The sequence below is a fragment of the Salvelinus namaycush genome, chromosome 9 (assembly GCF_016432855.1).
Source record: "Salvelinus namaycush isolate Seneca chromosome 9, SaNama_1.0, whole genome shotgun sequence".
Classification (NCBI taxonomy): domain Eukaryota; kingdom Metazoa; phylum Chordata; class Actinopteri; order Salmoniformes; family Salmonidae; genus Salvelinus; species Salvelinus namaycush.
In genome coordinates this window covers 52227050-52299138 of record NC_052315.1, presented here as the reverse complement: position 1 = coordinate 52299138, position 72089 = coordinate 52227050, and the positions used below count along the sequence as shown (strand labels likewise).

General features: G+C 42.6%; 2 protein-coding genes across 4 annotated transcripts in view; both read left to right on the top strand.

Moving 5' to 3' along the window:
• LOC120053540 (bisphosphoglycerate mutase-like) overlaps positions 1–208 on the top strand; it is a 6701-nt gene extending 6493 nt beyond the window's left edge. Inside the window, exon 3 of the mRNA XM_039000675.1 lies at positions 1–208. This exon is cut by the window's left edge and continues 907 nt beyond it. The gene's annotated coding sequence lies outside the window, so the exon portion shown is untranslated.
• Positions 209–12375: 12167 nt separating this feature from the next.
• LOC120054172 (non-muscle caldesmon-like) lies at positions 12376–69303 on the top strand. 3 transcript variants are annotated; one of them, XM_039001612.1, is made up of 15 exons: positions 12376–12465; positions 46304–46409; positions 54689–54814; positions 55023–55413; positions 56791–56811; positions 56969–57022; positions 57285–57563; positions 61357–61491; positions 62346–62389; positions 62493–62565; positions 62957–63091; positions 63497–63601; positions 66441–66509; positions 67170–67206; positions 69031–69303. In XM_039001612.1, the coding sequence occupies exons 2-15, from the start codon at positions 46336–46338 to the stop codon at positions 69045–69047; spliced, it is 1560 nt and encodes a 519-aa protein (XP_038857540.1). In that variant the 5' UTR covers positions 12376–12465; positions 46304–46335; the 3' UTR covers positions 69048–69303. The 3 variants fall into 3 exon arrangements, with proteins under 3 accessions (XP_038857540.1, XP_038857541.1, XP_038857539.1); XM_039001613.1 differs by lacking the exon at positions 12376–12465 and adding an exon at positions 45349–45524 and having other exon boundaries at positions 69034–69303; XM_039001611.1 differs by lacking the exon at positions 12376–12465 and adding an exon at positions 45349–45524.
• Positions 69304–72089: the final 2786 nt, after the last annotated feature.

The following is a 72089-nucleotide window of genomic DNA, read 5'->3' as shown; positions in this document are numbered from 1 at the left end:
ATCAAAGCTTCTTTTAGTACAGTAATGCTGTAAATGTGTTGTTGAAAAAGATAGGTCAAACTTGATAAGAACATGTCCGCTCATATGCTACATGCTAGTTTAAGAGAAGTTTGTATGAAATAACTGTAGTGCTCATGCGGTTAATCATAAAATACCTACGTTGACATGCTGATTTATGACTTGCAGTATATTGCCGTATAATTTGACACAAAAGCTTCTCTTGTTTCAATTTGTGACCCACCACCTGGATTCGGTTCTATGTAGCAAAATTAGATTATTTTTTATTATTTTATTTTATTATTATTATTTTTTTTACATTGGATGAAAGTAGAGACTCAGAGCTAGAAAATGGTATTTGATACACTGCAGTTGAGGAACAATGGAAAATGTATTCTGCTTTGAATGTTGATGAACTTGTAACCCTATTTTTGAGAAAATTGCTATTAATGTTTTGGTACACCTACTGGAGAGCTCTTCTTTGTCTACACCCATTCAACATTGTTCACACCCTCTTAAGTCTCACCCATCTCTTTAAGGATTCACATGTGAGCCCATGTGCTAAACAGAGGGAGTAGTGTAGTAAACAACTAAAGATTTCAAGGCTAAAAGGGGTAAAAGTAGTAGCCTACAATAAGGAAAAACTCCAGGTAAAAATATACTTTATCTAGTCCTATATCCTAATATGACATTGTTGCAGGTCATGTTGTTCAACACATTACTATCTCTGGTAAACGCACACTATATCAAATAAAATCTATGTTTATTTAAGGTGTAAACGGTACAGTGAAATGGTTACTTGCGTAGTAGTAATATAAAAACAGAAAGAGTCCAGATAAAAAATATTTGTTAAATATTTTATAGTTATTAGATGACGCTTACCCAGACAAACCTGTCCATATTGATGGGTCATGTGTAACCACCCCACGGCCACATCTAGCTAAGTGGATGGGTCACTATTGTCTAGACATGTACACTTGTTCATGAAATACAAAAGATGTCTGTAATCAACCCCGGTCACACCTGGCTAACTCAATGTAATCATCTGGCGAAGTGGAGTCTTTTTGTTTAGACCTGTAGCTAGCTAAACAATGAGCCGGCATAATCCCAACTCCAACTACAATCAATAGAAACATTGTCATAGCTGTAGTATGAATCTGCAGGTAGCTGTGGTGGTAAAGCTAAAGCTAACCAACTAGGTTCAATGTTAGCTAGGTAACATTAGGCTATAACTAGCAACGCAAATGGATTTCTGATTTGAATACATTTTATTTTTGAATGGCAACAATAATAACAATATTACACATCAATACAGGGACATTCCTGTGAATACAATGAAAGAAATGATTTAATAGAACACCAGGCGAACCCCCCCCCAAATAGAATAATTCAGGACATTATTAATGTGACAAGGCAATGAGACATTAACAGCCATTCAGAGACATGACTTTTTCAGAGATATGAATTTTTCCAACTTTTTAAGTTTCACAAGTTTGATAGATTTATAAAATTGTAACAGGTCAATGGAAAAAAAAACTACAAAATAAGGAATCTTCCCACCCCATTTACATTTGTGAATATAATATTTGGCCAAGAGAATAATAATGTTAATAAAATAGTTAGGGTCGGAATTACAAGGATAAGCAAAATGTCATTTAACATCATCAAAGGTAAACATAGGTAATTCTGGAGATTTTATACACAACCATTCATGAATTTCAATCCATAGTTTACTAGAATGCGCATTAAAAAAATAAATGCTCTATAGATTCTGAATCAGAGGAACAAAAAACACAAGGCATTTTGTCAAAATTGACTCTTTTGTGCAAGAAATCATTAACGGATAACTAGACAAGTAAGGTAAAAGGTAGTCGCTTTTGACCATAGCATGGGTTGGTCACTTCCATAGCAATATATTGAATTATAATCACCAAAAATTACTTCATAATTTTTTCCCCAAAAGGTTCAAGTCATTCATTTGTAAACTTGGAAAAGAGGGAACAACCTCATAATATAACAAAGTGTTCTCAATACGTCCAAGTAAAGGAAGTGGAATTGCTTTGCAAACCTTAATATATTCTCTCTGAGTAATATTAACCTGAAATTTACCAATGAACTCATCGAACGGCAAAAACTCCCCAGTGTCGTCTACCAATTCACATACAAAATGAATACCCATGTCAAACCAAAGGCCTTTGAAAATGGATTTCCTATTAATTTAATAACTCTATTATTCCAAATCAATGTTTTGTGGGGGGGGGGGGAATTGTGCTTGAATATAATTTTCCAGAAAAATAACATTAGCTGGTGAAACTTAGACAATTTCCCAGGTAATTTTGGAGGGTCAAAATCACATTTCTTTAGGAATTCAAGTCCACCAAGTTTATTAAACAGACTGTTAGGGATATGATACCACATAGAAGTAGGATTAGACAGACATAATATCAACCTTTTAATTCTAAAAGCACCCACTACTGACTCAAAATCAATAGCCTGTAAATCTTCACGATCATAGTCTTACTAATTGTGATTTCTGAATATAGTGTGTTTTATCCCTCCAAACAAATCTTAATATAACAGAATTTACTTTTTTTAATGTTATTAGAAGAAAGAAAAAGGGACTTGGGTAAATGGTTCTAGATAAACCATCTGTCTTGGACAAAAAAATACGACCCAAAATTGAGATATCACATTGCTGCCACTGACTTAATGAAACTCTCATGGAATTAATCATATTATCGATGTTTAAAGATTCTCTATCTGAAACGTTTTTAGTGATAACAATTCCTAAATATTTAACTTCCTTTTTAACAGGTATGGAGGCAATGTTGACGAAGGCAATGTTGACGGAGTCACAGCAAAGAATTGTCATGAGATCACATTTGTTAAGGTTGAGAGTCAACCCAGAGGCCATAGAACATTTCTTGATTCTGTCAATAGCCAAGGGAATAGACGCTCTATCCTTTAGGAAAAGGGCAGTATCATCTGCAAATTGACTGATATTTATATCTTTACCAAAAATACGGATCCATTTTAAATTCTCAGATTTGTTAAGAAATATGGCTAGTAAATCTGTGGCTAAAATAAATAAGAGGGGAGATTGGACAACCCTATCTAAATCCTCTAGCAATAGAGAAACAAGGGGATGTACCATTACTAATAGCCACCGAACTGCTAATATCATTATACAGTACATCATCCTTATCACTTAACAGAAATCCTCCCAAAAGTAGAGAGTTCTAAATTAAAAGTTGTGTTCTAAAGTGTCAAAAGCCTTAAAAAAAAATCTAAAAACATTATAAATCCATCTTCTATGAACACTGTAATCTAAAACCAATCGTATATGGTTATGGATACTGCTTCCTTTTAATGAAGGCTGATTGAGTTTCACTGATTAGATCATCAAGGCCTTTTTCCAGCCTATTGGCATAGACATGGGCTAGTAACTTATAGTCAGTTGCCAACAACGTGATTGGTCTCCAATTGTCCAGGTAAAGAGAGTCCTTCTTTGGGTTTGGGTATAACAACTATTAGTCCCTGTTCTCAAAGAAGGTGGTAAGATAGCATTACCAATACCCTCTTTGTAGTCCGAAAGCAATAACTCTCTAATATCAGGCCAAAAATGTTGATAGAATTCAGGAGTCATGCCATCCGGTCCAGGAGATTTACCTATAGGCATTTGTTTAATGGCTTAGTCCAACTAAGTAATATCTATATCAGAATCACAGAGTTTCTTAAACCTTTCTTCTATAGGGTTAACCGAGTTATTAACTGAATCAAAAAAGGAATTCAAATCGCCTTCTGAAAGATGAGATTGATATAGTGAACTGTAGAAAGAGTATTTTCTTATTAATCACTTCAAGATCATCAGATATAGTGTCATTTACATAGATGGATGTAATACTATTCCTAGTCTGCCTACTCTTCTCCAAATGAAAGAAATAAGATGTTTTTTCAACTTTTTTAATCCATTTGGCCTTTGAAGAGATGAAGGCACCCTGTTCCTTTTTCATCTTCATTTAAATCTAGTTTATTGCTCAGCCTGTTAATATCAACATCTGCTTGGAGAATCTTTTCTGAGCTAGCATTTTACCAGTAGTGATGGCAAGACATTGAATTCTGAATTGAATCATTTCCCATTTGTTCGTAGAAGAAAGAGCAGGATCGAGACAGGTCTCTCTGGTAAGAGCTTTAGGCTGTAAACCAAATGACTCATTCTTTAAAAGAAAAGAGTTACATTTCCAGTATGCTTTAGAAAATCTCTTGTCATTATCAAAATAAAAGGAAAGAATAATGGAACAATGGTCTGTCAGAGGAGCTGAGGAAATACTACATTCACTGACAAGATTCATAATATTGGAAGAGGCCAACCAATCAATTCTAGATTTTAATTGTCTGTCGCTAGTTGTAGAGTTGAACCAAGAAAATTGTTTTAAAGTTGGATTCTGTGAACGCCAAATGTCGGAAAGTTGAAAGTTGGAGCAGAAATTTAGAATTGAGTTAATAAAACAATGGGCTGAATGCCTGGTGGGATACCTATCCATCCAGTCATGAGGAGCAACATTTGAATCCCCTCCAGCAATAATGTTATCTGTAGAATATTTGTTTTTCAATTCTATTAAGACTTCACTAATAGATGTTAGAAGAATATAGTTTTTTGACTGTATGTTATAACCATAAATATTTACCAATATGTAACATGACCCTTTTATATTCGAAAACAATAGTTATCCAGTGACCCTCAGCATCACACCTGCTTTCTTAAACTGTACCTGGAAACCGTCTGAAAAGTATTCCCACACCAGCAGAATGAGATGAGCCATGGCTAAAAATGATCTTGTCACCCCATTGTGAAGTCCAACATTTTTAAGTCAGCATCTGAGGAATGTGTCTCTTGAAATAAAAAACAATTGGACTTTAATGAATCTTTACAAAAACAAAAATTCAATGCGTTTTAAATTGGTACGTAAACCCCTGGTGTTCAAGAGTAAAAAGCAAAGAAATGTTGAAGAGCAGAGTATCCGAGATAGAGTTGTCTAGAATAAACAGGGACCCTGAATATGAAGGTAGCATAAGCCCTTCAAGAATGTACTTGACGAACAGTAACGACCGTAGACGAACAGTAACGACCATAAAAGGAAAATAAATGGATAGACCGTAATAACACATTATATTAATAGTTTAGATCTTCAATTGAACTCTCAAACTTAAAATAAAAACATCTCTGACAGCTAATCAAGCCATATGAAAAATAAATAGAGATTTACTTACATAATATCAATCTTGAAACAAAACGAAATTAATAAAAGCTAACTGATATCTTAGTATGCCATCAAATGAGAATCAAAAATCAGTGTGCTTACGTTGGTTAATGTTCACATTCAAAACCCGCCACTACGGACAGTATGGCCCTATGCAATATCACCTACAGTGAGGGAAAAAAGTATTTGATCCCCTGCTGATTTTGTACGTTTGCCCACTGACAAAGAAATGATCAGTCTATAATTTTAATGGTAGGTTTATTTGAACAGTGAGAGACAGAATAACAAAACAAAAATCCAGAAAAACGCATGTCAAAAATGTTATAAATTGATTTGCATTTTAATGAGGGAAATAAGTATTTGACCCCTCTGCAAAACATGACTTAGTACTTGGTGGCAAAACCCTTGTTGGCAATCACAGAGGTCAGACGTTTCTTGTAGTTGGCCACCAGGTTTGCACACATCTCAGGAGGGATTTTGTCCCACTCCTCTTTGCAGATCTTCTCCAAGTCATTAAGGTTTCGAGGCTGACATTTGGCAACTCGAACCTTCAGCTCCCTTCACAGATTTTCTATGGGATTAAGGTCTGGAGACTGGCTAGGCCACTCCAGGACCTTAATGTGCTTCTTCTTGAGCCACTCCTTTGTTGCCTTGGCCGCGTGTTTTGGGTCATTGTCATGCTGGAATACCCATCCACGACCCATTTTCAATGCCCTGGCTGAGGGAAGGAGGTTCTCATCCAAGATTTGATGGTACATGGCCCCGTCCATCGTCCCTTTGATGCTGTGAAGTAGTCCTGTCCCCTTAGCAGAAAAACACCCCCAAAGCATAATGTTTCCACCTCCATGTTTGACGGTGGGGATGGTGTTCTTGGGGTCATAGGCAGCATTCCTCCTCCTCCAAATACGGTGAGTTGAGTTGATGCCAAAGAGCTCCATTTTGGTCTGACCACATCTGACCACAACATTTTCACCCAGTTCTCCTCTGAATCATTCAGATGTTCATTGGCAAACTTCAGACGGGCATATATATATGTGCTTTCTTGAGCAGGGGGACCTTGCGGGCGCTGCAGAATTTCAGTCCTTCACGGCGTAGTGTGTTACCAATTGTTTTCTTGGTGACTATGGTCCCAGCTGCCTTGAGATCATTGACAAGATCCTCCCGTGTAGTTCTGGGCTGATTCCTCACTGTTCTCATGATCATTGCAACTCCACGAGGTGAGATCTTGCATGGAGCCCCAGGCCAAGGGAGATTGACAGTTCTTTTGTGTTTCTTCCATTTGCGAATAATCGCACCAACTGTTGTCACCTTCTCACCAAGCTGCTTGGCGATGGTCTTGTAGCCCATTCCAGCCTTCTGTAGGTCTATAATCTTGTCCCTGACATCATTGGAGAGCTCTTTGGTCTTGGCCATGGTGGAGAGTTTGGAATCTGATTGATTGATTGCTTCTGTGGACAGGTGTCTTTTATACAGGTAACAAACTGAGATTAGGAGCACTCCCTTTAAGAGTGTGCTCCTAATCTCAGCTCGTTACCTGTATAAATGACACCTGGGAGCCAGAAATCTTTCTGATTGAGAGGGGGTCAAATACTTATTTCCCTCATTAAAATGCAAATCAATTTATAACATTTTTGACATGTGTTTTTCTGGATTTTTTTGTTGTTATTCTGTCTCTCACTGTTCAAATAAACCTACTATTAAAAGTATAGACTGATAATTTCTTTGTCAGTGGGCAAACGTACAAAATCAGCAGGGGATCAAATACTTTTTTCCCTCACTGTATATGCAGTGTTCAGATAAACGATTACATGAATAAACTCACCAGTTGAAACGGTATATGGCTTCATTAGCCTACTACTGTATAAGCAGGCCAACTCATGAAGCATAAATCAGTCAGTCACGTGGCTCCACCCTGCGGTCGTCAATGACAGCAAACCCCTCGCGAAAGGAGGCTTTTTTTCTCCCTGCGTCTTGCCTCATCGACTTGTGGCCACAGCTTCGCATGGGCATCCCTGTCGCGCTTTCTCAAATCTTCTGCAAAGCGAATGCCTTTCTCCCTGTAGATCGGCGCAAGTTTGGCAGCTCTCCACACCTCGTCTCTCACGTTCCTCAACGCAAACATCATGATGACCTGTCTGTGTCTGTTCATCTCCTTTCTCTTATCTCCGAGAGGGTGTACAACATCTACAGCGATGTTCATAGCAGGGGGATATGGAACAACCTTCCCAATAATGTCAATCACAATCCCTCTGATATTCTCACCATCAGTTCCAGGTAGCCTGTTCAGTCTCAGCCCCCATCGGCGCTTGTATCGGTCCTGTTCATCACTGGCTGTGCGCAGATCCTCGTTTTCTTTTGTCAGGGCATCAACTTTATTTTTTCAACAGTTTCACATCAGTGGTAATATTCTTAATGCCTGCTGCATTAAACTCTGTCGTTTTGTGGGGTTTCGAAGGGGTTATTTGGACACCTGTACCGAAGACGAATTCCTCTGACCTCGATACTGTTACTTCTGGGAGAGTGTCAAAATCTTCCATAGAGTTGACAGTATCTACCTCGGTTACGACAGCTCCCTCTACATTTTTGCTCACTTCCATCTCAGCTAATGTTTACTAGCGAGCTAGTCTTGTCTGAACTTGCTTGAAGTATAACAAAGTGGAAAAGTGATGTTCGGTAAACCCCCAAAAAAGACAGCAAAAATTTAGAGCATCAATGTTGTTGAAAAATGTAGCAAAACTTTTGTAGTTCACGATTGATAATGTTGTCTTACACGGCGGTGGAAAGGACTATCAAGACATACTGAGCAGCTCACGTTATAGACAGAAGCAGGCTACATGGCAGACCAATCCAAACTCATCTCCCGGCATGTCCAGCCCATCCATTATCTCAGCCAGTGTTACCTTAAAAGTAAAAGTATTCTTAACATAGTTTAGGTTATGTGAACACCACTGCATTTTCAATTAAATACAGTGCTACTAAAGATGTTTAAGATTTGTACATTATTGGGATACTAGTATTCAGGGCCGGTCCTGGCCGTTCTGCAGCCCTAGGCGGAAAAAAATGGCTGCCATTACAAGAATAATCCCAGTAAGCAAAATGAAGTTGAAAAAATGTCTAAAATAAGTATTTTTCCAGACGTTGAAGTTGGGTTCAATTTAAGCTCTGAATGGAAGTTTAAAATAGGTATTTTCCGGTCGTTGAAAATAGGTATTTTCTGGATGTTTAAATCAGGTACATTTTTTGGTTCTGAATGAAAGTTGAAAATATGTAATTTATAGACGTCTATGTTTGGGCCAAATCAAGGCTGGTCCAGACCGGAAAAAAATCGGAACCAAACATAGACCAAAAAAGTCCACTTTGACATTATGCGGCATAGTGTGTAGGCCAGTGACAGAAAAATCTAATTTCAATACATTTCAAATTCAGGCTGTAACTCAACAAAATGTGGAAAAATTCAAGGGGTGTGAATACTTTCTGAAGGCACATTGTTTGTGGGGCATTACTGTGGTGTTTTTTTTTTTTACCCAGGGAAGATACATGTATGTTACTTTGTTTGTGTGTCTCATTTTGTATTGTACGTCTGTCTGTCTAATATTTTTGTTACGCTCGCCATCTGTGTCATAATAACCATCATCTTTGGTGTTGTGGTCATTAGGGAAATGATGACTAATATTATTAGTTAATCCCTAAAACCGTAAATGTGTAAATATATTAATACTACAAAATACTGTAGTCATGTCCTGTAATGTATTATCCCCACGGTTATACTAAATGTGCAATGATGACATTAAGTATTAAACTTAGTTTGAAAACTTGGCTTTGCCATTTGATGGTTTGCATGGTGGTTATAAAATTAAAGGGAAATGACTCACTCTGTAATTGTAACGAATGTGAAAACAGAGTCAATAACACAACCGAGGACAGAACCAAGGGGAGTGACAGATATAGGGAAGATAATCAAGGAGGTGATGGAGTCCAGGTGAGTGTCATGAGGTGCAGGTGCGCGAGACGATGGTGACAGGTGTGCGGGATAATCAGCAGCCTGATGACCTAGAGGCCGGAGAGGGGAGTATACGTGATAGTAATGATATGACTGTCTCAGAAGTTTTCTTTGTGGTAAAAATGCCAAAGATGTTTCAAAGATGTGAAAGTATATCAGTGTAGTTGGTAGTGTATTATGATAAATGTTCCTTTAAGAAAATGTCTGTTCCTACCTGTTGGAGCTACAGTTTCCCTGAATCACGATACAGTCAAGTGAACTGCAATGAGCAAAGCCCAAAGATAATGAACCTCGACAATAGATAATGAACCTTTTCGTCCGGGTGACCACAGGCGGATACAGCGGGGAGTGGATGTTTTAGTTATTTGGCATGAAGGAGAAGACGGGGACTGTGCCAAAAACCATCAGTTCTGGGTGTGAGACTGTCGCCTGGGATCAGGCTAACAAGAATGAGGAGTATGGTGTACAATATGATTCTTATTCCCCCTTGTGCTTAAACTGAGCTTGCATGTTGCAAAGGAACCAATAGAACATTTTTAAAAAGTGCAACCCTCACCCAGCTTGCATTCCAGAGAGGTAAAGCAAGATTTTAAATAATATTTGAACCTAGATCTGTTTAGCGTATTGGGAGGGTACTGTATATGTACTATAGGCCTACACATGCACTACATGACCAAAAGTATATGGATACCTGCTCGTCAAACATCTCATTCCAAAATCATAGGCATGAATAGAGAGTTGGTCCTTCCTTTGCCGCTATAGGAGCCTCCACTGTTCTGGGAAGGCTTTCCACTAGATGTTGGAACATTGCTGCGGGGACTTGCTTCCATTCAGCCACGAGCATTCGTGAGGTCAGGCACCGATGTTGGGTGATTAGGCCTGGCTTGCAGTTAGCGTTCCAATTCATCCCAAAAGTGTTCGATGGGGTTGAGGTCGGGGCTCTGTGCTGGCCAGTCAAATTCTTCCCCACTGATCTCGACAAAGCAATTCTGTTTGGACCTCACTTTGTGCACAGGGGCATTATAATGCTGAAACAGGAAAGGGCCTTCCCCAAACTGTTGCCACAAAGTTGGAAGCACAGAATCGTCTAGAATGTCATTGTATGCTGTAGCGTTAAGATGTCCCTTCACTGGACCTAAGGGTCCTAGCCCGAACCATGAAAAACAGCCCCAGACCATTATGCCTCCTCCACCAAACTTTACAGTTGGCACTATGCAGTCGAGCAGGTAGCATTCTCCTGACATCCGCCAAACCCAGATTCGTCCGTCGGACTGCCAGATGGTGAAGCGCGATTCATCACTCCAGAGAACACATTACCACTGCTCCAGAGTCCAATGGCGGTGAGCTTTACACCACTCCAGCCGATGCTTGGCATTACGCATGGTGTGCGGCTGCTCAGCCATGGTAACAGATTTCATGGAGCTCCCGACAAACAGTTATTGTGCTGATGTTGCTTCCAGAGGCAGTTTGGAACTCAGTAGTGAGTGTTACAACCGAGGACAGGACTCTGCGGTCCCTTTCTGTGAGCTTGTGTGGCCTACCACTTCGCAGCTGAGCCGTTGTTGCTCCAAGACGTTTCTACTACACAATAACAGCACTTACAGTTGACCGGGGTAGCTCGAGCAGGGCAGAAATTTGACGAACTGACTTGTTGGAAAGGTGACATCCTATGACTTTGCAACGTTCAAAGTCGCCGAGCTCTTAAGTAAGTCCATTCTACTGCCAATGATTTTGTCTATGGAGATTGCATGGCCGTGAGCTCAACTTTATACACCTGTCAGCAACAGCTGTGGCTGAAAGAGCCGAATCCACTCATTTGAACAGGTTCCACATATTTTTGTACATATACTGTATCCTTTGAACACGATTGCTCTTTTATTTAGGTGGACAGAGGAGTTTCAATGAGCTGTTGACTGTTGGAGTAGTAACATGTCCTTGTTTGGTGGGAGGCTACTGTAGCTCTGTGTTCTGGCAGGAGAGAGAGATGTCAGCTGTTGGAAAGGACTTTTATAGTCTCTTTTATTTACTCATACATTTCGGCGTGGTTCAGATTCTTTTTAGATTACTGCATTGACTTCCCATCTCACTTAATAAAACTCCTTTTAAATGGATTATATTGCCAGTTTGCAAGCACAGTATAAGTAAGCTACACGGTATATTTATTTGTTGGTACATTTTCTGACAATTACATTAGTTATTGGTCTTTGTATATTCTGACCTGAAATAGCTGCATCCAATAGCTGCCAGTATGGTTAGTAATTAACTATGTAATTATTAGCCTACAGCTTTATTGAAAGCAGTAATGGTTTCCCCAATACCCTTTGAATTAGGTATTAGCTCTTAAGGATGGTCTCCCACCTATAGTCTGCCTATCTGTTTCTAAAGTATGAATCAGACAACATTCCCACCTGGACTACATCATGGTCCCCTCCCTTGTTCTCTTTGCCCTGCCACATTTTTGTACATTTCACATCTGTCACATACCAAAGCTGCTATATGGCCAGCCCCAAGACTAATGGCACAGTGCCAAGTTTCGTCACATTATTTCGAAGTATTTGTTGAGAGAACAGCCAAAGTCTTTCAATATTGATTTCTATTTATTTCTTCAAAAACATGATTTGTCATTTTTTGGTGAAGTATAATTGTGGAGATAAGGTGGTCGGCTAACGGTTAATAAGAGCGTTAGAACAGTAACAGAAAGGTCGCTGGTTCGAATCCTAGAGCCGACTAAGTAAAACAATCTGTGGATGTTCCCTTGAGCAAGGAAGTTAACCCACTGTTCCCTGGCCGTCATTGTAAATAAGAATTTGTTCTTAACTGACTTGCCTGGTTAAATAAAATAAATATATGAATTGCTCTGGATAAAAGCACCTGCTAAATGACTGAAACATATATAAGGATGCTTCATCATATTAGAAAGCAATAGTTACCTTTTTTAGAAGAAAAATACATTACAACTCTTTATTATTGCTTTTATCCTGAGCGTTTCATGATTAGGAAAAGCCAACTGCCTCCGATACACATAGATGACTACAGGTAGAGAGAGAAATAGCCAATGTAGCCTAAACATTTTAGAAATGTGAGCGAGACGGGAGGAGCCAAAACTGCACCATAGCCAATGGATAAAAGCTCAATTGTTTCAACTCTCTCCGAAGCTTCTGACATCGAACATAAAGAAACAACTGAACTTGGCTTTCTGCAGGACAGGTACGTTTGAATTAAATATAAACTTTACATGTATTAATTTCACACGCGAGGACATGTGCCACAACTCACCGCGGAGCATCAGTTGCCACGATTTTGTGCGCATCCCATTTTCCAAAGAAATTCGAGGCTTATTGCAGGATAGGCTGCGGGTATAGTTCAAGAATAATACGTTATTCCTCATAGTATGAAATGAAACGATTTCACATAAAATGTTTGCCATGTTTGCTGTATGTTCTTTAAATGGATAATTGCAACACAGTTCTACTAGTTTATTGACTCAGTAGGGTAACGTTGGGTAGTACCCCTTAAGAACAATTTCCAATTGCTGCGAAAAAAAAGCAAGGTTTGGTAAAAATAAATATAAGAAAAAAAGTAGATATCAAATAAACTATGAAGAAAAATGAGAGGCCCCAACACACTCACCTTAAATTTGACTGCTTTATTAATTAAAAACGGATTACATTTTTTTTTTTTATCTAAGCAAGTGGATTATTTCTCTTTAGGCTCCCCTAATGGTATACAGGGCCTTCAGAAACTATTCATACCCGTTGACTTATTCCAAAAAAAATTCCACAGCCTGAATTCAAAATCAATTAAATATATTTTTGTTGTTGATATTTTTTCTAATTTATTGAAAATGGAATACATAAATATCTAATTTACATGAGTATTCACACCCCATGTTAAAATCACCTTTTGCAGCGATAACAGTCTGGATGGTACAATATTTGCACATTATTATTATTTTTTAATTCTTCAAGCTCTGTCAAATTGGTTATTGATCATTGCTAGAAAGCCATTTCCGAGTCTTGCCATAGATGTTCAAGACAATTTAAGTCAAAACTGTAACTAGGCCACTCGGGAACATTCAGTGTCGTCTTGGTAAGCAACTCCAGTGTATATTTGTTTAGGTTATTGTCCTGATGAAAGGTGAATTTGTCTCCCAGTGTCTGTTGGAAAGCAGACTGAACCAGGTTTTCCTTTAGGATTTTGCCTCTGCTTAGTTCTATTCTTAGAAATAATGGACTGTTTCTTTTTATCCTAAAAAACTCCCTAGTCCTTGCCAATGACAAGCATACCCATAACATGATGCAGCCACCACCATGCTTGAAAGTATGAAGAGGGGTACTCAGTTACGTTTTGCCCCAAACATAACACTTTGTAATCGGGATATAAAGTAAAAATTTGGCCACATTTTTGGCAGTTGTACTTTAGTGCCTTATTGCAAACAGTATGCATGTTTGGAATATTTTGATTCTGTTCATGCTTCCTTCTTTTCACTCTGTCATCTAGGTTAGTATTGTGGAGTAACTACAATGTTGTTGATCCATCCTCAGTTTTCTCTATCCGGATCAGAGTTCACCCTCTCCATTCACCATGGTATGCTGAGAATAGTGTCAACATCTTTAGTACACAACAACAATCAAAACAATCAATCCCTAATACATGAATTGCTTCACTCATATAGTTATTAACATACTAATCTCAAATCAATCATTCAGTTTTAAAAATCATTCCGTTTCCAAGTCATAATCAAAAACCCAATTAATTATCCAACCAAAATTTAGAATGACATTGCTCAGTGATTCAAATTGGGCCTATCACTCAAAGTAAAAATAACCTAAATTTAACAAGATTGGCAGAATGTACATTTATATTAACATCCAGTGTAATTATCCCATAATTCTACTATTAACTTTTTTTATCATGATTATAATACAGAAATTAACCACACCTATCACAGCCATTAAACTCTGTAACTGTTTTAAAGTTACCATTGGCCTCGGGTGAAATCCTGAGCAGTTTCCTTCCTCTCTGGCAACTGAGTTAGGAAGGACGCCTGTATCCTTGTACTAACTGGGTGTATACACCACCCCAAGAGTAATAAATAACTTCACCATGCTCAAAGGGATATTCAAGTTTTTACCTATCCACCAATAGGTGTCCTTCTTTGCGAGGCATTGGAAAACCTCCCTGGTCTTTGTGGTTGAATCTGTGTTTGAAATTCACTGCTCGACTGAGAGACCTTACAGATAATTGTATGTGTGTGCTACAGAGATGAGTTAGTCATTCAAAAATCATGTTAAACACATGCAACTCATGTGACTTTTTACGGAATTTTTTTGCAATTTTAAATTCAGGCTGTAACACAACAAAAAGTGGAATAAGTCAAGGGGTGTCAATACTTTCTGAAGGCACTGTAATATAAAACATTTAAAGATCTGACATAATTAGATAATATTTATATACCTTTTTATAAAATACTAAATATTAAATCAACTTACCTCAGAATCGTTTTATTAGATGAGACAGATACATTTTTTTTTAGCAAGAGTAGTGGCAGCCAGAGAAGGTTTGACACCGCTATATTGATTGTTATTACTAAATAATGCTTAATAATGATACGATGCCTTGGAAATGATATAAATAGTGGAGCAGAGTTTTTGGTAGCAAGTTAAGAAACAATGAAGAAACGTTTATTTTCATATTCTTTAGATTCTCAAGATTTATTTGTCCCTTATTCAATCTGAATATAATTAGAGAAAGAATACATGTACATATTTTACAACATCCATTTACCAAAGATGCTAACTGCATTCTGCATTCCCTTCGAAGGGAAGAAAGACTTAGGGCTGGATTCAAACAGTAGTGCCGAAGATCTGCATTGTAGCGCGGTTGAAATGTAAAAGTCATTTTCAACTGAGTCGACATATGCAGCGTTTACCGTGAATGCAGTCTCCGCGAACGCGGAAACGTTGCCTTTAAATTTAAATCACGCTATATGCTGATCTTCGGCGCTACTGATTGATTCCAGGCCTTAGGCTATTTTAGCCTTGTAACAGCGCCATGGTCTCAACTGTTAAACTAGATCACATGCCTCAGACACCTTGTTTTTGAAGCTTGGTTAGTAAAAACTCTTATTCCAGACATGATGATGAGCATGAAGCCAGTCTGGTGATATGAAAGCAGCCACAGACAGTCTCAACTTGTTTGAAGTATTTTCTTGGGCTTTAAAGGCGTGTAATTGAAGGCCACTCTCTGCATTTATCACCCCAGCTATAGTCACATGCACGTGCACACAGGCACACATTCGCGCGCACACACACAACACCAAGTGGAGCCCATTGGAAATATGTGACCTGCAGAACAAAACGGGATGGTGAAAATAAAGAAATGGTTAATTCGAGCATTCCTCAATCATGAAGTAAGAGTAAGCTGAAACCCATGGATTTTGTTGATTTACGTCTGTGCAAGTATGCCTTAAGTAGCCTAGCTTGCAGATGTTTCGCCAGCCAGTAACATAAAATCAAAAATTCCTAGGAATTACACCATACAGTACCAGTCAAAAGTTTGGATACACCTACTCATTCAAGGGTTTTTCTTTATTTGTACTATTTACTACATTGTAGAATAATTGTGAAGACATCAACACTATGAAATACCACATATGGAATCAGGTAGTAACCCCCCAAAAATGTGATTCTTCAAAGTAGCCACCCTCTGCCTTGATGACAGCTTTGCACACTCTTGGCATTCTCTCAACCAGCTTCACCTGGAATGCTTTTCCAACAGTCTTGAAGGAGTTCCCACATATGCTGAGCACTTGTTAGCTGCTTTTCCTTCACTCTGCGGTCCAACTCATCCCAAACCACCTCAATTGGGTTGAGGTTGGGGTGATTGTTGAGGCCATGTCATCTGATGAGACACTCCATCACTCTCCTTCTTGGTCAAATAGCCCTTACACAGCCTGGAGGTGTGTTGGGTCATTGTCCTGTTGAAAAAAAATTATAGTCCCACTAAGCACAAACCAGATGGGATGGCGTATCGCCGCAGAATGCCGTGGTAGCCATGCTGGTTAAGTGTGCCTTGAATTCTAAATAGATCACAGACAGTGTCACCAGCAAAGCACCCCCCACACCATCACATCTCCTCTTCCATGCTTCACGGTGGGAACCACACATGCAGAGATCATCCGTTCACATACACATCCGTTCATCCGTCTCACAAAGACACGGCGGTTGGAACCAAAAATCTCAAATTTGGACACATCAGACCAAAGGACAGATTTCCACCGGTCTAATATCTATTGCTCATGTTTCTTGGCCCAAGCAAGTCTCTTCTTATTATTGGTGTCCTTTAGTAGTGGTTTCTTTGCAGCAATTCAACCATGAAGGCCTGATTCAAGCAGTCTCATCTGAACAGTTGATGTTGAGATGTGTCTGTTACTTGAACTCTGTGAAGCATTTATTTGGGCTGCAATTTTTGAGGCTGGTAACTCTAATGAACTTATCCTCTGCAGCTGAGGTAACTCTGGGTCTTCCTTTCCTGTGGCGGTCCTCATGAGAGCCAGTTTCATCATAGCGCTTGTTGGTTTTTGCGACTGCACTTGAAGAAACGTTCAAAGTTCTTGAAATTTTCTGGATTGACTGACTTTCATGTCTTAAAGTAATAATGGACTGTCGTTTATCTTTGCTTATTTGAACTGTTCTTGTCATAATACAGTATGGACTTGGTATTTTACCAAATAGGGCTATCTTCTGTATACCACCCCTCCATGATTGGCTCAAATGCATTAAGAAGGAAATAAATTCCACAAATTAACTTTTAACAAGGCACTCATGTTAATTGAAATGCTTTCCAGGTGACTACTTCATGAAGCTGGTTGAGAGAATGTCAAGAGTGTGCATGTAGTGTATTTTTTCCCCTCTCCTTGTGGATTAGAAGTTCTCGCATCTGCTTTACCCAGGCCAGTGTGTGTGTGTGTGTGTGTGTGTGTGTGTGTGTGTGTGTGTGTGTGTGTGTGTGTGTGTGTGTGTGTGTGTGTGTGTGTGTGTGTGTGTGTGTGTGTGTGTGTGTGTGTGTGCACGCTCTCTCTACCCTGACCCAGGCAGTGAATACTATAATTTGACTTAACACTCTGTTTGTCATACATTAAGCAGACGTCCTGCAGTGGAAAAGCTGTGTGCCGCAGAGTACACGCCAAGCCAGGCTCCTATTCCTTAGATGGTAGTGGTTATGGAGACCAAAGCCAGAGCCTCATTGTGGATGTGTGTGAGCCGTTGAGCCATCGTCTCCTGATGAACAATGAGCTTGTCTCCTGGGGACCAGGAATGGCTTCTGGCTACAACCATCTCTCCTATAGAAGATCATCCACTTTTCTAGTTACGCTGTGAGAAAGGGATTTGTGAATCTCATTGGAGAGAAAAAAAGAGCACAAGGCTGTCTCTTCCTGATACACGTGTGTCTAGGTCTGTGTTTTTGTGTCTTAGCATTCAAACCTGTGTCACAGTGCTAAAACGCTTGTCTCCTGTGTGCCGTAAGGCTGTGTAAAACCGCCGAGCTAAAGCCAAGGCAGTTGCTCCAGCAGCTAAACCAAGACTTCAGGTCTCAGTTAAGGTTATCATGCGAGTGTGTTTCACCTCAGTGAAACTCTGAAGCCTCTCTCTTCAGAGTGCACCAGTGTTGGGAAAGGGGGATACCTAGTAAGTTGCGGAACTGAATGCATTAAACCCGAAATACGTCTTCCGTGTTTAACCCAACCACTCTGAATAACAGAGGTGCAGGGGGGCTGCCTTAATTGACATCATCGGGGCCCGGGGGGCCGTTGTTGTTGGGGGTTAACTGCCTTGCTCAAGAGCAGAACAGCAGAGTTTTTCACCTTTCGCTACAATATTATCATCTTTAGAACCCTCTCTGTGATTTGAATCGGCGACCTTAACCTCTGGGTTACCTGCTACCCGCTGTCTCATTGTCTCACTGCCATAAAGGCAGCTTAGAAATGTGAATTGCATTACATGTTTAGGTAAGGATGAGATGCTGGCACCCTCCTTCCGTACGGAAAGCTGTACACATGATGTTGATTGAAACAGTTGTCTGCTTATTACTGTTTCTCGACAACCAGAGAAATTAAGATCCATCCCGTTGTTTTATGGGAAAAAGTGCATTCAAGTTAAGCGTTAAGTCAAGTAAAGTCAAGTTGAGCATGCATACAAACACAGCATTCAATTAAAACTCCAGACCTGAGTCATGTATAGAGAGCAACATTGTATATTGCCAATAGTATCATGTTTCCTCTGTCAAAATCTGTAAATCCCTTTTGCACAAATTAAGTTTATGATATTCTAGCAGCTGGCGTGGTAGGGTGTGAAAGCTGATGTGAAAGGCAAACACCCGACACATCGCGCCAATAGGGGATACTCTGGATTTTGGCAATGAAACCCTTGATCTAATTCTCCAGAGTCAGATGAACTCGTGGATACCATTTTTACTAGCTTTAACACAAGCACCTGAAGTCTATGGTAACTGATAACATGCTAGTAGATACCATAGACTTCTAGTCATTGCGCAAATGCTAGTTAGCACGGGTTCACGAAACTACCTCTAACTTCCTTCATACATAAAAAATGGTATCCAAGAGTTCATCTGACTCTGGGGAAGTAGATAAATGGCATCATTGCCAAAATCCTTTAACCCACTTGTTGGGAACTGTAACGTGTCTCATATAGCGAGCGTCACTACACTTCCCTCTCCGAACGGGAAGGCACGTCCCCGTGCTTCGACTACTCAGCCCCCTCACATGTTTGGGCCATGTGTTCCCGATGGCCTAATAGCCGCCATCCCACTTCTGACACCAGTTGTAGCAAACAGCAGAGCAGGGAAGTGAACCCAGGTCGCTGGCGTGAAAGGCAAACACCTTACACATCGCACCAATAGGCTTAACCCACTCGGTGGGAATTGTAACATGGCTTATATAGCGAGGATCGCTACAATATTATCATCTTTAGAAAAGTAATAAGAATGCTGTCCTATAACACACATAATGTACAGTATGCTAAATTCATTGGGCTCCCGAGTGGCGCAGCGGTCTAAGGCACTGCATCTCAGTGCTAGAGGTGTCATTACAGACGCTGGTTCGATTCCAGGCTGTACCACAACCAGCTGTGATTGGGAGTCCCATATGGCGGCGCACAATTGGCCCAGCGTCGTCTGGGTCTGGGTCAGGGTTTGGCTGGGGTAGGCCGTCATTGTAAATAAGAATTTGTTAACTGACTTTCCTTGTTAAATAAACATTGGTGAATGTTAAACAAAAAACATTGGTGACCTTTTACTATTTAAAGCATGAATGAAAATATAGTGGTTTCAGATTGTCTGGAACTATTTTTTAGCCACATAGTCAACTATTGACGACTATATAATGACAACATCTATAAACAGTAATGTGATGTCTGATCATGTCTGGTGAATTAACCTGTCAGAGAACAGTGGTGGGCTGTGGTGGGCTGCCAGTAGAATAGAAAGTTGTCTATAATTCTATTAAGCAATGGCATAGATGTGACATTGAATGGGAAAGGAAATGGTTATGCACAGGGGAAAATTACAGGGGGGGTAGTCTAATCTTAGGGAGGTTAGAGTGAGTGGCATTTCTTTTTTTCTTTTTTTTCTTTCACCTTTATTTAACCAGGTAGGCCAGTTGAGGACAAGTTCTCATTTACAACTGCGACCTGGCCGAGATAAAGCAAAGCAGTGCGACACAAACAACAGAGTTACACATCGGATAAACAAACACACAGTCAATAACACAATAGATAAATCTATATACAGTGTGTGCAAATGTAGTAAGATTAGGGAGACAAGGCAATAAATAGGCCATAGTGGCGAAATAATTATAATTTAGCATTAACACTGGAGTGATAGATGTGCAGAAGATGAATGTGCAAGTGGAGATACTGGGGTGCAAAGGAGCAAAAAAATAAATAACAATATGGGGATGAGGTAGTTGGGTGGGCTATTTACAGATGGGCTGTGTACAGGTGCAATGATCGGTGATCGGTAAGCTGCTCTGACAGCTGATGCTTAAAGTTAGTGAGGGAGATATAAGACACCAGCTTCAGTGATTTTTGCAATTCATTCCAGTCATTGGCAGCAGAGAACTGGAAGGAAAGGCAGCCAAAAGAGGAGTTGGCTTTGGGGATGACCAGTGAAATATACCTGTTGAAGCACGTGCTATGGGTAGGTGTGCTGTGATAAAGCGGGGCTTTACCTCGCAAAGACTTATAGATGACCTGGAGCCAGTGGGTTTGGCGACGAATATGAAGCGAGGGCCAGCCAACGAGAGCATACAGGTCGCAGTGGTGGGTAGTATATGGGGCTTTGGTGACAAAACGGATGGCACTGTGATAGACTGCATCCAGTTTGCTGAGTAGAGTGTTGGAGGCTATTTTGTAAATGACATCGCCGAAGTCAAGGATTGGTAGGATAGTCAGTTTTACGAGGGTATGTTTGGCAGCATGAGTGAAGGATGCTTTGTTGTGAAATAGGAAGCCCATTCTAGATTTAATTTTGGATTGGAGATGTTTAATGTGAGTCTGGAAGGAGAGTTTACAGTCTAACGAGACACCTAGGTATTTGTAGTTGTCCACATATTCTAAGTCAGAACCGTCCAGAGTAGTGATGCTAGACGGGCGGGTGGGTGCGGGCAGCGATCGGTTGAAGAGCATGCATTTAGTTTTACTTGCATTTAAGAGCACTTGGAGGCCATGGAAGGAGTGTTGTATGGCATTGAAGCTCGTCTGGAGGTTTGTTAACACAGTGTCCAAAGAAGGGCCAGAAGTATACAGAATGGTGTCGTCTGCGTAGAGGTGGATCAGAGAATCACCAGCAGCAAGATCGAAAGCCTTGGCCAGGTCGATGAAGACGGCTGCACAGTATTGTCTTTTATCGATGGCGGTTATGATATCGTTTAGGACCTGGAGCGTGGCTGAGGTGCACCCATGACCAGCTCGGCAACCAGATTACATAGCGGAGAAGGTACGGTGTGATTCGAAATGGTTGGTGATATGTTTGTAAACTTTGCTTTTGAAGACTTTAGGGAGGCAGGGTAGGATAGATATAGGTCTGTAACAGTTTGGGTCTAGAGTGTCTCCCCTTTGAAGAGGGGGATGATCGCAGCAGCTTTCCAATCTTTAGGGATCTCAGACGATACGAAAGAGAGGTTGAACAGGCTAGTAATAGGGGTTGCAACAATTGGGGCGGATAATTTTCGAAAGAGAGGGTCCAGATTGTCTAGCCCAGCTGATTTGTAGGGGTCCAGATTTTGCAGCTGTTTCAGAACATCAGCTATCTGGATTTGGGTGAAGGAGAAATGGGGGAGGCTTGGGCAAGTTGCTGTGGGGGGTGCAGAGCTGTTGACCGGGGTAGGGGTAGCCAGGTGGAAAGCATGGCCAGCCGTAGAGAAATGCGTATTGAAATTCTCGAATATCCTAGATTTATCGGTGGTGACATTGTTTCCTAGCCTCAGTGCAGTGGGCAGCTGGGAGGAGGTGCTCTTATTCTCCATTGTACTTTACAGTGTCCCAGAACTTTTTGGAGTTTGTGCTACAGGATGCAAATTTATGTTTTAAAAAGCTAGCCTTTTCTTTCCTAACTGCCTGTGTATATTGGTTCCTAACTTCCCTGAAAAGTTGGATATCGCGGTGGCTATTCGGGGGCTACTGCTAATGCAGAATGCCACAGGATGTTTTTGTGCTAGTCAAGGGCAGTCAAGTCTGGAGTGAACCAAGGGCTATATCTGTACTTAGTTCTACATTTTTTAAATGGGGCATGCTTATTTAAGATGGTGAGGAAAGCACTTTTAAAGAATAACCAGGCATCCTCTACTGATAGAATGAGGTCAATATCCTTCCAGGATACCCGGGCCAGGTCGATTAGAAAGACCTGCTCGCTGAAAAGTTTTAGGGAGCGTTTGACAGTGATGAGGGGTGGTCGTTTGACCGCTGACCCATTGCGGACGCAGGCAATGAGGCAGTGATCGCTGAGAACTTGGTTGAAGACAGCAGAGGTGTATTTAGAGGGAAAGTTGGTCAGGATGATATCCATGAGGGTGCCCATGTTTACGGATTTAGGGTTGTACCTGGTAGGTTCCTTGATAATTTGTGTGAGATTGAGGGTATCTTGCTTAGATTGTAGGACAGCCGGGGTGTTAAGCATATCCCAGTTTAGGTCACCCAACAGTACAAACTCTGAAGATAAATGGGGGGTAATTAATTCACATATGGTGTCCAGGGCACAGCTGGGGGCTGAGGGGGGTCTATAACAAGCGGCAACAGTGAGAGACTTATTTCTGGAAAGGTGGATTTTTAAAAGTAGAAGCTCAAACTGTTTGGGCACAGACCTGGATAGCATGACAGAACTCTGCAGGTTATCTCTGCAGTAGATTGCAACTCCACCCCCTTTGGCAGTTCTATCTTGGCAGAAAATGTTGTTGTTAGGGATTTTTGGTGGCCTTCTTAAGCCAGGATTTAGACACGGCTAGGACATCAGGGTTGGTGGAGTATGCTAAAGCAGTGAATAAAACAAACTTAGGGAGGAGGCTTCTGATGTTAACATGTAGGAAACCAAGGCTTTTACAGTTACAGAAGTCAACAAATGATAGTGCCTGGGGAATAGGAGTGGAACTGGGGGCTGCAGGGCCTGGGTTAACCTCTACATCACCAGAGGAACAGAGGAGGAGTAGGATAAGGGTACGGCTAAAGGCTATAAGAACTGGTCGTCTAGTGCGTTGGCGACAGAGAATAAGGGGCAGATTTCTGGGCGTGGTAGAATAGATTCAGGGCATAATGTACAGAGAATATGGTAGGATGTGAGTACAGTGGAGGTAAACCTATGCGTTGAGTGACGATGAGAGAGGTTTTGTCTCTGGAGGCACCAGTTAAGCCAGGTGAGGTCTCTCCATGTGCGTGGGGTGGGACAAAAGAGCTATCTAAGGTATTTTGAGCGGGACTGAGGGCTCTACAGTGAAATAAAACAAAAGAACTAGTCAAGACAGCAGTAGACAAAGCATATTGACATTAGAGAGAGGCATAAAGCAATCACAGGTGTTGATCAGAAGAGCTAAGACAACAACGGGTAAATGGTGATGAATGGGAAGAGCGGGTCAGTTAGGTACATACAGGACCTGAGTTCAAGGCTGGGGCTGACAGGTAAACAAAATTAGGTACCGTGTTATTGAAACAGTCCAGGGGGCATTAGCTGTGTAGCCGAGTGATCATAGGGTCAAAAGAGAAGCAATAGGTGAGTCAGGGTGCCGTTCGGTAGTCACTACTACGCTAGGCGAGCAGGGGACACAGCGATCAGAAAAGCTAACGGGCCAATGGTTATTCGGCGTCATTGTTACAGAATAGCCTGTTGAGACCACATCGGGCAATCACGTCGGCAGTCCAGTCGTGATGGATCGGCGGGGTTCCGTGTCGACAATAAAGGGTCCAGGCCAATTGGCAAAGGAGGTATTGTAGCCCTAGAATTAGCTGGTATATGGGCCTAGCTGGAAAATGATGTCATTCATCAGCCATCATTTTACCATGCACTTATACCACATATAAATAGAATAACTGTCCTTTCTAGTTATGCTATGTTAGAGACATAGAAAGGCCACCATGTCCCAGACAGATGTCTATTAGCAGACATGGCTAAATCACTAGGATACTAGAATCAACTGAATGTGCTGGCATGAAAAGAAGCTCCGCATTCTATGATTTCTCGCTTCCCCCTTGGGTGACATCACAGTAAGACTCAGAACAGATTATGTGATGGATAGGGATACAGAAATAGATACAGGATAAATGCAGAAGAGGACGTCGTAGATACTGTAGATGTTTCATTTGCACAGTCAGATATGTCATCCATTACTTATTACCTAATTAGGCGTACTTTCTTTTATTTACTCTACCTTCTTTCCTCTCCTTCAGCGTGTAGACACACAATGGCTATTAGCATTATGGAAAACTGATTCTTTGATCATCACGGAAATAAAAGTTGTTCCTGGATCCCATCTTGTCTCTGGCTAGCTGGGCCGTGTCCCAAATGTCCCCCTATTGCCTACATAGTGCATTCGTTTTGACCAGCGGTCTATGGGGGGAATAGAGTGCCATTTGGGACACAGCCCTTGTCTCTGGAGAGCAGCAGCAAGCAGGTATTTGCTAGGGTAAACCGTGGCTTCTGTATTCTGCTCCTGTTCATTCCCAGCTACGCTAGCTACTACGACACAACTACCATCAACTAACATCGCCTCCTGTGTCGGTGTGCTTCCTTAAAAGGAGGAACAGTGCCGACGCCTTCTCGGTTGATGGGATGTGGTTGGAACAGGGAGTACACACATAGCTTCATCTATTTGTATTAGTTTAGAGTTGATGGTGACGCTAAGGGAAACTCCAACGCAAGTATTTGAATGGAGCCTCAGCCTGCTATCTGGACACCAATGTCACAAGACTCATTAGGAGTGGGAGGGAGAGCTCAGTTTTGTGTTTCGTTCCAGCAAATGTGCCAATCCCTGTGTGTGTGTGTGTGTGTGTGTGTGTGTGTGTGTGTGTGTGTGTGTGTGTGTGTGTGTGTGTGTGTGTGTGTGTGTGTGTGTGTGTGTGTGTGTGTGTGTGTGTGTGTGTGTGTGTGTGTTTGAGTGTGTGCCAGTTGTAAAGGTCAATCATGGCAACCCAACATCATCGTCACAGGCTAATGGCTGATATACAAACTATTTCACCAGCTCAGCTGCAGCTGGTCTTTAAGGGTAGACTTATTTTGTTGAGAGGAATATTTGTCAGTTTTGAGTGAGTGATCACTGATTACATCAAGAGATCTCAACAGAGATGGACAGAGTTCCCTTCAGAGCATTGTCTGGTGAGGGTCTGTTTAGACCGAAACAACAAACTATGTTTAATCTTAATGTCAATTGAATTGTTTGTATAATGGAGAGGGTCACACCTCACCTTCTTATGCAGTTCCCTGCATGGAACCGTTCCCACTCCAGGGCACATGGACCTTTAAAGTTGCCTGTATCACCAGATTTTTTATCAACTACTGTACTGTACACAAACCTGCTCAAACTGAGTCACCACACATCCCTGATTCCCTGAAGGTCATCACTACACTACACTGCATCTCATAACCTTTTTGGAGTTTGTGTCCTGGATAAAGGACCGTACCATATTTGGCCACGTGGGACAACACTTGTAAGCAGCTGCGCTTTCTTGATCGATTGCACACGCCTCTTTGCCATGTTTATCTAGTATCTATTAGTCTCTATCCTCTTCTTTACTAATAAGGGTTGCAATGATCGAAATGAGTTCTATTTGAATCGTTATTCTTTATCGTTTAACCAAGGGGGCTCTGCTCTCTGATAGTGAAGGGAACTCCTCTTGTCTGAGCGTTCTGAGGAGTTCTTTTTGAAGGCAATGTTGTAGTTTACTGTGTAGGAGCGACAACCCACTCACAGTGTAGCTGAACGTCTGCCAACAGCATCCAGCTGCCTCTGTCTCTACAGCCTCTACTTCATCCCCTGGATATTTCCTGATGTGATTTGTGGGTTTAGTCCTTTGATTGCCACCGCTAATGCAAACTATGCGTTTAAAAGGGAAAAAGGCACCTCATGTTTTACCGTGCCTCTCTTTGATGTCGCTGATTGATAAAGTTGTAGACATGCCTGTGGACGTGCGATTATTTTATCTAGTTGAGTCATTACATGTCCGGACAGTATCTGAATAGCACGTGGGGCATATATCAAAAAGGATCGTATGAAGACAGACATAAGGAAGTGATATGTGTTGATCTCATTATGCATCTTGTAACGGGACATCCAGACTGCCTTCAACGTCTAAGAAGCTAGTCTATAGCTATGATTGTGACCTAGAAACGTAATTTTCACTTGTCGGCTTTTGTAACGTACAGAGTATTAACTAACTGTGTGATTTAATTCTGTCTCTTTATTTATTTATTTTTCTCCCCAACTTCGTGATATCCAATTGGTAGTTACAGTCTTGTCCCATTGCTGCAACTCAAGTCGGTACGGGAGAGGCGAAGGTCGAGAGCCACTCGTCTATTACGTCTCTTTGTAATATAATGAGACTTTGAAATCAGATGAAGACCTTTAGGTCAAAATGTTGCACTCAATAAAACTGTGGGAGATTCCAGTGTGCCGGTATCTATCTTTCTTTTGAGACTTTTGAAACGGAGCATTGCCCATCAATCGCACTAAGCCCAGGTAACATCATTCAGGATTTGATTATGACTCAGCAAGCTATGCCAGGAATATGCACCATTGTCTGGGAATGCAGAGTTCTTCCTTTTCATCTTCTTTGACATGAAAACACAATAAACACATAATATATCCAATAACTCATTCTTAAATTGCTCAGAAACCTGCATGCCATTGGTTCACAGATGGACCCGATGAACTCCAGGAGTGTTTTTCTACTCCTTTGTTGCAGTGGCTTGTATTACTGGTTGTGATATTGTTGTTGAATGTTCTCCCAGTGTGATGTTGATGTAAGGTAACTAAATATTTCTCAAACAGTACATTTCGATGAGGCGCAGGTAAACTGTCGGTGGGTTGAGACGGGGCAGATGTTTTTTTAATTTTTATATCGACTCAAGCGCCGTTAGCACACGATTCGTGACACTTCTGTATGCACATACCTAACAGGTCAAAACACACCAACTCAAAACCAGAAGCATTTCCAAAGTTTTGTCTTGGATTTATTTTTTCGTCATCTGTTCTTACTCAGCAACAAACTGACTCGCACCCAGTTCTCCCTGTCAGGTTTAAAAACCATACACATACAAACGACGACGTCAGACAAACATCAACTACATCCCACCGGCCCAGACCCACGAGCCCTCACCTCTGTATTCCTACTTCCGACAGCATCGCGAGGTGTATTTATATTCACTGCATTTCAATATTCATGAATGCTGCATGGTCCGTGTCATGGCTGTGAATGTTTTGACCGATAGCCAGTGACATGAGAGCAGCCAGAGCGAGCCCATGAAGGTCAGAGAGAGAGAGAGAGAGGAAGATGTTGTCGATACAGTTAAAAGAAAGAGAGAGAGGGCCTCCCGGGTGGCGCAGTGGTCTAGGGCACTGCATCGCAGTGCTAACTGCGCCACCAGAGTCTCTGGGTTCGCGCCCAGGCTCTGTCGCAGCCGGCCGCGACCGGGAGGTCCGTGGGGCGACGCACAATTGGCATAGCGTCGTCCGGGTTAGGGAGGGTTTGGCCGGTAGGGATATCCTTGTCTCATCGCGCTCCAGCGACTCCTGTGGCGGGCCGGGCGCAGTGCGCGCTAACCAAGGGGGCCAGGTACACGGTGTTTCCTCCGACACATTGGTGCGGCTGGCTTCCGGGTTGGAGGCGCGCTGTGTTAAGAAGCAGTGCGGCTTGGTTGGGTTGTGCTTCGGAGGACGCATGGCTTTCGACCTTCGTCTCTCCCGAGCCCGTACGGGAGTTGTAGCGATGAGACAAGATAGTAATTACTAGCGATTGGATACCACGAAAATTGGGGAGAAAATGGGATAAAATTTATAAAAAAAAAAAAAAAAAAAAAAAAAAAGAAAGAGCGAGAGAGAGATTCAGCGAGAGAGTCCAGCTCCAACTGGTCCAGGTCCAGTTTCCTTTTTCATGACTTGCAGCAGGCCACAGAAAGAAGGGAGTGAGTGACGAAGAGAGGGATAGAGAGTCTAGGGAGAGAGAGAGACCCATGCCCGCAAACTGAACGCGCTCCAGATGTGTACATTTCAATGTGTCCCCAGCCCCCCGTCATGTGGAAGTGATTTGTGGATTTGATTCAAGTGGTACGAAGGACTGGACATAACATGGGAAATCTATTAGATGATGTTCCCAGTCCCACGCATAAATTAAGAGATTATTATGGGACTCAATTACAGGTGTATATGAACTCAGTTTTCTTGGAGGTTCCTAGGAGACGGAAAGGTGGACAATGTGTGAAGACGTCCGTCTGTACTGTATGTGATTGAGAACAGCTGATTAACATAGCTCTGTTTCCATAGCATTGGGTTTTGCATGATGTGTCAGTACTGTATATGAATGCCCTGTCGGAGAGAAACAACCAGTTTAACTGCGAATCAGAGTGAGTTCCATTCTCACTTCAGAGTGTGCCAAGAGGCAGACCGACACTCCTGACCGCCAAAGCAGGAGTTGAGAGTCTTCAACTCTTCACATGTAGAGTAGCCTCTCCCCTTCCATCACTCCATCCATCCTAGCCTGGTATTTAAACCCTTGCTGGAGCCAGGCCAACCCAAACAGACCTGCAGCTCCAGTAAAAGTAGCAGTGGTGTCAGGCTCCCCGACATATATGAGTTACCCTGCCGGCGGGTCAGTGTGTGGTCGCTTCCCAAATGGAACACTATTCTTATATGGTCATTTCCATGTAAAAGGACCCACGTTTCTTTAGGAGCATATCACATTTGGTGTCAAATGAAAGATTAGAGTCTATATTTTTGAAGGCATAGATATGTTTTTTAATCCATTTTCCGTCGTAAGAATTAGGAACAAGCAAAGGCTTTCATTTCTGGTCACCCAAATGGAAAACGGGTCTTAAAAAAACATCTACTAGAAAAAGTCTTAAAAGGTATTAGAAGTACATCAAAACACAATAATGTTGAAGTAAAGGGCCCCTGTCAATTAATATCAACATTTATATTTAGTTTTGCAGAAATTATTTGCCTTCTGTAAGTTTAAGAAATATTGCGTAGTGTCTTGGCATTATGTTACCAAAAACCCACATACAGTATCTTTGAGATATTTTCTCATTTCTCTCCCTCATGAAGGAGGATTATGAAAGTTCACAGAAGTAACAAGTAAAGGTAGACCTACCAATTAGTTGTAGTGTTTTTACTGATAACAATTTGGTTTATGAATTATGAAGTGATTAAAACGTGTCACTCTGTTACCAAAAAAAATCTGTAACAAAATGACTGCAATTGAATTGGCCACAATGGGAAATCATAGTAGTCACAAACCATAGTTGGAGTACAGTACAGCACAGTACAGCACAGTACAGTACAGTAGAGAACAGCACAGTACAGTACAGTAGAGAACAGCACAGTACAGTACAGTAGAGAACAGCACAGTACAGTAGAGAACAGCACAGTACAGTACAGCACAGTAGAGTACAACACAGTACAGTAGAGTACAGCACAGCACAGTACAGCACAGTACAGTACAGTAGAGAACAGCACAGTACAGTACAGTAGAGAACAGCACAGTACAGTACAGCACAGTAGAGTACAACACAGTACAGTAGAGTACAGCACAGTACAGTACAGTACAGCACAGTAGAGAACAGCACAGTACAGCACAGTACTGTACAGCACAGTAGAGAACAGCACAGTACAGCACAGTACTGTACAGCACAGTAGAGAACAGCACAGTACAGTAGAGAACAGAAAAATGGAGTATAGTTCAGCACAGTACAGCACAGTACAGTACAGTAGAGAACAGCACAGTACAGAACAGCACAGTACAGTAGAGTACAGCACAGTAGAGTACAGCACAGTACAGTACAGCACAGTACAGTACAGCAGAGAACAGCACAGTACAGTACAGTAGAGAACAGCACAGTACAGTACAATAGAGAACAGAACAATTGAGTATAGTTCAGTAGAGTACAGTACAGTAGAGCACATATGAGTAAAGTACAATATAATGTAATATATTCTACTCTCCTGTTCTGTACTGAACTATACTCTACTGTACTTTACTGTACTGTACTGTGATGTCCAAACTTGTGAAACATAGACGTCTATGATTGATATAGATTTGATCCGGTCCGGACCAACCAAATTTGGTCTTGTTTGGGTGCAGAGCTCATTAGAATAATACCCAAACATGCAAAAGAGGATATTACATTTTCCTACCTTTGTGTACCTATTCAGCATACATCACCATGAGGAGAATGATATTCATAATTATGCATTTCTGTATTGTACAGATCAGGGACCCATGATGTCATTCTGTTACCGTCATTATGTTACCGGGTGTTGACCCACTTCGCTTACTGTAGCTCAATAACCAAAAGAGATCTTTTCAAACTCAAGGTGTGATGTCATAGCTGACACCCCATTCTTTCTGCAGACATCTTTGAATTTTAAGTAGAATTGGAGTAGAGATTTAAGAGTTTTTGGAAAATGTGGTCACCAAATTGTTTTCTCAAAATGATGATAAATTGCATCTGCTCTGTTCCTCGAGTAAATGTATTTTAGTTAAAATGTCAGTGGCAATTGTTAAAAGTTAACTTCTGCATATACTGTAGGTGTATGATTTGTTCAACTTTGCAATCAATGGTATTTGCTTGGCATACATTTTCAAGTGAAAAAGTGAGTCCCTCTGTTACTGTGGAATTGGTCAAAAGGCCCTGGTCAAAAGTAGTGAACTATATAGGTGAATAGGGTGTCATTTGGGATTCAAGTTGTGTCTGCAGAGTTGCGCCGCCTCACCTCACAGAAGCACAGCAAATGATTTGTCACACCCTGGACATAGTTGGTCCACTGCACAGACGGTAAGCTCAACTCCGCTGCCCCTGGGAGACTGGTCACTACCCAGGAGTAACCTGGGTAACCCCTGTCCATACCACCAGCCTACCGCACCTCCCGACGCCATCCAGTGCTACTGGTGTGGGGAGTCAGGCTAGCCTGGCTCGAAGCCCCCTCCCTACCTGCCTTCGTCAGTCCCATTCCCCCCTTCCTTCCCATTGGATTCCATCATGACCAATTTCACTGTGGGCAGCTCGATGGTAAACGATTTTGGCCTGCCTACAGTCTGTGGACGCCCGTGTCTGAGACATCAACTCCCACCTGCCAACAGTTCTGGCCAATTACTCTAATATTGGCACCATCGTCACTCACGTTGTCTTTAACGACATTCACTTTAGGCAATACTTGGAACTGAGGGAGGATTACACAACTCTTTTAAAAACCCTTGTTAGCACAGGGAAGAGAATAATTATCTCTGGGCATCTGCCACGCTATCGAAGGGGTTTGGGAACGTTTCAGCCCCCACGATGCCCTAAACGAGTACCTCAAGGAACGTTGCAATAAAAAAGATTGTTTCCTTTTGTGACAAATTTGATTTGCTATGGGAGCAACCAGCGCTTTATAAAAGAGAAGGGGTTCACCCTAACCTCATGGGCTTCCAGGATTATTTCCACGTAAACGTGCAAAGCTTGATTCAAAGATGGAGCTTCTTGATGGGTGCATGACACGAGGCCTGATATTCTGGTTCTCACGGAGACCTGGCTCAAGGGTTCTATCATGCATAAGGACATTGAAATGGCTGTTTACAACATCTTCAAGTGTGATAGCCACCTCATCCTCATGTTCAGTCTATATATGGGAAATTGACTCTTGTGGCATCATGTTCTCTAAGTGTCACTATACACAAAAAGTTTGAGTGTCTGGTTATAGATGTGGGCTCATGCCAAATGATGCATTTGTTTGTAGCTGGGATTTACCGCCCCCCCCCCCTGCTGCACTGGTTGATGCTGTTGATACTATTATGTGGTCTGAATTAGTTGTTTTAGGAAATTTTAACCTGGATTGATTTACCCCGGCTTCTGATCATTTGAAGAATATTTGTCTTGACTTTAACCTGACTCAATTCATCTCCAAACCTGCACGGATGAAGGTAAGAAACGCAGCAACTCCTTACTGATTGACCTCATTTTGACAAAGAGCCCCAAGTACTTAGTGAGTGGTGTCTTTGCTAATGACATCATTGATCACGGTCCTATTCCAAGTATAGAGATACCATACTATATTTTTGAGGATAAAGAAAAATACAAAATCTCCCCGTTAGTGTCTTCATGTTCTGTTATAATCTCCACCCGGCACAGCCAGAAGAGGACTGGCCACCCCTCATAGCCTGGTTCCTCTCTAGGTTTCTTCCTAGGTTTTGGCCTTTCTAGGGAGTTTTTCCTAGCCACCGTGCTTCTACACCTGCATTGCTTGCTGTTTGGGGGTTTTAGGCTGGGTTTCTGTACAGCACTTTGAGATATCAGCTGATGTACGAAGGGCTATATAAATACATTTGATTTGATTTTGATACTGTATATATTGCTCTGAGCTTTTCTTTTTCAGCTTACCCTGAATTGGCTCTGGAACTTTTTTCATCTCCCACTGGGCAAAAAAGTGTAAAATTCCACGTTGTTTCCAAGTAATTTCAACCCCCCCCAAAAAATCTACGCGATGACGTTGAATCTGTAGGCTCGCCCCCAATTTATGTGCCTTCTGTAACCTCCGGCCGCATGGCAAATGGCTCAGAAAGAAGCCCTTCCCCCCTCTTCCTCTTCCTCTCTCTCTCTCTCTCTCTACAATATCCAGAGGACGGACTACCGTGTGATAGAATCATCCTACAGCAGCCATGTCTGGTGTCCATCTAAAACCTTTCCTCTGAGGAGAAATGTTATGCCATCTACAGTGACTTCAGAAACTATTCCCACCCCTTGACTTTTTCCACATTTTGTTGTGTTACAGACTGAATTTAAAATTGATTGAATTGAGATGTGTCACTGGCCCACACACACAATACCTCATAATGTGGAATTATATATATTTTTAAAAAGTGTTGACAAATTAATAAGAAAATGAAAAGCTAAAATGTCTTGAGTCAATAAGTATTCATCACCTTTGTATAGCAAGCCTCAATAAGTTCAGGAGTACACATCTGCTTAACAAGTCACATAATAAGTTGCATGGACTCTGTGTGCAATAACAGTGTTTAACGTGGATTTTGAATGACTACCTCATCTCTGTACCACACACATACAATTATCTGTAAGGTCCCTCAGTCCAGCAGGGAATTTCAAACGCAGATTCAACCAAAAAGATCAGGGAGGTTTTCCAATGCCTCGCAAAGAAGTGCACCTATTGGTAGATGGGTCAAAATAGTTTAATGGCTGTGAGGAGAACACCGAGGACGATTCAACAACATTGTAGTTAATCCACAATACTAACCTAAATGACAGAGTGAAAAGAAAAAAAACGGTATAGGATACAAACATTCCTAAACATGCATCCTGTTTGCAATAAGGCACTAAATTAAAACTGCCAGAAATGTAATTTATGTCCTGAATACAAAGTGTTATGTTTGTGGCAAAACTTAACTGAGTACCACTCTTCATATTTTCAAGCATGGTGGTGGCTGAACCATGTTATGTGTATGCTTGTCATTGGTAAGGACTAGGGAGTTAAAAATGAACGGAATAGAGCTATGCACAGGCAAAGTCCTTGAGGAAAACCTGGTTCAGTCTGCTTTCCACCAGACACTGGGAGTCCACTTCACCTTTCGACAGGACAATAACCTAAAACACAAGGCCAAATGTACACTGGAGTTGCTTACCAAGACGACATTGAATGTTCCTGAGTGGCCTAGTTACAGTTTTGACTCAATTCGGCTTGAAAATCTATGGCAAGACTTGAAAATGGTTGTCTAGCAATGATCAGCAACCAACTTCACAGAGCTTGAAGAATTCTAAAAAGAATAATGTGCAAATATTGCACAATCCAGGTGTGCAAAGCTCTTAGAGACTTACCCAGAAAGACTCACAGCTGTAATCACTGCTGAAGGTGATTTGAACATGTATTGACTCAAAAATATGAATACTTAAGTAAATGAGATATTTCTGTATTTCATTTTCAATACATTTGCAAACATTTCTAAAAACATGTTTTCACTTTGTCATGATGGGGTATTGTGTGTAGATGGGTAATTCAGGCTGTAACACAACAAAATGTGGCATAAGTCAAGGGGTATCAATACTTTCTGAAGGCACTGTATATGGATGTATGACCTCTGTGGTTACATGTATCTGTACAGGGTGAACTCTGAATTACTCTATGCAGAGAGATTTTATTGTCTTCTCAGTAATTATTTATTATTTATATTGGTCTCATCCCCCACACAAGCCTTTAGATCAGGGTTTAACAAACTCGATTCTGGGGACCTCAAGGGGTACACGTTTTGTTTTTTTGCCCTAACACTACACAGCTGATTCAAATAATCAACTCATCATCAAGCGTTGATGATTTGAATCAGCTGTGTAGTGCTAGGGCAAAAAAACAAAACGTGTACCCCTTGAGGTCCCCAGGACCGAGTTTGGGAAACGCTGCTTTAGATGCTGTGACATTTTGTGGAGATTGGACTTGGGTGATCAAGTGACTTTGTTCTATCTCATATCCTGTATCCTGTCATTGGAGGAAGGTGGTGTGATCAATTCTCATTTCCTATGCTTCTAGGCATCTCTTTATTCATGATTTGTCTTATAAGTTAACCTTCTGGTCTATTTGCCTAGAATAATGGCTGGTAATGCTTGTTAATGCTTTGTAACTTAAGCTTCATGCCTTGTTTGTGATTTAATTCATTTTACAATGTCATTAAATATCTGCTTTTAGTATTCCACTCAGACCAATTCTTCCTAGTCAAAATCAAATACATTTTTATTGATCGATACACATACAGTATTTAGAAGATGTTATTGCGGGTGGAAATGTTTGTGTTCCTAGCTCCAACAGTGCAGTAATATCTAATAATAGACAACAATATAAACACATCTAAAAAAGTAAAAGAATGGAATTAATACATATAGAAATATTAGGACGAGCAATGTCAGAGTCCGGAGTATAAATATACACTACCGTTCAAAAGTTTGGGGCCACTTAGAAATGTCCTTGTTTTCCATGAAAACATACATGAAATGAGTTGCAAAATGAATAGGAAATATAGTCAAGACGTTGACAAGGTTAGAAATAATGATTTTTAATCGAAATAATAATTGTGTCCTTCAAACTTTGCTTTCGTCAAAGACTCCTCCATTTGCAGCAATTACAGCCTTGCAGACCTTTGGCATTCTAGTTGTCAATTTGTTGAAGTAATCTGAAGATATTTCACCCTATGCTTCCTGAAGCACCTCCCACAAGTTGGATTGGCTTGATGGGCATTTCTTACGTACCATATGGTCAAGCTGCTCCCAGAACAGTTCAATAGGGTTGAGATCCGGTAACTGTGCAGGCCACTCTTATAGACAGAATACCAGCTGACTGCTTCTTCCCTAAATAGTTCTTGCATAGTTTGGAGCTGTGCTTTGGGTCATTGTCCTGTTGTAGGAGGAAATTGGCTCCAATTTAGCACCGTCCACAGGGTATGGCATGGCGTTACAAAATGGAGTGATAGCCTTCCTCCTTCAATATCCCTTTTACCCTGTACAAATCTCCCACTTTACCACCACCAAAGCACCCCCAGACCATCACGTTGCCTCCAACATGCTTGACAGATGGCGTCAAACACTCCTCCAGCATCTTTTCATTTTTTCTGCATCTCACGAATGTTCTTTGTGATCTGAACACCTTAAACTTAGATTTGTCTGTCCATAACACTTTTTTCCAATCTTCCTCTGTCCAGTGTCTGTGTTCTTTTGCCCATCTTAATATTTTATTTTTATTGGCCAGTCGGAGATATGACTTTTTCTTTGCAACTCTGCCTAGAGAGCCAGCATCCCGGAGTTGCCTCTTCACCGTTGACGTTGAGACTGGTGTTTTGCGGGTACTATTTAATGAAGCTGCCAGTTGAGGACTTGTGAGAGGTCTGTTTCTCAAACTAGACACTCTAATGTACTTGTCCTCTTGCTCAGTTGTGCCCCCGGGGCCTCCCACTCCCCTTTCTATTCTGGTTAGAGCCACTTTGCGCTGTTCTGTGAAGGGAGTAGTACACAGCGTTGTACGAGAATAGACCGACAAGTTTCAGAAGAAAGTTCTTTGTTTCTGGCCATTTTGAGCCTGTAATTGAACCCACAAATGCTGACGCTCCAGATACTCAACTAGTCTAAAGAAGGCTAGTTTTATTGCTTCTTTAATCAGAACAACAGTTTTCAGCTGTGCTAACATAATTGAAAAAGGGTTTTCTAATGATCAATTAGCCTTTTAAAATGAACAACTTGGATTAGCTAACACAACGTGCCATTGTAACACAGGAGTGATGGTTGCTGATAATGGGCCTCTGCACGCCTATGTAGATATTCCATTAAAAATCTGCCGTTTCCAGCTCCAATAGTCATTTACAACATTAACAATGTCTACACTGTATTTCTGATCAATTTGATGTTATTTTAATGGACAAAGAAATTAGCTTTTCTTTCAAAAACAAGGACATTTCTAAGTGACCCCAAATTTTGAACGGTAGTGTATATATGATGAGATGCATAGACATTATGGACAATAGTATATCTGAAGAATACGTAGGATAGAATAGTATACAGTATGTACAGCAATAGTTAAATAGGATAGGCCATGACTAGAATACAGTATATACATATGAAGTGGGTAAAAGAGTATGTAAACATTATTAAAAAGACCAGTGTTCCATTATTAAAGTGACCAGTGTTACATGTCCATGTACATAGGCAGCAGCCTCTAAGGTGCGGGGTTGAGTAACCAGGTGGAAGTTGGCTAGTGACAGTGACTAAAGTTCATGGCAGGGTACTGGGCGGAGGCCGGCTAGTGGTGACTATTTAACATTCTGATTGCCTTGAGATATAAGCTGTTTTTCAGTCTCTTGGTCTCAGCTTTGATGCACCTGTACTGACCTCACCTTCTGGATGGTAGCGGGGTGAACAGGCCGTGGCTCGGGTCCTTGGTGATCTTTTTGGCCTTCCTGTGACATTGGGTGCTGTAGATGTCCTGGAGGGCAGGTAGTGTGCCCCCGGTGATGCGTTGGGCAGACCCTACCCTCTGGAGAGCCCTGTGGTTGAGGATAGTGCTGTTGCCGTACCAGGCAGTGATACAGCCCGACAGGATGCTCTCAATGGTGCATCTGTAAAAGTTTGAGGGTCTTAGGGGCCAAGCTGAATTTCTTCAGCCTGCTGAGGTTGAAGAGGGGCTGTTGCAACTTCTTCATGACACTCTGTGTGGGTGGATCATTTCAGATTATCAGTGATGTGTACGCCGAGGAACTTGAAGCTTTTGAACTTCTCCACTGGGGCCCCGTCGATGCGGATGGAGGCGTTCTCCCACTGCTGTCTCCTGAGTCCACGATCAGCTCCTTCGTTTTGTTGATGCTGAGGGAGAGGGCCCTCACCTCCACCTGTGTCGTCTGCAAACTTGATGATTGAGTTGGAGACGTGCATGGCCACGCAGTCATGGGTAAACAGAGAGTACAGGAGGGGGCTGAGCATGCACCCTTGTAGGGCCCCTGTGTTGAGTATCAGCGTAGTGGAGGTGTTGCTGCCTACCTTCACCACCTGGCAGCGGCAGGTCAGGAAGTCCAGGACCCAGTTGCACAGGGCAGGGATCAGACCCGGGGCCCCAAGCTTAACGATGAGCTTGGAGGGTACAATGGTGTTGAAGGATGAGCTGTAGTCTATGTCATTCTTACATAGGCATTCCTCTTGTCCAGATGGGATAGTGCAGTGTGCAGTGTGATGGCGATTGCATCATCTGTGGATCTATTGGGGAGGTATGCAAATTGCAGTGGGTCTAGGGTGTCGGGTAAGCTGGTCGGGTAGTCAATGTCAACTCATTGCCTAACGCAACGTCAACTCATTGCCTAATATGTTGGGTGGTCAATGTCAACTCATTGCCTAATGCTAGCTTGCATACTTGAATTATCTTTATCGAGCCAGATCATTTTAATAGGCTAATTCTATAGTCTTATAATGGGTCACTTATGAGGTATACAGTGCATTCGAGAAAGTATTCAGACCCCTGGACTTTTACCACATTTTGTTACATTACAGCCTTGTTCTAAAATTGATTAAATAAATAAAAAAGCTCATCAATCTACACACAATACCCCATAATGACAAAGTGAAAACAGGTTTTTAGCAAATGCAAATGTATTAAACATAAACTGAAATATCACATTTACATAAGTATTCAGACCCTTTGCTGTGAGACTTGAAATTGAGCTCACGTGCATCCTGTTTCCATTGATCATCCTTGAGATGTTTCTACAACTTGATTGGAGTCCACCTGTGGTAAATTCAATTGATTGCACATGATTTGGAAAGGCACACACCTGTCTGTATAAAGGTCCTACAGTTGACAATGCATGTCAGAGCAAAAACCAAGACATGAGGTCGAAGGAATTGTCCGTAGAGCTCTGAGACAGGATTGTGTCGAGGCACAGATCTGGGGAAGGGTACCAAAAAAATATCTGCAGCATTGAAGGTTCCCAAGAACACAGTGGCCTCCATCATTCTTAAATGGAAGAAGTTTGGAACCACCAACTCTTCCTAGAGCTGGCCACCCGGCCAAACTGAGCAATCTGGGGAGAAGGGCCTTGGTCAGGGAGGTGACCAAGAACCCGATGCTCACTCTGACAGAGCTCCAGAGTTCCTCTGTGGAGATGGTTGTCCTTCCCATCTCTGCAGCACTCCACCAATCAGGCCTTTATGGTAGAGTGGCCAGATGGAAGCCATTCCTCGGTAAAAGGCACATGACAGCCCGTTTGGAGTTTGCCAAAAGGGACCTAAAGGACTCTCAGACCATGAGAAACACGATTCTTTAGTCTGATGAAACTGAGATTGAACTCTTTGGTCTGAATGCCAAGCGTCACGTCTGGAGGAAACCTGGCACCATCCATACGGTGAAGCATGGTGGTGGCAGCATCTTGCTGTGGGGATGTTTTTCAGCGGCAGGGAATGGGAGACTAGTCAGGATCAAGGGAAAGATGAACGGAGCAAAGTACAGAGAGATGCTAGATGAAAACCTGCTCCAGAGCACAGGACAACGACCCTAAGCACACAGCCAAGACAATGCAGGAATGGCTTCGGGACAAGTCTCTGAATTTCCTTGAGTGGCCCAGCCAGAGCCCGAACTTGAAACCAATCAAACATCTCTTCTGCAGAGAAGAATGGGAGAAACTCCCCAAATACAGGTTTGCCAAGCTTGTAGCATCATACCCAAGAAGACTCGATGTTTGATACCTCACAAGCGACCCATTATAAGACTATAGAATTAGCCTATTAAAATGTTATCTGGCTCGATAAAGATAATTCAAGTATGCAAGCTAGCATTAGGCAATGAGTTGACGTTGCGTTAGGCAATGAGTTGACATTGACTACCCGACCAGCTTACCCGACACCCTAGACCCACTGCAATTTGCATACCTCCCCAATAGATCCACAGATGATGCAATCGCCATCACACTGCACACTGCCCTATCCCATCTGGACAAGAGGAATGCCTATGTAAGAATGACATAGCCTACAGCTCATTCTTCAACACCATTGTACCCTCCAAGCTCATCGTTAAGCTTGGGGCCCCGGGTCTGATCCCTGCCCTGTGCAACTGGGTCCTGAACTTCCTGACCTGCCGCTGCCAGGTGGTGAAGGTAGGCAGCAACACCTCCACTACGCTGATCCTCAACACAGGGGCCCTACAAGGGTGCGTGCTCAGCCCCATCCTGTAATCACTGCCAAAGGTGCTTCAACAAATTACTGAGTAAATGGTCTGAATACTTATGTAAATGTGATATTTCAGTAATTTTTTGTTATGTACACTGTACATTTGCAAAAACTTCAAAAAATCTCTTTGCTTTTTCATTTTGGGGTATTATGTGTAGATTGATGAGGGGGAAAAAATCATCTATTTCAGAATAAGGCTGTAACGTAACAATGTGAAAAAAGGGTCTGAATATTTTCCGAATGCACCGTATACACTGAGTTTACAAACATTAGGAACACCTGCTCTTTCCATGACATAGAATGACCAGGTGAATTCAGGTGAAAGCCATGATCCCCTATTGGTGTAACCTGTAAAATCCACTTTAATCAGTGTAGATGAAGGGGGAGAAGACCGGTTAAAGAAGGATTGTGTTTATGTGCCATTCAGAGGTTTAATGGTAAAACAAAATATTTAAGTGCCTTTGAACGGGGTATGGTAGTAGGTGCCAGGCGCACCAGTTTAAGTGGGTCAAGAACTGCAACGCTGCTGGGTTTTTCACGCTCAACACTTTCCTGTTTCTATCAAGAGTGGTCCACCACCCAAAGGACATCCAGCCAACTAAACTGTGGGAAACATTGGAGTCAACATTGGCCAGCATCACTGTGGAACGCTTTCGACGCCTTGTAGAGTCCATGCCCAGATGAATAGAGGCTGTTCTGATGGCAAAATGGGGTGCAACTCAATATTAGGAAGGTGTAATATTACACATCTCCCAGCCTCCAGTTGACTCGATGGAAGATCAGTCAACTTCTCGTGAATCTTTGTTTTCATTTCAACAACTTTCAACGTGATGTGTTGGATGCCTTGCTTAAGATTGAGGTAAGTCTGATTTGAGTCAGTAGCCATGTTTCCATCCAACTGGCAACAGATTTTCTGCATAAAAACATTTTCCCATTAGAGAAGTATTTTCATCAAATTGAGGCTGTGCCGTGCTGACGTAGTGCACATAAAAATAACTTTTGCCGTTAAATTGCCATGGGCCAAGTTAAAAATACAAGTCATCGCACTGGTTTAGACATTGTCAATGCTCTCGAACATTGGATTTATATTCAGTTATTGTTATTTTGAGAGATAATGTACAGACAGACTGAACACTAAGTATATCTTCAATGTTGCTTTCTGTAGGGGAGTCAAAAACACTGTCAGAACTATCACCTTGTTCAACTAACATTTGGTTTCAAAATTGCGCTCTGGCAAATATACACTTGAGTTTGATATGTTGAAGTGGTTACAGGCCTCTTCCGGACTGCTCTGGTTTTTACGCCTCTGTTACTGTATATGGTGTTGGTCATTGTGAAATCTAAACCAGAATACACTAGTGCCCTGCTGTAATGCATTGTGCTGTCCTTGTGGCCCCCTCTTTAGATCAGATATCATAGATAAAACATGTAATGGGACTGTAGCACTGAAGTAGACCATCTATAACTGGGTAGACATCCTACATTACCATATAAGGCTAAGTTGAAAAGGCCCACTCCTTCAAAAACAACAAAATGCCAGTGCCACTGCTTGGTTTGCTAAAAGGCTGATCGCTATGGATGCTGAGATTGGTGTGATTTCATAAACCTTCGCTGTTCAGTCCTGTCACTCCTCTCTGAACACATATTTCACCACTGGAATTCAAAGTTGTCGCTTGTCAACATGAGTAGGGACAGCAAACAAGGGGGCGGAATAGGCGGTCATATGAAGAGTGATGATAAGTCAAATGACCCCGAGCTCACACAGGGGCGATTTTAGTATGTAAATCTTGGGGGGCAAACAAAACAACAAAAAAATGCGGATGAAAGCTACTACACAACACCACACAACACTACACATTTCAATGAAATGACGTTGAACCAATGTGGAATGGACGTTGAATTGAAGTCTGTGCCCAGTGGGTTCTCTGATTCTGCTGCGACTATTTCTGTCTCCAGTACTAGAATCTTACAGATCTCTTGGGTACATGAAACAGCCATGTGGATCTATTTGTTTATAAATTGCTCTTAGATATACTCAAACTGCACCACTGGATTCACTGATATGCTTAAATTGTCTGGAAAGAAATCCCAGCATGAAATCTTCCAGAGCTTTGTGTTCTAATTGAACAGATGCAAGTAGCACCTCCCCATTTGACTCCGTTTCAACTTTTCTTCATACTAAACACTACCCAGGCCACACAAGAGGGACAGCCGGGAAAGGAAGTGCCCCCAGTGAAACAGTGAAAGAAGGCTTGCTCGCTCTGTTGGCTTTGCTTTTGTCACACCCTGATCTGTTTCACCTGTCTTTATTATTGTCTCCACCCCCCTCCAGGTGTCACCCATCTTCCCCTGTGTATTTATACCTGTGTTTTCTGTCTGTCTGTGACAGTTTGTCTTGTATGTTCAAGTCAACCGAGCGGGTTGTGTCTCAGCGCCTGCTTTTTCCAGTCTCTCTTTTCTCGCCCTCCCGGTTTTGACCCTTGCCTGTCCTGACTCGGAGCCCGCCTGCCTCCCGACTGGTACCTCTGCCCCCTCTGGATTACCAATCTCTACCTTACCGTGAGCCTGCCTGCCGTCCGGTACCGTTGCCCCACCTCTGGTTTTCTGACCCCTGCCTGCCTTGACCTGTCTATTGCCTGTCCCTGTTTGGAACATTAAACTATTGTTTTATCCGACTTGGTCTGCATCTGGGTCTTCCCTTCATACCTGATAGCTTTGCCATGTAACAAGCTGTAACCGCACTAACTGTACTAATGTGACGTAAGTTGAGTATGTACTATGCTTAGTGGTCATAGTATGAAGAGTTAGTATGCCTAAAGATCCTGGACGTCGTACTAAATTCACCAAAATACGAAGTATACAGGCAGTGGACACTTTCTGTGCTTTTAAGGCCCATAATGGCATTTTCAGAAAATGGGCGTGGCTTCGCCAAGTTTTCAGATTTGAAGAAAATGGCAGAAAATTTGCAGCCGACCATAACAGGTTGCGATTACCTTATTTGTCTATGCTATTAGAACTCTTTGAAGGTAACGGATGGAATTTGATAAATTAGCTACTACTAAGGACCACACAGCTTTGAAGATACAATACCACTAAGGAATAAGTGTCCATTTATTTCCAGTGTTGTGGTTCTGGCATTACCAACGCATGGCTGGTCTATTCATGTCAGAAGTACACACGTACTCCAGCTGAGTAATTCAAAGAAAGGCTGAAGGCGCTAGCCGATAAATCCCTTTCAGCATCTGTTTATTCCTCGCCGACTACTCTGTTATCGTATCTGCCAATCGAGTCTCTTCCCAGTGGAAGCAGACTCTCTCTGAACAACATGACCTCCAATGAACAGCCTAAGTCAGTCACTTACGGACGTGGAATCGTCAAATTTGTACGTCAAATAGTGTTCAGCTATTATTGTGATGTTTAATTTAAGAAATGTCAATACTCTGACAGATCTCGGTTCAAATCAAATTGTATTAGTCACATGTGCCGAATACAACAGGTGTAGACCGTACAGTGAAATGCTTACTTTACGCGCCCATAAACAATGCAGTTATAAAAAATATGGATAAGAAAAAAAGTACCAAGTAATTAAAGAGCAGCAGTAAAATAACAATAGGGAGACTATATACAGGGGGGTACCGGTACAGAGTCAATGTGCGGAGGCACCGGTTAGTTGAGGTAGTATGTACATGAAGGTAGATTATTAAAGTGACTATGCATAGATGATAACAACAGAGAGTAGCAGCGGTGTAAAAGAAGGGGAGGGGGGGGGGGGGGGGGGGGGGGGGCAATGCAAATATTCTGAGTAGCCATTTGATTAGGTGTTCAGGAGTCTTATGGCTTGGGGGTAGAAGCTGTTTAGAAGCATCTTGGACCTAGACTTGGCGCTCCGGTACCGCTTGCCGTGCGGTAGCAGTGAGAACAGTCTATGACTAGGGTGGCTGGAGTCTTTGACAATTTTTAGGGCCTTCCTCTGACACCGCCTGGTATAGAGGTCCTGGATGGCAGGAAGCTTGGCCCCAGTGATGTACTGGACCGTTCGCACTACCCTCTGTAGTGCCTTGCGGTCGGATGCCGAGCAGTTGCCATACCAGGCAATGATGCAACCAGTCAGGATGCTCTTGATGGTGCAGCTGTAGAACCTTTTGAGGATCTGAGGACCCATGCCAAATCTGTTCAGTCTCCTGAGGGGGAATAGGTTTTGTCATGCCCTCTTCACAACTGTCTTGGTGTGCATGGACCATGTTAGTTTGTTGGTGATGTTGACACCAATGAACTTGAAGCTCTCAACCTGCTCCACTGCAGCACCGTCGATGAGAATGCTCGGTCCTCTTTTTCCTGCATTCCACAATCATCTCCTTTGTCTTGATTCACGTTGAGCGAGAGGTTGTTGTCCTGGCACCACACGGCAAGGTCTCTGACCTCCCTATAAGCTGTCTCGTCGTTGTCGGTGATCTGGCCTACCACTGTTGTGTCGTCTGCAAACTTAATGATGGTGTTGGAGTCGTGCCTGGAGCTCTATCAGCCAGCCAGTAAGAGTTTTGTCATGTGTAAGTTGTAAGGTTTTTACAGGCTTACAGTGTTACATAATAGACTGCACTTCACTAAATGACCCCCTGGCCTGCCTGGCTATAACAGCCTAAATACAGATTTATTATTACGAACTAACACCGTGTTTTATAGATATTTAGTAAATGTGCTTTGGCAGAGATACCATTGTAATATGATCTCTTTAATATCTTTTGTTATTTACGTCTACGATATGTAACGCATTTTCAGATGCTCTTTTTCCCCCTTTCTGGCGAGATAAGTGTGTTCATGATGAGAAAAATAGATACCCACACACTTTTGAAAAGTTGAAAAAGTCCAAAACCGAGGCTGTAAATGCTCAAATATTTCTGTTTGTTTTTCTTTCTCATAATGACATAATGGCATTATGTGAATGCCATAGACAATGGCTTCTGCAGCACAGAGGGAGAGGGAGAGGGAGAAGGAGAGGGAAGGAAGGAAGGAAGTGGATCGAGGGAATACCATCTGCAACACTGCATAGTACTGTCCTGGGGCCGTACAGTATCTTCTTGGCATGTTTGTGTGTTTCCTGTCTCTGACCCTACCCTGGTCCACTCTGTGGGCTGGAAAATAAGTTGCTGGGTAGTTTTGGCCACTCAGAGGAAGTGAAGGCCTCTGGTTTAATGCAAGAAACAATCTAGGAGACTGCCTGCCTGCTTGCCTGCCTGCCTGCTTGGCTGCCTGCTTGCCTGCCTGCCTGACTGCCTTTAACACCATATTCGAACCAGCGCTGCTGAGTTTAGCTAACCAGTGACAGCTCTGTAAACACAAGCAGGCTAAAAGGAAAATGTAGATACTGTAGGAGGGAGGTAGAGAATGGTGAGAGAGGGAGAGAGAGAGAAAGGTGGAGGGAAAGGGGTTGAGAGAGAGGCAGAGATGGAAACAAAAAAAGAGAAAAAAGAGGGGGATAGACAGAGAGCTAGAGGGAGAGAGAGACATCAGGAGCGTGTGAAAAGAAGGAGAAGGCAAAACAAGAGAAAATAGTTTGAGGAAGATAGTCTGCACGAGAAGGAGAGAGGAGGAGAGAGTGAGAAAGAGGGAGGGAGGGAGCAAGAGAGTAAGGAGGGAGGGAGGCTGAGCAAGAGAGAGGCTTTGCCTTTTCTGGTAGTTATAGTTGCTGAAAGAGCAAGCAGGAATTCTTTGTGCTGTAGCAGAGAGAGCTGAGATATAAACCAGATTGTGGAGTTGATATACTGAGAGAGGAGGGAGTGCTGCCCATGGACTAAACCTAAGCGTCGCTACTCACTACAGCTAAGGTATTGTATAGCTATGGGATTTTTCCGACTATTCAGTAGCCCATAGAGAGCCAGGGAATGTCATAACGCTGAGTGTTGAATGTTTCTTGGGTGGTCCTACTTCGAGTCATGTCCAGTGAATGTTAGTGTGTTTCTGTGTTGACTGGGGAGCTTATCTTGTGTTTTGTCTTTACTTTGTGCCTGTTTTGTTTGGTAGCGTTTCCATCCCAGTTAGCCTAGTTAGTCCCAGAGAATTGTGATTGGAATGATGATGAGGAAGATGATGATTATGATATTTCATCATATTTATTTGATTGATTGATTTATATTTGATTGATTCTATTTATATATATTTATTTATGATATTTCTTGCGGCTTTAGGTGTGACAACTAAGAGCTCTGATGTAAGAAAAGCAGGGGTTGGCTATACCGCAGCAGTTTTAAGTACCCAAATGTTTGTGCAGGTTGTTTACGGTGTCATGCTACTTAATGTGAATGAGTTACAAGCACTTAATCACCAATGATGTCACTGTCAGGGTTCTTCTGATGTAAGGTCAAAGGTCAAAGGTTATGTCATTTGACTTCAAAAGAGATACAGGAGTTAAACATATTGAAAGTGTTGAGGCTACATTTGGCCTACACACACTACAGACAGGGTATTTTCCCTCACGGCATCAATGAAAACCTTTTTGCACGTCCTCATTTCAGCCTACTGACCTCTGTACAAAGTCACCGGCATAGAAGTTGTGTAAATGTGTGTAATGATGTTAAACTTACCAGTCTGTGTTGGTTTCTTTCAGTCTGAACACAGAAGAAACGCTCTCAGGCCACCATGGATGACGACTTCGACCAGCGCATGGAATTGAGGAGACAGAGGCGTGAGCAAATGCGTCTAGAGGCAGAGAAGTGAGTGACCTGTCTGTCTAACACGCACACACAAACACACGCACACACAAACACACACACGAATTTACACACACACACACGAATTTACACACACACACACACACACACACACGCACACACAAACACACACACACACGAATTTACACACACACACACACACACGCATTTACACACACGCACACACACACACACACACACACAAATTTACACACACACACACACACGCATTTACACACACACACACACACACACACACACACACGCATTTACACACACACACACACACACACACATTTCACTGACGATCTACACCTGTTGTTTACGAAGTATTTGACAAATAAAATGTGATTTGATCTAATATGGTGGATGAGTGAATGAGCTTTAAGCCCAAATGTGTGCTCTCCTCCAGTTAAGCCCATTGCCTCATCTGAACCCAGTAAGAGTTCTCTGATCTCTTTGCCAAATTCATCCTTCTCACTGGGCATTTTTACTGGTAAACCTCAGTCAGTATTTATTGTATCTATTGTCATGCAGGTACACTTGTACGCACACACAGGATAACATGAGAAGTCATCCCAGACAGCTTTGGGCCCGTCTCCTATCCCCTGACACCAATCTGATTTGTTAGTTTCAGTGGTGTCCAATTCTATTCGAAACCTGACCGTTTGACTGACTGACTTACTGCACACAAACAAACAAACGCTATAAATGTTCTATTTTGGCAGTGGATTTGTTTTTGGCTCCTAGAGGCTTCCGTTCTTCAGGTTTTAGGGTTGCTCATCTCTCCTTGCTTGCTATAGGGTACTGTTGTTTGTTTTGTATGGGCAACCATCACTCTACATCAGCTTCTAAGTCATTCTAACTTGAACAGATGCAGGCTTGCCTAGATGTCCATTTTGTTCTGTGTCGCAATCGGCCGGCAATTAATCGATTCTGCTTATGATTAAACCTAACGTATTCCGTTACACTTTCCATTGTTTAGGAAATCTGGTTTTACTGTGAATATTTACGTTTGCTATAATCTGACATTCAGAAACATAAGTGGTTTTGTCATGCTCATGAATGCAGTATTATGGATGTTTTATGGAGAATATATTAACAGCATTAGAGGTTTGTTTGAATGAGACTGTCGAGGCCTTGGTATGCAGAGTGTTTACATTGTGCAGAGTCATGAGGCACTTTCCCTTCCTCCTGTACCTCCCATAGTCCAGCAGCCATATATGGGCTTGTAGACAGATAATGACCAGTTGTGCTTGTACAATTTGAGTGTGTTTACTGTGTGTGTGTGCGTTGATGTGTTAGCACCTTTTTTTCTAAGAGTGTACAATCTAGAACCTAAAAAGGTTCTTCGGCTGTCCCCATAGGAGAACCCTTTGAAGAACTCATTTTGGTTCCAGGTAGACCCCATTTGAGTTCCATGTAAAACCCTTTACACAGAGGGTTCTACATGGAACCCAAACTAGTTCTATCTGGAACAAAAAAGGTTCTAAACTGGAACCAAAAAGGGTTCTCCTATGGAGACTGCCAAAGAATCCTTTCTGGAACCATTTTTTCAAAAAATGTATCCAAGCACGTGTGTGAGTGTATGTGTGAAAGCACAGTATATGTACTGTAATTGTTTCTGTCTTTTGTCTGAGCATATCCATGTGTTGCCCAGCAGGCCTTGCGCAGTAGACAGACACAGACAGAAGACTTGGATGTAGCGGCAGGCTGAAGTGATGACTGCTTAATGAGCTCTATTGCTTTGCTCATTCATTAGTGAACAGATTGGCTGGGCTGTTTGGAGAGCGCAGGCCTCCGTCTGTGTTTGTGTGTGTGTGTGTGTGTGTGTGCGCGCGTCTCCAGTCTGCAGTTTAGCTCTGCCCCCTGTCAGAGCTCACTCCTGTGGGTCTGGGATGCAGCCGCTCAGCTCCTCTCCTGCTGACCGTACAGGACAATGCTGACAGAGACCAGATGATACCCAGCTCACCTCGGGGGCGGCAGGTATCCTAGTGGTTAGAGCGTTGGGCCAGTAACTGAAAGGTTGCTGGATCGAATCCCCGAGCTGACAAGGTAGATATCAGTCGGCAGTTCCCCGGTAGGCCGTCATTGTAAGTAAGAATTTGTTCTTAACTGACTTGCCTAGTTAAATAAAGTAAACAAATAAAAATAAAAAGTTTTCTTATATAGAAACTGATTGTAATGTCCTATGTACAACAGTGCATGTTGGCGTAGTCTGCTGGATAGTTAGCTTCTTTCCTGTATAGTCGTGCCCAGGGCATCCAACTGATTGGTTAACTTAAGGCTCTAGAGTCAGATATTAGGCCTCTCTGGCAAACGCTACTATGTTTGTTGTTCAGTTAGTTCATGATGACGACCGCATGTAGAGTAGATTCTTTGGCCCAAATGCATTTGAAATACTACAAAATGCTAAAATCTCTTTAGCTCTGTTGCCCCTATTACCCGGGGACGAAGTTCAACAGACAGAAAGGGGATGGTGGGAAGATCTGGCACTCGAGCCAAAGTATGCGTTAGAAAAAGGGCTATGAGTTAGAGATCGAGGGAATAAGTTTACTGTTAGCAGACATTGCCCAGGCACCACAGCCAGCAACTAGCCTGTGTGTGTGGAATTGAAGGGTGAGTGCAATCGTTCCCAGACAGAGTCACGAATTACTGCAATGCATCATCTAAGCTGCCACTGTGACCACGCCTAAATGTCAGTTTGGATCTAGAGGCTTTCGTCCAGCGAAGAGGAATGGTTCTATTGCTCAGCAGGAAGCACCGCCAGTGTGTGTGTGTGTGTGTGAGAGAGAGAGAGAGAGAGAGAGAGAGAGAGAAAGAATAGAAAGGGTGCAGAGAAAGAGAGCGATTCAGTAGTTTAGCTGTGAGTTTGGCCACCATAATGCGGTGGTGTTCTGCAATCGCGGAGTGTGAAAACGTCTGTAGTGCCGCGCGTGTGCTGGACTGATCAAACGGAAAAGTTCATTGGAGTTGATGTCTTCAAAATCCCGGCCTCTCTGCAGAGTAAGGAACAGATTTGTCACATTGCAGTCTGTCTTTATACTGTAGACTTGGTTTAAAACATGTCCAGAAGAGACCAAGTATTCCCAATTGGAGCGTGAGTATCAATCTAAAAGTGTCACATCTCCCTCAACGGTCGAATAGAATAGGCTGTAAATGACAGCATCTGTATTGTTGGGTACAGGAGACTGTGAGAAGTGATCACTTTATAGGGCACTCTGTTTTATGAAGGAGATAACGATCCGTGCATTGTTTGTTTGCTCATGGATGAAACTACAGCCCATTACATGTACTGTATCTTCAGTATTATCTGAAGTCCCATCAGCCCCTGCTCTGACTGTGGTCTGAAGGGCGGGCCTGCAGTTTTCTCACAGTCCGGCTCCTGCCCTGCATTTCCTGTGCAGCCTCACACACACACAGAGCCTCGCTGCAGCGCGGCCTGGGCCCGAGGACACGTTGTGGACGCTGGAATGTTTTGTCTGCTGTTTTTATTTCAGAGCTGACAACTTGAGTCTCTCTCTCTTTCTCTTTCTCTCCCCCCCCCAATTGTTATAATCTGTAACATATCAACATGAGTATGTACAGTATGATTGTGTTCTTGAAGAGAAATACTGATGGTTCTCTCATCTCTGAGCAACCTTTGTCATTCGGAAAACCTGCACACTTCCTCTCCTCCCCAGCATCTGTAAATCATTGAGTGTGTGTGTGTGTGTATACACACAACATGACCAAAAGTATGTGGACACCTGCTCGTCGAACATCTCATTCCGAAATCGTGGGGTTTCACATTCCAAATTAATGTGGAGTTTCACTCATGCTGCCAAACATACCCTCGTAAAACTGACTATCCTACCCATCCTTGACTTCGGCGATGTCATTTACAAAATAGCCTCCAACACTCTACTCAGCAAACTGGATGCAGTCTATCACAGTGCCATCCGTTTTGTCACCAAAGCCCCGTATACTACCCACCACTGCGACCTGTATGCTCTCGTTGGCTGGCCCTCACTACATATTCGTCGCCAAACCCACTGGCTCCAGGTCATCTATAAGGTCTGTGAGAGCCAGAAATCTTGCTTGTTTGTAGGTGACCAAATACTTATTTCCACCATAATTTGCAAATAAATTCTTATTTGATTTTCTGGATTTTTTTTTCTCATTTTGTCTGTCATAGTTGAAGTGTACCTATGATGAAATTTACAGGCCTCTCTCATCTTTTTAAGTGGGAGAACTTGCACAATTGGTGGCTGACTAAATACTTTTTTGCCCCACTGTATACACATAGTGTACAAAACATGCTCTTTCCATGACATAGACTGACCAGGTAAATCCAGGTGAAAGCTGTTAAATCCACTTTAATCGGTGTATATGAAGCCTTGAGACAATTGAGACAAAGATTGTGTATGTGTGCTATTCAGAGGGTGAATGGGTGATACAAAAGATTTCAGTGCCTTTGAACGGTGTATGGTAGTAGGTGTCAGGTGCACCATTTTGAGTTTTCTGAGGGCAAAAGGGAGGGTGCAACTCAATATTAAGAAGGTGTTCCTAATGTTTTTCCCACTCAGTGTATGTACAGTGCATTCGGAAAGTATTCAGACCCATTGACTTTTTCCACATTTTGTTACGTTACAGCCTTATTCTAAAATGTATTAAATATCCTCATCAATCTACACACAATACAGCATAATGACAAAGTGAAAACATGTTTTTAGACATTTTTCCTGATTTATTACAAATAAAAAACAGAAATAACTTTCTAAAACTTGATTGCAGTCCACCTGTAAATTGAATTGATTGCACATGATTTGGAAAGGCACACACCTGTCTATATAAGGTCTCACAGTTGACAGTGCATGTCAGAGCAAAAACCAAGCCATGAGGTAGAAGGAATTGTCTGTAGAGCTCAGAGACAGGATTGTGTCAAGGCACAGATCTGGGGAAGGGTAGCAAAATATTTCTACAGTATTGAAGGTCCCCAAGAACAGTGTGGCCTCCATCATTCTTAAATGGAAGAAGTTTGGAACCACCGAGACTCTTCCTAGAGATGGCCGCCCGTTCAAACTGAGCAATTGGTGGAGAAGGGCCTTGGTCAGGAAGGTGACCAAGAACCCGATGGTCACTCTGACAGAGCTCCAGAGTTCATCTGTGGAGATGGGAGAACATTCCAGAAGGACAACCATCTCTGCAGCACTCCACCAATCAGGCCTTTATGGTAGAGTGGCCAGATGTACACCATTCCTCAGTAAAAGGCACATGACAGCCCACTTGGGGTTTGCCAAAAGGCACCTAAAGGACTCTCAGACCATGAGAAACAAGATTCTCTAGTCTGATGAAACTGAGATTGAACTCGTTGGTCTGAATGGCAAGCGTCATGTCTGGAGGAAACCTGGCACCATCCTTATGGTGAAGCATGGGGTGGTAGCATCATGCTGTGGGGATGTTTTTCAGTGGCAGGGACTGGGAGACTAGTCAGGATTGAGGGAAAGATGAATGGAGCAATGTACAGAGAAATTCTTGATGAAACTGCTCCAGAGCGTTCAGGACCTCAGACTGGGGCAAAGCATACAGCCAAGACAGCTAAGCATACAGCCAAGACAACACAGGAGTGGCTTCGGGACAAGTCTCTGAATGTCCTTGAGTGTCCCAGCCAGACCCCGGACTTGAACCCAATCGAACATCAATCAAATGTATTTATAAAGACCTTTTTACATCAGCCGATGTCACAAAGTTCTATACAGAAACCCAGCTTTAAACCCCAAACAGCAAACAATGCAGATGTAGAAGCTCGGCGGCTTGGAAAAACTGCCTAGAAAGGCAGGAACCTAGGAAGAAACCTAGAGAGGAACCAGGCTCTGAGGGGTGGCCAGTCCTCTTCTGGCTGTTCCTTTTTGAGATTATAACAGTACATGGCCAAGATGTTCAAATGTTCAGAGATGACCAGCAGGGTCAAATAATAATAATAATAATCACAGTGGTTGTAGAGGGTGCAACAGGTCCGCACCTCAGGAGTAAATAAATGTAAGATCTCTGGATAGACCTGAAAATATCTGTGCAGCGACACTCCCCATCTAACCTGACAGAGCTTGAGAGGATCTACAGAGAAGAATGGGAGAAACTCTCCAAATACAGGTGTCCCAAGCTTGTAGCGTTATACCCAAGAAGACTCAAGGCTGTAATCGCTGCCAAAGGTGCTTCAACAAAGTACTGAGTAAAGGGTCTGAATACTTATGTAAATGTGATATTTCTGTAAAAAAAATATTATAATAATAATTTAAAAAAATCTAAAAACCTGTTTTTACTTTGTCATTATGGGATATTGTGTGTAGATTGATGAGGAAAAAAGCGATTTAATACATTTTAGAATAAGGCTGTAACGTAACAAAAGGTGGAAAAAGTCAAAGGGTCTGAGTACTTTCCGAATGCACTGTACTGTATGTGTGTGTGGCCTTCTGCCTTCCCAGTGTGTGTTTGTTTGTGAGAGAGAGAGCAGGGGGAAATAATACCCATTCTCTATCAATGGGCCATTTCAAGCTCTCTGCTCACCTCATAAACAAGGCAAGAGACGGCATGGCATGCTCTGCAGCCACGGATCCTCTCACACAGACACACGAGATGAATACGGAAAGAGAGAAGAGAAGGCAATAATAAAAATAATAGATTGTTTGATTTCTCCATTTCTCGCTCCCTCCTATCTCCGTATCCCACTTTCTAGAGCTGGGACGATAAACCAAAAGTTATCAACTCCAAACAAACCAACCAGTTATCGTGGATATTTTCTTGATATGGTTTGTTACGATAAATAATCTATAACCCTACCATAGAAATGTGAAGTTTGAAATGAAACAAGTTTGCTAATATGTGTGATTGTTAATGAACCAATTGATAGCTACAGCATTCAAAGTTGTAGTAGAAGTTTTTAAGGTTATTAATATTAAAAAAAAGGAAATGTGGTCCACATTAATGTTATAAATGTGTCAGTCAATGTATCGTTGTCATGAGAATTCAGTCAAGTTATCGTGATATGGATTTTGGTTTCTCTTTATCTTGGCTGGGAGTCCAGTTGATGAGCATTGTGCGCTCCCCATTCTCTCTCTCTTTCATCTCAGTGACGTTTTGATTCACAACACATCTGTGTGTGTTATCAGTCTGACCTTCCTCCACCACGACACCATCCATCCATCCATCCATCCATCCATCCATCCATCCATCCATCCATCCATCCATCCATCCATCCATCCATCCATCCATCCATCCATCCATCCATCCGCCTCTGTAATTGCTCTCCCGGTCAGATCACTGGGAGACAACATGGTGGATCAGTACAGGGCCAAGTGTTTTGACTGACAAGACCTGATCATTCATCTTTGAATAGTTTGTGAGACCGTCGGCACTATGGTGCAGGGTAAGGTCTATGGCTGGATCATCTCTCTCAAAGCAGTACGAGACTGTTGGTTAGACGGATGAGCAGTCTGAACTTTAGCGTTTTCCTGTTAGGTCTGAACCTGTGTGTAACTCCATTGAGCATGTTCTTTGTGAATGCTTGCAGTAGTAGTGTAAACCCATCTACAAATGAATCAGTTTAAGACAGCTCTTTTAAAAGTTCTGGCTGTATATACAGTAAGGTGTCTTAAAGACTTTATGTACTCTATATAATCACACTTTGGGACATAAGGATTAGGCCATGACTACATGGCAGATTTAGTGTTGTATAATAAACGGAGATGGAATTAGGCTCTTCTCAGCCCAACATACTGTATGTTTGTATCTGCCTATATACACACAATTTACATTCACCTCCCATGTAGCTAACTGTAACAGAGACCTACTCCAGTACATAACGTCTCTCTGCTTCCCCAACTCCATGTTTGGTTAAAGGCCAAGATTGCATCCCAAATGGGACCCTATTCCCTACAGAGTGCACCACTTTTGACCAGGGCCCATAGGGCTCTGGTCAAAAGTAGTGCAATTAGTAGGGAATAGGGTGCCATATGGGACACAATGTAAGAAACTCCCCAGGGTGGAAATAAATGTCCGGAAGCTTAGGCCCCAATAAATGTCCCTCTGTAAAACGCTTGATGAAACAAAAACTTGATTTCTTACAATTGTTATGTAAACCACTATAGGTGAAAATAATTGTAGGGATGGTTTGGTATGTATGGGAATCATAATGATATGCAATAGGCATTGGGATAATATCAGTCATTTGTATGGCAGTAATACTTGTACGCAAAAGGCTAACATCTCCCATTCATTTATGTGTATGTCTTGGCTTGTTTCAGGGGCTTCAGCACAACTGATGATGATGAGGAGGTGGCTCGCGAGCGTAGGAGAAACGCTCGTGAGGAACGAATGAAAAATCCGGAGATGGAGGGCACCGTGACAACAGAGGTCAACAACACTCACAGGTAGAGAACACAGGACACCTAGAACGTGAACAAATCCTTGAAAACCAAAAATGTCTTCTACAAATTTAGGTAGAACCACCCCATTCTCCCTACTGAACAAGACCCTGATCTATAGAAAGATCCCATCTGGTAACAATAATATAAGTTACAGTGTTAGCCAATAGCTTGTCTACAACTAATTCATTCTGTTTTCCCCTCCACTCCACAGTGTGACAGAGACAGAGTCCTCCTCCACCGGTGCAGAGGTGAGCTCCTCAGCAGGTGATGGGGATGACGTGGTACTCCTGGACCGCCTGGCCAAGCGGGAGGAACGCAGACAGAAGAGGTTGAAAGAGGCACTGGATAGACAGAAGGAGTTCGACCCTACCATCACCGATGGTAATGAGAACAGCCAGGAGGAGACCTTCTCTAGCGGGCGCCACCAAGGCACAGAGGAGGAGAAGGAGGAGAAACCAGCCCAGGAGGAAGTAACCACCAACTCCTGGAGTAGAGAGGAGGAGAAGGAGGTGAAAGAAGAGCAAGCGACGCCAAAGGAGGAAGAGCCTGAACCCGTCACAGAGCCTGAGAAAGCTGAGGAGGTGGAGGAAGAGAAGAAAGAGGTAAAGTATGACTTCCTAGATTAACGTTAAAGGGCATAAATGTTGGATGGGAGGTATTGTATTTACAGGAAGTAAATATTGACACAAAATGTACTTTATCTCATAGGAAGAGGTTGAAGAAACACAAATAGTACCAGAAAAATTGATTGAATTTGTTGTACCCGCTGCACCACTACAAGAGTGCATGTTTGAAATATCAATTATGCCCAAGATGGCAGTAGAGGAGAAATCTGTTGAAGAGATATCTAAGAAAGAAGAGGAAGAAAAACAGAAAAAAGAGTTGGAAGAAAAAGAGGCTGCAGCAAAACTCAAGAAAGAGGCTGAGGAAAAGGCTGAAAAAGAAAGGAAAGAAGCTGAAGAGAAAGCTGCTAAACTTAAAAGAGAGGAAGAAGAAAAAGCTGCAAAACTTAAAAAAGAAGAAGAAGAAAAAGCTGCAAAATTGAAGAAAGAAGAAGAAAAAAATGCACAACTCAAGAAAGAGGCTGAAGAAAAGGAAAAGGCTGTAAAACTGAAGAAAGAGGCTGAAGAAAAGGAAAAAGCTGCAAAACTCAACAAAGAAGAAGAAGAAAAAGCTGCAAAACTCAACAAAGAAAAAGAAGAAAAAGCTGCAAAACTCAAGAAAGAAGAAGAAGAAGAAGAAAAAGCTGCAAAACTCAACAAAGAAAAAGAAGAAAAAGCTGCAAAACTCAAGAAAGACGCTGAAGAGAAAGCTAAAAAATCTAAGCAAGCAGAGGAAAAAAAGAAAGCTGAGGTATCAGTGTGACTTTTAGGGTGATTGCCTCCATTCAAATCCTGGATAACTCCAATGTTCCTCATTAGTTTCTTACAGCACATATATCTACTGTATCTGAATACAGTATGCTCAATAATACATTTATATTCAAGATATTTTAAATTACACATGTAGAGGATATATTTGGGTTATCCAGGTTTTGCTGCGTTTTACATCTTCACTGTTTAGGCCACTTCCATATCCACATTCTCCCATGCTTTAAGGTGTGGTCACAGATCACAGAGTGGTCACAATGTGTTGCTTTGCATCATTGAGAACTTGGGCAGTTGTGTCCTAGTCTGGTCCCAGATCTGTTTGTTCTGTCCTGCCAATTCCTATGATCATTGTCATGCCAAACTGAGCCATAGAAGTTGGCACAAACAGATCAGCAACCAGGCTAGTTATGTCACAGTGTTGTCACAGTGTGTGTGTGTGTGTGTGTGTGTGGTCAGCATCAAGGTACATCTGCATTGCTCTCACCTTGCAGGCTGCAGTGGAACACCATTGTATGGCAATTTGCCTGGCTTCTATGTTCGCATATGTAGATAGATGCCACAGTTATCTGACTTCTCTTGTTATATTTCCCTTTGTTCCTGCCCACCAAGGAGGAAAAGTCAAAAAAGCGGGTAAGATCAAGTTGAAATGTCAATTCAAATAGAAATAATATGTATGTGATGATCAATCTAAATCATAGATTGTAAAAATGTCCATATTATGCTGGACACCATTTGTTTATATTCTATAACTTTGTTTTTGTTTCAACATTGTTGGACTTTGATGCAGTCTGAGAAGGTGGAGTTGGAGAAACCGAAGTTAAGGTCAGTGAAGAAAGACGAGGTGAGTGTCATTTTCTGTCCACCCGACAAACAGTTGCCTTGTTATACTAACACTGTTTGTGGCATTCATTAGCTGTTCTATCTATCTCTGCTTTTTATTGGTGTATAACTCATCCACTGGTCCATCGCTCATCAATTGGTTTCCATTGGTGAATTGATAGAAATAGATGAAGCATGGTGGATGGGGTATTGTAATCTCATTCCAATGATATGGGTCTATCACTAATCCATTGGTCTATCTATCTGTGCTCTCTATTGAACAGAAAGAGTCCTCCCTCTCCAAGCAGCAGAACGGAGGTGTGTCGCGCTCCACCGAGGCCGAGGACCAGGAGCGCCTGGAGGCGGAGCGTAAGCTGGAGGAGCTGAAGCGGCGTCGTGACGAGGCGGACAACGAGGAGTTTGAGAAGATGAAGCAGAAACAGCAGGAGTCTGAGGCCGAGCTGGAGGAGCTGAAGAAGAAGAGGGAGGGGAGGAAGAAGATCATTGAGGAGGAAGAGAAGCAGAAGAAGGCAGAGATGGCAGAAAAGAAGGCCAAGGAGCAGGTGGGTGGGGACGTAGAGACAGACAGACAGGTGGGGGCTAAGGATGGACAGACAGGTGGGAATTGGGGACGGACAAACATACAGACGTGGAATGGCGCTGCAGTGGATAGCAGCCGTTATACGGGCTCCTGACCAATTCTGCTATGTTGTGTGTTTTTTTTTTTACGCTGATCTTAACTTCTTATGGCCAGGTGGGACGGTAGCATCCCACCTGGCCAACATCCGGTGAAATTGTGAGCGCGAAATTCAAACTACAGAATTATAAATATTTCACTTTCATAAAATCATAAAGTGTAATACATCAAAATAAAGCTTAACTTCTTGTTAATCCAACCGCTGTGTCAGATTTCAAAAAGGCTTTACGGCGAAAGCACACCATGCGATTATCTGAGGACAGCGCCCCGCATACAAAAGCATGAAAAACATATTTCAACCAGGCAGGTGCGCCACGAAAGTCAGAAATAGCGATATAATAAATGCCTTACCTTTGATGATCTTCTTCTGTTGGAACCCCAAAAGGTCCCAGATACATCACAAATGGTCCTTTTGTTCGATAATGTCCTTCTTTATATCCATAAAAACTCAGTTTAGCTTAGTTTAGTTACTAATTAGTTACTAAGAATCAAACCTTAGGTACCCTAATACGTAAATAAACGATAAAATTTAAGACGGAGAATCGTTATTGTCTTTACCGGAGAAAAATACCAAAGAACGCGCTCTCTTCCACGCGCTTCGAAACACTACAGCCAAAATGGGAGCCACCTAGAAAAACTACAATTTCTGGCTCATTTTTCCAAAAACCAGCATGAAACTCTTTCTAAAGACTGTTGACATCTAGTGGAAGCCCTAGGAACTGCAATCTGGGAGGATTTCGCCTTATAATAAAAGTGACAGCCATTGAAAACAGTGGTAGGCTGAAATTGTTTTTTTTGGGATGGTTTGTCCTCGGGGTTTTGCCTGCCATATCAGTTCTGTTGTACTCACAGACATAATTTTTGTGTTTTCTATCCAAATCTACCAATTATATGCATATCCTAGCTTCTGGGCCTGAGTAACATGCAGTTTACTTTGGGCACGCTTTTCATCCGGACGTGAAAATACTGCCCCCTACCCAAGAGAGGTTAACTTCTTTTGTACATAATGTCTCCGAAAATAGCTTCTGGAGATCAGAACAGCTATCACTAATCTCGATTTGGATGACAATTTCTACTTCAACTAGTCTACAGCTTTGGATGTTCTGTTTACTGGATCAGGCCCTAATTCCTCGAAAGAGGAAGCGATGGCGGAAAAGTGGCAGACGAGCCAGCGTCCTTACGTGACTACGTTGGCGACCAAATAAACTGCCTTTACCCTCCATTCTGTTTGGGAACGTACAGTCACTAGAGACCAAACTGTACAAGCTCCATTTGAGACTATCCTATCAACGGGACCTGGAGAACTGTAATATTCTATGATTCTTGGAGACGTGGCTGAACAAGGACATGGATAATATACATCTAGCAGGCTTTTCTATGCATCGTCAAGACCAGTCAGCAGCACTGAGGAAGATGAGGGGGGAGGTGTGTGTCTCTTTGTTAACAACAGCTGGTGTGCAATGAGACCATACTGTTTACTAAGAGAGTTTTTATCTACATTTTTCATAGCTGTCCACCACAAACCGATGCTAGCACTAAGACCGCACTCAACAAGCAGTATAGGGCCATAAGCAAACAAGAAAATGCACATCCAGAGGCAGCGCTTCCTGTGGCCGGTGATTTTAATGCAGTGAAACTGAAATCCCTTTGACCTCATGTTTATCAGCATGTCACCTGTGCAAGTAGAGGCGACAAAATTCTAGATCACCTTTACTCGACACACAGAAAAGTATTAGAAGGCTTCCCGAGTGGTGCAGTGGTCTAAGGCACTGCATCACAGTGCTAGCTGTGCCTCTAGAGTCCAGGCTCTGTTGCAACCGGGAGACCCATGGGGCAGTGCACAATTGGCCCAGCGTCTTCTGGGTTAGGGGAAAATTTGGCCGGCAGGGATGTCCTTGTCCTATCGTGCACTAGCAACTCCTGTGGCGGGCCAGGCGCAGTGCACGCTGACACGGTCGCCAGGTGTACGGTGTTTCCTCCGAGACATTGGTGCGGCTGGCTTCCGAGTTATGTGTCAAGAAGCAGTGCGGCTTGGTTGGGTTGTGTTTCGGAGGACGCACGGCTCTCGACCTTTGCCTCTCCCGAGTCCGTACGGAAGTTGTAGCGATGAGACAAGACTGTAACTACCAATTAGATACCACGGAATTGCGGAGAAAAAGGGGTAAAAAAAGTATTAGAGGTTCTCTCTTGCCATCCCTTTTGCAAATCTGGCAATAACTATCTCCTCCTGTTCCTGCTTACAAGTAAAAACTCAAACAGGAAGTACTAGTGATGTGCTCGATACGGAAGTGGTCCGATGAAGCGGATGCTAAGCTACAGGACTGCTTCACTAGCACAGACTGGAATATGTTCCGGGATTCATCAGATAACATTGAGGAGTTTACCACATCAGTCACTGTATATACAGTACGTACATATCCAAACCAGAAGCCATGGATTACAGGCAACATCCGCAGTGAGCTAAAGGCTAGAGTTGCCACTTTCAAGGAGCGGGACATTAATCCGGACACTTATAAGAAATCCCGCTACGACTATGAAGTGGTGAGGGTAGGCAACAACACATCTGCCACGCTGACCCTCAACATGGGGGCCCATCAGGGGTGTGTGCTTAGTCCCCTCCTGTACTCCCTGTTCATCCACGACTGCACATGACTCCAACACCATCTTTAAGTTTGCTGACAACACAACGTTGGTAGGCCTGATCACCAACAACCATGAGACAGCCTATAGGGAGGAGATCAGTGACCTGGCAGTGTGGTGCCAGGACAGCAACCTCTCCCTCAGCAAGACAAAGGAGCTGATTGGGACTGCAGGAAACGGAGGGCCGAGCACGCCCCCATCCACATCACTGGGGCCAAGCTCCCTATCATCCAGGACCTCTATACCAGGCGATATCAGAGGAAGGCCCTAAAAATCAAAGACTCTAGCCTCCCAAGTCATAGACTGTTCTCTCTGCTACCGCATGGCAAGCGGTACCGATGCACCAACAAGAACCAACTGGACCCTGAACAGCTTCTACCACCAAGCCACAAGACTCCTAAATAGTTAACCAAACAGCTACTCGGCCTACCTGCATTGACTCTTTTTGCACTAACTCTTTTTGAATCACAGCCCCTACTGTTTATTATCTATCCTGTTGCCTGGTGCCTTTACCCCTAACTATATGTACTTATCTACCTCAATTAACCTGCACATCGACTTCAGTACTGGTACCCTGTGTATAAGTTAGAGTAAATCACTGTGTATTTATTCCATGTTATCTTTCTATTATTTTTCTATTATTCTCTCTGCATGCTCTGTTGGGAAAGTTTCATAAGTAAGCATTTCACTGTTAGCCTACACCTGTTGTTTACAAAGCATGTGACAAAAAAACATTTGACAGACCGGTGGAGACTGGGGACGGATGGACGGACAGACCGACAGACAGGTGGGGACATGGGACGAACAGATAGGGATCCAGTTGAAACGGAAGCAAAATGCTTTATTAAACAGCAAAATTATTTAAAAAAAAACATGTTTTCACCCCATTTCAGAACGTTTTCTTCCATTTCGTGCCTAGTGAAAAACCCTAACTCTAGCTTCATGTCTTCATCCCGGTTTAACCTTAACCCTAACGATAACAGTGATGGTTAAATGGGCCATTGCTCTGGTTCTAACAGGAGGAGAGGAAGAGGTTGAAGGAAGAGATAGAGCAAAGAAGAAAAGACGCTGCAGAGAAGAAGAAACAGATGATCGAGGAATCGGGCGACGGAGACAAGAAACCCTTCACATTGGGTGTCACGCCCAAGGGCAAGGTGAGGCCCTATAGGCTTCAGCTACAGATGATATCATTACAGTAACTGAGAGAGATCTGTTGGCGATTAACAAAAGCTATCGCCTATAGATATTGTGTCCATATTGATGTGCAATGTCTTCCCATAAAGCAATGCAATGCAACACCTTGAGTAAAGATCCATAGAATTATTCTCATACAAACATGGGAAACTTATGTGTTTCCAAATTTGAAACATGCTGCTGTCTCTTTAATTGTTAAGACTGTTTCTATGTCCTCTGAATGATAGACAGCTTTCCATAAAAACAGAAATTCTCTATGTCAAGTGCAAAACAGTGATTTTGCAGCTGGTATCACAACTGGGCTCAAATATGGGTGTTTAGAGGAGGTCTAGGACTGAGAGGAATTTATTGTGACAAGTATTTTAGGAGCATCCACAGCTAGCAGTATGAGGGGTGTGTGTGTGAATGCTTTTGTGTGTTTGTGTACGTGTGTGCCTGCCTGAGTGTATGGCTTGCATGCGTTTGTGTGCGCACACTCGTTATGGACTTGTCATTTATCATAAACAGCAGTCCTGGGTTCCCAGCCCGGGGCTCAGGAGCTGACAGGACCCTGCTTATAATGGCTCTGTGACAGACTGACTCCTCAACACAACACTGAGTCATCACCATTGGGTTCACTTTGTTCAGATCACATAGAACTAACTGCCCAAGAATGGTAAGAATTTTAGTCTAAAGGGAGAAAGGAAGAAATGGAAAGAGAGGGACAGAGGAGGAGAGAGAGAGAGAGAGAGCAGACATTTGCATCAGCTGTGTGTTGCATGTCAATAATGTGTTTACAAGTGTAATCAAGTTAGTCTATTCTCTGTGTTTTTAGATTGGGGAGAGAGCAGAATTCTTGAACCAGAGAGCCCAGAAAGGGTGAGCATTCCTTGCCTTTTACTCCTACTATGGTATTCATGTAAACCTTCAGTCTAGAATGTTCTGCATTGTACTCACGGTTTGTGTGTTCTTGCTCCTACAGCTGTAAGACATCACATGCTCCTATTGTCTCCAAGATAGGCAACAGACTGGATTTATACACTGCTGCAGTTCATGTAAGGCATAGACACATCCTAAATGCATAGTGTTCCAGGGCATCTTGAGGCCTACTCATCATGTCATAAGAATGACAGAATGAGTACAAACATCCAATAAAAAGCTAGGAGGCAAAAATGAGGTGATTGTATCTTGTTGAGGACCTATTTGTCCATTTGTAGTCATCATTGTAAATGAGAATTGGTTCTCAACTGACTTTTATGGTTAAATAAAGGTTAAACAACTAAATAAATGGAATACAAACACAATCACTTGCCTCCCAGTTTCTCTATTTATTGATTTATTTTTAAGTGGCATTATCTTGATGTCTGACTGTAGGTCGCTCTGGATAAGCGTGTCTGCTAAATTACCAAAATGTACAAATGAAATGTCTCCTTTCCCTCTCCACAGACCAACCGGGATGTGAGGTCTCCTAAGTCTCCAGTCTCAGACCTGCCAGAGACACCAAGCATCCGCAACATCAAGAGCATGTGGGAGAAAGGGAACGTTGGGGTGGCCACTGAGAGCCCCAAGCCTATGAATAAGGTGAGGGAGGAGAGGGAGTCAGGAGAGGGACGGGGAGAGATGGATGGAGGAGAGAGAGAGTGTGGGGGAGAGAGAGAGAGAGAGGGGAGGGAGGGGGAAGGATTGAGAGATGGAAAGGGAGAGAGGGAGAAGAAGGGCAGCAGGTAGCCTAGCGGTTAAGAGAGATGGGCCAGTAAGTGGAATGTCACTCGTTTGAATCCCCGAGCTGACTAGGTGAAAAATCTGTTGATGTACCCTTGAGCACTTAACCATAATTGCTCCTGTAAGGTGCTCTGGATGAGAGCGTCTGCTAAATGACAAAAAAATGTAAATAAGAAGAGATTGGGAGACAGGAGGAGAGAGCGAGAGAGCAATCGCTGACTGAAAGTGATGAATGACAGTCTACTTCTCCACCTTCTTCCCCAGGATGCTGCTGATATTAAAGTGGGTGTGGCTGGACTGACTAAAGGCTGGGGCAAGAGCCCGGCAGACACTGGCAAGGCAGCCGCAGCCGCAGCTGAGAAGGCTGAAGTAAGGACAAAACACACACGATTGAGCTCTTTAACTTGAAAATGTGGCTAGCTGTAGTCTAATGACCCCAAATGGCCGACCTGGTGAGTGTACGTCTATACGATCATCCATTTTGTCTCTCAACTTGTGACCTACACTAGTGGAGACGCGCTGAAATAGGATTTATGTACGCGTCATGTCATTTTTTCTGCTGTAACAGCCTCCACTCTTCTGGGAAGGCTTTCCACTAGATGTTGGAACATTGCTGTGGGGATTTGCTTCCATTCAGCCACAAGAGCATTAGTGAGGTCAGACACTGATGTTGGGCGATCAGGCCTGGCTCGCAGTCGGCTTTCCAATTCATCCCAAAGGTGTTTGATGGGGTTGAGGTCAGGGCTCTGTGCAGGACAGTCAAGTTCTTCCACACAGATCTCAACAAACCACTTCTGTATGGACCTTGCCTTGTGCACAAGGTCATTGTCATGCTGAAACAGGAAAGGGCCTTCCCCAAACTGTTGCCACAAAGTTGGAAGTACAGAATTGTCTAGAATGTCATTGTATGCTGTAGCGTTAAGATTTCCCTTCACTGGAACTAAAGGGCCTAGCCCGAACCATGAAAAACATCCCCAGACCATTATTCCTCCCCCACCAAACTTTACAGTTGGCATTATGCATTGGGGAAGGTAGAGTTGTCCTGGCATCCACCATACCCAGATTCATCTGTCGGACTGCCAGATGGTGAAGTATGATTCATCACTCCAGAGAACACTTTTCCACTGCTCCAGAGTCCAATGGCGGCGAGCTTTACACCACTCCAGCCGACACTTGGCATTGCGCATGGTGATCTTAGGCTTGAGTGCGACTGCTCGGCCATGGAAACCCATTTCATGAAGCTCCCGACGAGCAGTTATTGTGCTGACGTTGCTTGCAGAGGCAGTTTAGAGCTTGGTGTGAGTGTTGCAACCAAGGACACACAATTTTTACACACTTCAGCACTTGGCGGTCCCGTTCTGTGAGCTTGTGTGGCCTACCACTTCGCGGCTGAGATGTTTTTGCTCCTAGATGTTTCCACTTCACAATAACAGCACTTACATTTGACCGGACCAGCTATAGCAGGACAGAACTGACTTGTTGGAAAGGTGGCATCCTATGACGGTGCCAAGTTGAAAGTCACTGCAATAAGTCCATTCTACTGACAATGTTTGTCTATGGAGATTGCATGGCTGTGTGCTCAATTTTATACACCTGTCAGCAACAGGTGTGGCTGAAATAGCCAAATCCACTAATTTGAAGGGGTGTCCACATACATTTGTATATATAGTGTACCTCCCTGGTTATGCCCTCCACATCAGCCACTGTCAGATGCAATATTTCATCTTGCTTGGGCTGGATAGTTACTTTAACGTTATCTTACTGCTGACAGAGTACGATAAGAGTACATTCAAGTTTGCGTACACCACGCCATGGCATACGAGTGTGTGGTTTATGGAAGTGTGTAAACAGTGTCTTGAGGGGACGTTTTAGATCGTGGTGACAATGTGACTGTCTGTATGTGACCAATCAAAAAGGTAAAGTCTCTCAAATGTTTTCAGTTGACGACCAGTTTCATAAAAAACTACTTTTGCTTTCTCCTAACAGTTGATTTGTTTAGATTTCAAACTAGAGAGTTAAACCAGATCATTTCTGTGTTTAACCGATGTGTAGGATACAGGTATCCTAAATTGGATGTATATCTAAAGTAAAGGCCATATCCAGTGTGATGTTGAGGCCATTTGAGACAGTCAGTGCATGCTATTCTTTATAGCTTGCTAGCAGGCTAATCTGACCAGTTCTATTTGAGACAGTCAGTGCGTGCTATTCTTTATAGCTTGCTAGCAGGCTAATCTGACCAGTTCTATTTGAGACAGTCAGTGCGTGCTATTCTTTATAGCTTGCTAGCAGGCTAATCTGACCAGTTCTATTTGAGACAGTCAGTGCGTGCTATTCCTTATAGCTTGCTAGCAGGCTAATCTGACCAGTTCTATTTGAGACAGTCAGTGCGTGCTATTCTTTATAGCTTGCTAGCAGGCTAATCTGACCAGTTCTATTTGAGACAGTCAGTGCGTGCTATTCCTTATAGCTTGCTAGCAGGCTAATCTGACCAGTTCTATTTGAGACAGTCAGTGCATGCTATTCTTTATAGCTTGCTAGCAGGCTAATCTGACCAGTTCTATTTGAGACAGTCAGAACAGGATGTGAGACGTACTGTTGATTGGCAAGCCACTTTGTTCGAACCTGACATTTATGAGGGGATATCTTTAGTCCCATTCCTTCTGGCCACAAGTACTTGTAAGAGCCAAATTGCTTTTACAGGAACGCTACAAGGTTTCCCTCTCATGGAGAGAAGGTATAAAGCACTCCTTCTGTATGTTATATGAAATGTTTCGGTTAGGCTATTTGTTTTGAGAAAATGTCTGTCTATCAATTACTGTTGTTTAACAACTTCTTTATTTTCCTCTCTTCTACTTGACTAGCTCTGCAGTCGTCTTCCTCCGGAACTTTCCTTCCTTCTGTACTTTTCTGTTCTGTCTTCCGCTTGATTTTAACTGTGGGAAAGGTACTGTATGATCCAGTTTGTCATGTTAGCAATATGCATCTGATATCTTTAAAAAGTACTTTCTTGAATGCGCCATTGATGGAAACATATACATTTTAGTTCATCAATAAATGAATAGCAATTTAGTCGTGATCATTCACCAACCGTTGATGCACTCCTTAGCATCCAGCGTAGTTCCGTCCATGCTTTTGTTCTGATTAAATGCGCTATTGCCTCACTAGGGCTTCTTCCCCACGTTACGCTCTGCTCTGTGTTCTCTTGCAGGACCTGAAACCTGTTGATGTGGGCAACAAGCGCAGCCTATGGGAAACAAAGGGCTCTTCCCCTGCTAAGGTGAGCTAGTAGATCAGATGAAGGCCCTGTCCCGAAAACAACCTCTAGCCCCTACCCCCAGACACATGGAGAACGGAGAGGATTTGATGGGTGTAAACAGTATCTTGATAGCTCCACCTTGCCCTCTTGTAGGCTAGGTGGATTTTTGCCATATCGCGAACACCTGTCCAATCTCTCAGATCTCCACAAGTGTTGGGTTTAGGGTCTAGGGGTACATGTGGGATTAGGCAACAGTACTGGAGTATCTACAGTGTGCCAAAGATAAAACGTTTCAAACATGGTTACATTTCATTTCAATTTTGGTAATGTTCCAGGAACGTTCTCCAACTGGTTTGACATTGGGAATGTTCTCAAATAGTTCCAAGAATGTTCAGAAAGGATGTTCTTCTGTGGGAATTTCAGTACTTCAGCATAACGTTTCCTAGTCGTGTTCAATTCTGGTTTGCTGATACATAGTTGTCACACTTTCTTCACTCCTTGTGAGTCAGTTTATTAATTAAACTGCATGACCCTGAATTATTAAACTGCATGACCCTGAACTATATGAAATCTGAATAAGTAATAATGATTGCCCCTTGGTAAGACATGACTCACCTAGAAATACAGTCATTTCACTGGTAAAGATTAGTAACTTTGTGTTCCCTTGTTTTCTGTTAACAGGTGACAGTTGGAGGCAAGACCAAATCTGTCACAAATGGTAAGTGAGTTTTCTCACCACGATGTGAATGTGTGCGCGCGTGCTTTTCCGAACCTGTTGCGAGTGACATTGTCACAGAACGAAAGAAGCTGGGGCTGAGGAGACTTTTTCTCACATGAAGGACACCCACCCACACGTGCCTTGAATTGACTTACATCCCCCAATGGAGCCGTGTCCATAACTCCTACGTCTGTCCTCCACTCTGTGCCCGAGTTCGCTGGCCACCGTAAATCAAATCCTTTGGACGGACATATTGGGCATGTTCCATTGCCTCATTGCATTATTGTTCTATATATAAAGGGCTCGTTCCCACTGACCTTATTTCTCTGTGCAAGGAACCTGTCGTGTCCTGTGTCCCAAATGGTCGAGGTGGCGTGGGGGTTAAACAACGCAGGGCAGTGGAGGCATCCCAAATGGTCGAGATGGCGTGGGGGTTAAACAACGCAGGGCAGTGGAGGCATCCCAAATGGTCGAGGTGGCGTGGGGGTTAAACAACGCAGGGCAGTGGAGGCATCCCAAATGGCATCCTATATAGTGGGATGCGTAGGTCACCCCACGCCACCTGGACCCGACGAATACTGTGCAGACCGTCGGCATGATGCCACGCATGCCACAGTGCAGCTGCTATTGTCACATTACTGTTGCATTATGCCCGCAGGGCTCTGGAGGAATCCCAGCCGTTTAAGCAGCAAAGTAGCCTCCCTCACTAGGCTTTTACACTCAACCATAATGTTGTCAAGGCTTATGCTCTTACTGGGTCAATTCTAGTTGCTTACTGTATAATCTCAGTGGCTGTTGAGTGAGACTAGCAACAGTAGATACTGACAGGTCAAAGAGATATGTTTTCCTATGGGTAACAAGTTATGTCGATTATATAGTACACGTTTCTGCCCAAGTACCTTTCCCACTACAGTGCTACTTTTACAGTTCCCCAATACGGTATATACTGTATCATTAGTAGCACACTCAGCCCAGTCTAGCCCAAACTGGGGATATCCCTCAAACACCCACTGTGGGTGTTTGAGGGACCCTGGGGGAAGGAAAGGCTGTCGCACTCGCTTGGGTGTCACCCTATCTAGCGCCCCCCACCCGTGCAACCTTCCCAGTTCTTCAGCTGAAATAGCCCCCTGGGAATGAACTGAAGGGCAAATTATATTGTTAGAGCTGTCAATCACTCAAACTAGTGTCACTGCAGGGGCCTCAGAATATGTGTCGACAAAGGTAGCGCCTACTGGGTCTGATATACACAACTGTGTGCGCGCACACACACACACACACATACACTAACTCAGTTGCGCGCACATACGCACACATGCATGCTTGTACACAAACACACACTTCACTGTACTTGAACACATTCACGCACACATGTTTGTACGTGCATGCACACACACACACACACACACACACACACACACACACACACACACACACACACACACACACACACACACACACACACACACACACACACACACACACACACACACACACACATTTAGATGAACAGCTCTAAAATTAGATGACTTGTTAATTCATCAGTGTCTCTAACACCTAATAAAGTTTGATAAGCTATGCTGTATTCTGAAGGAGTGGATACATATTTCTCTCTGGGATTTAGAATTGAATAACTATGACTCACTTAGAAGTAGAATTATACTTGACTACTTTATTTGAAAGTGATTCTTACATTTTTAAGAGTTTGGCTGTACTGGTTGTTCTCTGTTTCCTTGCACGGTTTTGCCACTTTTTGAGACTTTTTGTTTGTGACTTTTTGCAACTTTTCCTCGGGACTAATGATCTTTTCCTCCCTACCTCTCTCAGCAGGTGTGGGACGCTAATGATCCAAAGTAAAAACCCCGAGGAAGAACAGCCAAAAACTGATGAAATACAAGACTCTACTATGTGTATTCATAACCAAAAAATATATCCATAACAGCCTTGCAGGGGTTGGAACCCAAATTATTTTCCAATCATTTAGTTCTGAACAGAATTTTTTGTTGTTGTTGTTCCATTCCACTGTTCTGACCAACACGTTCTGAACCTGTTCGAACCCCCAAAAAATAAATATAGCGTTCCTTTCTGTTCCTTTTTAAACCTCTGAAATCTATTTTTCTACATGACTTCACCAATCATTGCGGATAGAGCAGCATGCTACGGAGTGGGCAAGCTATAGTTGTTAACATGCATTGGACAGACAAGTGTAGGTCGCGAGATGCGACTCAAATTTTGCGGGTGGGGAGAGAGCGAGAGAGGGTAGAGGAGGAGGCTTGGCTTGAAGTGCTGGGCATCTTGTTATGACATGCATTTTCTGAATTAGACCCACAGAATTATAGCTACGGAGGCTTCTATGAAGGAACTTTGAATGTCTTTGAACTTCCGAGAGTTGGCTTAACGTTGGACCAGAGCTATTTAGCTTGATAACAAGCTTGTGTGTGCTATAATATCCTTAACTAGCAATGAAAAAGTTAATCCATTCTTCTCTACAAAAAAATCGTTCCTTAATTTCTGAATCAGGCTTATAACATCAGTAGGCTACAGTAACCTATGCTTCAAAGGAGGAGGGGTATGTAGACTACACAAACTGGCAAAGATTTTCAGCTGGCAGGCACACACTAGAATACGTTTTTGAGTGTGGACTTTGCATAGGTGCTTTGTTGCGTTTTTTGTGGGACTGGGAAAAAATCCCCAGAATGTAAAATAACGTTATTAAACAGTTCCCATGCTTTTACAATAATGGTTCTGTTCCAGAACAGTATACTGTAGATCACTTCAATTCCTGGTTCTGATTCTGTTCATCGAAAGATGTCATTATTTTCCGTTCTGGTCCCTGAAACGGTTTCAACCCCCCCAGCCTTTGCACAATCCCTTGTACATCCTCATAGAATTTACGCTGTGAAAATGAAATTTGGAAATCATTTATGTTAGTGTCATGAAAAATATTGTATCCCCCCCACCCTTTTGGGCTCGACTTAATTTCTTTGATAAACAAAAGAAATTCAAAGAATAGATAAGAAACCTTAAAAAATGTTTTCAAAGTTATCCAAAATGCAATGCGTCTTCTGAAGAGATACACTAAGAATTGAATAAGGTATCGATCCAAATAGCCACACTGAACTGAATTTTGTTGTACTTTTATTTTCTATTTTTCAAGAAAAGCTTCCAGTTGCGTAAGGTTGACATTAGTTGGCAGTCTGATCATATACATGTACCACCTATATGTCAGGATAGATGTTTGTCACATTCATCGCTTCGATATCTTTGCTCACAGTGTAATGGTGATGTGATGGTGTCATTGCAGTGCAAATTCACATTATTCAGTCGTACAGTATGTATGGGGTATTTTAGTTATGAATTAGCAGTATACACACTATCACGGCTTTTTTGACATGTGATCACATGTTGTATTCCATTTGTGGAAATGTCAAAATGACTATTATTGCATCACAGCTGTTTTTTTCCTCCCAAATATACTTTTCGTTGACTGATACTTTTGTCCCGCTTAGCTGGGTTTGGGCTGATAAGCCTCTAAATACTTGACCTATTTTATGTTTACGGATGTCAATATTCGGACTGCCACATGGTCACGAGGAGGCTGTCCTAATATGGACACCGTATACATGTATATTGAATGGCTCTGCTCTCCAGGTGACATAAACCATGAACTACAACTTATTTCCCAATAAGCACTGGTTGCTAAACTAACCCCCTTCAAAATCATTGGATAAATAATGCCCAGGACTGTAGCAAGATTATCAGGGGGTTAATCACTCCTTGGTTGGGCTTAAAGGTCTCAATGTATAATAAGGCTATTGGAATGAAGAGCTATCCAGGAAAGGTGTGACCGTTTGACTAAAGTTAACAATCATCCATAGAGACAGGAGTCATATCACATTGTTCCATGAAGATTTTCACAACTAAACCAAAGAGACGAGGTTTTTTGGACCAACGTTTTAAACAGTGAGGAGGTATAGATGTAGTAAAGAGGTCAATGGGACATAGACCATGGGGGATAGAAGGACACCGGATTGGCGCACATTCAACAAATCTCAAATCAAATAGGATTGGTCACGATCACGTGTTTAGCAGATGTTATTGCGGGTGTAGCGAAATGCTTGTAAGAGCTAGAAGCGAGGCAGCCCTCTCTGTCGGCGCCATCTCCTCCCCTATCTGATCTAACAAAGTCAAATCTGTCATGATTTATATATTGTAACAGGTGCACAATGTCGTTACTAAAGTTCGATTTGGATATATTTGGCTGTTTACGCTGCATAACATTTAGAAGTAGTCCATTTTCAGGTTTAGAAGAAGTGACCGCTAAATGCTAACTCCCATTCGTAGAAGCTGGTAGCGTAGCTAGCATAGAAAAATCGGTGGTGGTAGTGAAAGTCGTTTTTAACTGTAATGCAGTTGATTGATGACGATGATATAAACATGTATTGGGGTAGACATCAATATAAGCATTATTCTCCAATTTTTTACCTCAACATAGTTTCAAAGACACATAGACAATAGCCTAAATGTAGGCACATTTTGCTCGGGGCAATAAGGAGATTCAGGATCTTTCCTCCATGGCATCTTTCCCCCATGCGTTTCCATGGCATTTCCATTTCCATTGTTTTGGTCGACTTCTATTGACCTCGTTACCGCATCTATCACTTCAAAACCAAATATGTCAAATGTTCTGGGGATTCTTAAGAATGTTCTCTTTTGTTTACACATTTTCACATAATTCATTGTATTTTATTTTTTAAAGGAATCTTTGCATCATTTTTGAAACACCATGGGAATTGTTCCCACAGAGTAATATGAGCTGAGATTTGCACCATATTGCAAGTTAAGGGGAAAAGTAAGGACCCATCTGTCTATATACAGTTGACTTT

Excerpts from the sequence above, each read along its gene's own strand:
- LOC120054172 (XM_039001612.1), top strand. The coding sequence starts at position 46,336 with ATGGATGACGACTTCGACCAGCGCATGGAATTGAGGAGACAGAGGCGT. Across the intron at positions 61,492-62,345 it reads GTGTCACGCCCAAGGGCAAG|ATTGGGGAGAGAGCAGAATT; the intron begins GTGAGGCCCTAT and ends CTGTGTTTTTAG. Across the intron at positions 66,510-67,169 it reads AGGGCTCTTCCCCTGCTAAG|GTGACAGTTGGAGGCAAGAC; the intron begins GTGAGCTAGTAG and ends TTCTGTTAACAG.